Below are 72,089 nucleotides of genomic sequence, written 5' to 3'. Positions count from 1 at the left end.
TAAACCTCCCCCTACACAACTTCAACTTCAGTTGAAATGTACCAACCTAGTGATACCTCACCCACAAGAGAAAAGTGCAGATAGTGGGAAAGTTGGAAGAAAATTCTGAATGTTTTATTTTGGCCATCCTGGAATTGGTTTGAAGTTGACTTTATTTTCACTCCAAACTAGTTTTCATTTTAAAAATAATAAAAAAAATTCTGCTCCCTCAGACTAACAAGCACCAGCAATTCAATTTCAGTTAAAGATTGTCTTGACATACAGCCAAACTATTGCCATATTCTATGATCATTAATCAACATAGAATTTAATGAAGTCTATAAGGCAAACTAAAATGGAAGTTGCTTTTTTATTAAAAATATATATTTCTGTTGAGGATGTGAAATTATCATTATTCTACTTGTTACATGGTGCCTGATAATTTTAAATATTCATTTAACAGCAATGATCAACAGTTTTATTGCTATTACATCCCTTTGTTCCTAGCTGTGTGAACAAAAAGAGAATAAAATGCGATGGGAAATAGCTAACTGAGGTATTTTTAGCTGTTGTGACCTGAAATTCAGTATTATGAAGCTGTAAAATGAAAACCACTTTCTCAAACTTTAAACATTCCTGTAATGAAGTATTTTCAAAGTCTAGGGAAAAAGAAATATATTTACTCATGTGAACAAGGATCTGAGTGTCAGCATTTGTTAGTCTGAGGACAGCTTGTTTCAACATTCACTGAAACATATGATGAGTCCTTTTAAAACGTTCCACACTGACTGTGTCTTTGACAGCTTATTCCAGTAAAGAACAAAGTACTTGATTTTTCCACATAGAATTTTTGTAATTGGCTTGCTCTATTTACATTTATGTTGTAGAAATACCTGCCTTTTCTGGAAGTATTTTAAAAGTAAGATAAAATGCTTATTGAATTCATTGAGATGGGTGAGATTGGGTAAATAGGATTAACTATGGCCTAGTTCAAAAAAAACCAGTGAATTTGGGATAAAATAGTTATTAGGAAGAGAGAAGATGATTACACAAGGTGATACTGACAACAGCTTTGGCAGAATATATTCACCACAGTAGACTTGGTCATGCCTTTTTTAGTGAAGCTCTCATCCCTTTTACAGACAGAAAGTCCAAGCCCAGAGAAAACAGAATCTGTTCTGCATGCACATAATTAATTTTATAGGCATGAGTAGTACCAGCAAACTTAACTGCACGCTTGGATGATGAAAGATATTAGTACAGTGTGAAACACTGGTGGTACTCAACTTTGGTGCTTATAATTGCATTTCATAATTTGTATATACTGGAATGGTCCTACTTTAATTGTATGAGTACCCATGGCATACCACACCTTTCTATTTCAATTTAAATAAAGTGTATTAATCCCAGAGAGTAGAAACCAGAATAGACACTGATAATTTTAGTGTTCTTAAAAGCTACTGACCCCGAAGTTCTGATTTTGCAAAAGATCCTTCTGTACAAGCACAGTGGCATTGATACCACAGCCAGCTTTACATATGCAGCTCCATCCTTCCCTACCTCCAGGCTGAAATGAACATTCATCAGTGACTCTCAACAGTTATTGTTCCTTGCATCTAATTTTTATTGTAAGCATTTATTACTGTGAACTTCAATTCCATGTTTATTTTCTAACAAAGTAATTACACGTACAGTTTAACTGTAGTATTTATATTTATTTTATACAATATCATAAACATGTTATACATAGCACCATCTGTTGGCTGAGATAGCTATAACAAATGAAAAATAGTTTATGCAGATTAGGAAGAGAAAAGTAAACTAACAAGAAAACAGAAAAAGGGACATAAAAATTTAGATGCCTAAACTGCACACTAAACTGATCTTACATGTACATTTTTCTGTAAATTAGGGCATATATTTCCAAAGAACATACTCAAAAATTTTGGACACTTTTTGGAGGAAAAACAGATGGATATGAAAAAGCTATAAACACTAGTAAGAGAGAATGATAAATTAATTCACCTGAAGCACCATAGCTTACTCTGTGCTCTAGCATCATGCTTCTCTGAATCCTTGGTGCTCTTAATGGCTTTAGAAACACAATTAATAAGGACATTTATGGTGTTTTCTGCAGCCAGACATCTACCTGGAGAATTTCTGAGGCAGAAGGGTGTACTTCTCCCTTCTACTCCCACACAGCCTCCCTGAGAGCCTGTAAGGCAGCCTGGTCCCCAGGGTGCTGTATTTTCTGAGGTCCGTGTTATGCGTGTGTAGCATGCAAGCAATCTCCTCTGCTGGTGGTCTGCATAAAGTCCAGCCACAGCTGCAGTCTGACATCCCTGAGAACATCTCCTCAGAGTAAAAATTCTGTGAGGAGGAAGTCTCAGTGTGTTAGCACTTGTATGAAAGCCCCCTTTCCCACACTTTAGTCAGCCTCATGCCTACCACACCTACCTGGTCTGCTGACCTGGATGGGAAGCTGGGCAGGGACTGGGTCAGCATTTCCATGTCCAGAAAATCTCCATATGGCTGGAAATTACCACTTTAAGCAAAGACTGCATAAAGGTGCCTGTCAATCCCTTGTGTTCTGTACCTCTACACAGTAGGTTTTGCTGAGCAGCCCAAAAAACATCATGACTTTTGTCTAGCAGTTTCATGAGACAGGCCAGCAGTATTATCTAAAAAAAAACCCCCACTATTAAAAACTTATATGTCCAGCTTTTTGCTCTTCAAAGTCAGGCAAGGAGAAGAAAGGACAAACTTGATTTTCCAGACAAGAAATCACAATATTCTGTTTCTCTGAATTTAGACCAATGGATCTTGAGATAATGAAATAAAAAATATTTTTACACAGAGCTGATTGAGGCAACTGAATTAGAGTTTAAATCTAAGATCTGTCTCTTTATACAAAAAACAAGTAGAAAAATTACTTGTGAATTTAGTACTTTTGTCAGGAATACCCACTCTTAGTTTCCCTGACATCAAACCAAGAAGCTGGTAGCTGCCTCACACAAAACATCAATCTGATACAAACCCACCCGATTCAAAATTGGTCAAAACCTTTTGACATGTTAATTTTATGCAGGCGGGCTCCTTTGTGCTTGATGAGCTCCATATCTTGCTTTACCTAATTCCACAGAAGTGCAGTCACGCATTTGATCTGGAGGGGTTCAGAGGTGCTGGGTGACCCAGTGACATGGGGAGGAGGCTCTAATGACATGGGCACCTCAGCTTCAAGTAGGTTCTGGGATTAACTTAGGCAGAAATCCAAGACTGCTTCACAGTGTGCACGTTTTGCTCCAAGCCTGCTGCTCTTGCAGCAAGAAGAATCTGACAGTCTTTCAAGACTGACAACATATTTTATCTCCTATGGCTGCCCTTTTACAGGACAGAGGAAGTCATCATTTCTTCCACCTGCCACTGTGAAGGAAACATATTCACACAGCTCATCATTCAGGGAGCACAAGCCTCAGCACATCTAGTACTCTGTAAATAGTCTTGGTGCAGATATAGCAATAAATACAGCTTTTAAAGTTGTAAAAGGCACCAGTGTTTCTAATGGTATATTATTCTTTTCTCCAAAAGATATTAACAAGAGTAAGGGCCAAATTCAACCCAGGGCTATTGTGTTCAGTGTACAAGGCTAAAAGTCAAATGTCTTAATATGGTCATTTTTAAAATGAAGAAAAAAAGGACTAATGAAATATGTTCATTACATTCTTTTGTCCATTTTTTAAATCTGGAAGATTAGTTGGGAAGTTTCTCATCACAGGGGGGACACTATTTTTAAGCATCTCACGCAAGAGCTCATAAAGTTCTGTGATTTACACATTTGTTTCTAACAAATTTTGAAATTATAATTGAACAACTAACAAAGATTATTATTCTGGGAATGGATAAGAGACAATAGAAACAGCAAAAAAGATAAAAAGGACAAGCTACAGTGCACTGAAGTTTAGCTTGATTTCATAGTAACACCTTTGATATTTGGCAATAGATTGAAATATTACAGTGCATATCTATAACATATCATGGAAATTGATCAGTATGTGCTCGGGAACAGTTACAGCACAAAATAACTTTTAATTCCTACACATAGTTCACACAATTTGGGCAAAACAACCATACTTCTCCCGCTATTCTGCTCTGGTCATCCACTAGAACAAATGGATTTCTGTATTTATCTGCCTGAGGAAAATGCATGGAAACATGAATCATTTAGGTTAACACGTCCTGGCACAAATGAAACTGTGAATATCTTGCTTCCCTGAAGTCCTAAATGTGAAACACTGAAGAATAAGAGCAGGTCAGCCAGAGACAAGATCTTTAGTGGTCTTGCTCAGTGTATATTTGGTGCATAATTTGCGCTGCTATTTAATCTGTATGAATTTGAGGACGCAAAACCTTCCCTGTGTATCCTTGTGAGGCCTAACATGCAGTCTTTTCTCCTGTTTGTCAGAGATCAGTATAACCTCTACTTCATTTTGATTTCACTGCTTAAGGCAAAGGCGGGATGTGTTTTGAGTCAATGTCATGTAAACTGACTTTTCTTAAGTTTTCTGGATAGTTTATATGTTAAGCCATTTTTTAATAAATTGACATATACATGAAGGAAAATACAGAAATCAGGAACAATCAATAGGTATCTGTCATTACAAAATTATGCCTGACCAATCTGGGACAGTAGCAAACTGCAGATACCTCGACTTTAGTAACACTTCCGGTACTGTCTCCAGTGGCATTTTAATCTGGAATGAATAGCATACTCTAATGTTAATATCCAAAGGTTCAATATCTGGCAAGTAGTAAGAGAGGGGTTTCTGCAGCCTAGTGGAGAAGGAGTTCAGGGTGATCTAATAGCACACAACTTCTTTGGAGGATTTACAGATATTACAAAGCCAAATTCCTCAGTCTTGGTGGATATCATAACAAGGGCCAAATTACATCTAGGGAGGTTCAGAAAACATCAGGAAAAACCTTTTATTGGGGAAGTTTGGAATTCCAGCCAGTGTTTCTGTGTTTCTGTGATCTCATGTGAGCTACAAAATTGGCATGATCATATGACAGCAGTGCAGAGCTATTAAAAGTGACCAAATTCACTAATTAATTTCTATAATGTCATAAATGTACTGACACACTGGAGCCACTATCATGTTATTCTGAAGAAGAGTAAAAGGCAAACAAAAGAGGAAACATGTTTTTCTTGCCTTTTCAAACACTTAGGTCCAGCACCAACTGTGTAATGGAGAAAGACATGCTAAAATTAGGAGGTCATCAACACTGGCAGTTGCACTGGAAAGTGGGCAGCTTTAGTAGCTTATACCCTGTCAAAACAAATCAAGGACAGACTGTCCAGATTCAGTGCACAATGCAGTGAACAATATTAGGCGGAATGGATTAAATAAACTATGTTGTATGTATTCTTGCTTTCTTATCTCACTTAAAAATCAAAAGAACAGATATAATCTAAATCAAAGACCAGGAACTGACAGCAATAGTGATGTTTACTTTCAAATCCCCACTATTGTTCACACTCCACCCAACAGACCACCATTTGCAGACCCTGAGTGAAAGAGTGGATGTAAAGTGAGCAAGTAATTTACATCCTTTATTGTTTGGCAAGGTGGAAAATCCATTATTAGTTTCTTTTACTTCTGCACAGGGCAGTTCTGCTCCACTTTCACTGTTTAATGCAGTGTGACTAAAAATCTGTACCCTGCAGAACGCTTTCAAGCAGTAGTAGAGCTTGATGCATTTGTGATGCTCTGGAAGCAGTGAAGAGCAGTGAACAGAAAAAGCGGCAGGGAACAGAGAACTGCTGAGCACACAATACACTATACCTTTCCCCTTGATATTTTCTGTCTCTCCCTAAACTTAAGTTCTTTGCCATTCATCCATACCCAAAAGGAGCAAAGGTTCTTCAGCTGCTGTCTTTGAAAGCAACAAATTCATAATTAGGGACAGAGTGACCAGGCAGACATTTATGAGGTCTGTGTTTAATTTCCTTTGCTAAGGTAAACAAGATATGGAAACTGCTACAAGTATCTGGAGGACAGGAGAGTGGCCCTAGAGACAAATAAAGATACAACCTTTTTCTCCCTTGATGTCATTAAGATTTGTTGCATTCAGGTTTCTTTTCTCCTGTCTCTTGACTAACATGCTACAGTAGGCATACTGTCTTAGGATCTTATTATGAAGGCTGAAAAATTAAGTTAGCTTTTAATCAATATTGCAGAAAAAGACACAGGTATCTTCCCTTCATAGCAGCAGGTACATATACACATGAGTAGAAACACAGGTTAGAGGAGAGGATATGATGATGGACATGGGACAACCTGCTTGACCCTGCTCCTTGCTGGGAACTGTGCTGTCAGCAACTCCTCTTTTCTTTCTTCCTTTACAGTGACCTGGAGCTGTGTGCTCAGGCTCCTGTCCTGTGAGTCAGACAGCTGGAAGAGGTGGGGGAGTACCTTACAGCAAAAGAGATTCCCAGTAGAGGTCAAATTTTGCTTTTAGTTATTTGCATTGTTCTTTCATCTATTGCTGTCTAGAAGGCTGAAGGGTGTTGTGTTGTGTATCTTGCCTAAGAATAAATAAGAGCTAGATAGCAACTACACAAAGGAATGCCTTCCATTTGTTCCACTAGGTATGTCAGTATATGTAGATGATTTATACTTAACTTCCCAGGCCAAAAGCATTAGTTTTCTCTGAACATCTGGCTGGCATCTGCAAAATCTACAGTATGCATCATTAATCAGAATATCATTGTGAGGTTTAGTAATGAAAGATAGATCGGGTAAATTCACTATATTAATGTAATAACGCTTACTAGAATACCACAAAGCTACAGTTTTTAGTGTGCACTTGAAAAAAGTAATTGCTTTAATAACAGCCTAGAGTAAAGCATGGTATTTGTGTTTAACAAAGCCATCTAATGAACATCTGCCTTCATTCCTACAAGTTTTACTCTTTACAAAATAGATATCAAATTCTTAATTTCCTGTCATAACCTGTTGCTTGCTATTAATGCCCTAGTAACTTTACATGGATATGAGATACTTGTGCATGTGTATATATATACATGTGTATATATATGTATGTATGTGTGTGTTCATGTATATATATAGAGAGAGACAGAAGGCCACATCGATAACTTTTTCTTTCTCCTGACCCATCTCATTTCTCTGTTAGCAAACTAATTATAAGCAAGGGATCATTTGTGCTTAAATTTCCACTGGAAAAACTTTTGAGTTACATGCAGTGCTTCCCCTATTAATACCACCTACAGATTCTTATGGGATTTCTCTGCTATATGATTGTATAAGGAAAGATAGTCACTTCTTTCCATATGTATAATATGGTGACCAAAAGTGGTTTTTACTCTACATTAAGTTAAAAAAATGTGCTTTTGGTGAAGTCAGAGCTGGAGGGTATTTGCCATATGATTCACACACGAAAAATCACTTCATTTTCTGTCATTTAAAAAAGCTCTGGTAAAGGTGTTTTAGGCACACTTTAAATAAGTAACAATGGAAACTGTGCTAAACATAACTGGTCCATTTCACACTTTTTCCCTGGCAGAACAGTGGTTTATATATTTCTTCTTGTCTTACAAGATTTTAAAGATCACTGTTTTCCACAATTAAAGTTGCCATTTTAAACATAAAATATCTCCTTCTCACGCACTGGCATGCCTATTATCAGCTAAGAATCCACCCAGAAACACTAAAGAATTAGAGGTAAATTGGTGGTGGATTGTATTTTGGATTCAATTTGTAATTGTTTTTTAATGCCAAGAAAAATCAGTTGGGTTATAATTGGCTTTAACTGGAATTCACACAGGATGGAGCTTTTGTCTTTACCTGAAGCCAAGTAGCTCTCAGACAAAGGAGTTTCTTCTCAGCATTTGAAAACATCAAAGAAAATCTAATCTGCACCATGCCAGGCAATCTTTGATGAGGAGAAAATAGTTGGTGGTTGGAAGATAGTAGAAAAAGGACCTCATCTTTTATCTGGAGAAGTAGTCTCCACACTTCCCTTACATTTGAACCAGGTTTTTTTTCCTAAAGAACTGTTTTCTCACAAAGGTTGTTTAGTTCCAAAGCTGAATAGTTCAGGAATCACAATGGCAGAGGACACTAGTCCCTGTCACTCCAAAACTCCTACTGCTATGTTTCCGTTATGTACACAAGAGACTCTAAAAGCCTGAAAATACCTTCCTTCATGAAATCACTAGTCCTTCACTGAAGGTGAGCAATGTAGGAATCTGATAATGCCATTCCTTCAAAGGAATTATGAAGAGACTGAGCAAAATGCTTGATAGGGCCTCCATTTTTCTGTGACTGAAGGCAAGAAGCATAGTGACTGACTGAGTGGTTGTTTTAACATAAATGTAAGAAAGTAAAGTTAGCCATCAAAGGCAGAGAAAAGATACAACAACGCGATGACCAGATAAAAGAAAATTACTGTCATTAGCCTGGATAGTCCCATACCACCTATCCAGAGTGAAAAGTTGCTCTTAGAAAGATGTTTTATTCTGAATAGTTCCAAAGAAACAGAGCTCTCTCTTTCCCAGCTCTCTTCTCTCACTATCCTTCCATGCACCACCTCACAAACTCGATGAAAAATATGTAATGATTCTGTAGGCATGGCCCATAATTACTTTAAAATAGTGGGAAGTTAATTTTTTTCGGGATATTTACATTCCAACATGTAAAGAATCTAATCTGAAGTTTATATCTAGGCTACTGCTGTATGAAAGCCCTGTGCTGTTTGGCTTTGGGTGTTTCGACTATCTGTGGTGATGCAGAATTATTTATTAGGGGTTCTATGCCTTTATCTCTAGGTGTCAGGTACGTGTCACAGCTGCCAAATGAATGTCACATGTTCTTTCAAAGGCTTGCTCTGGTTTTCTGATTTATACTGACAACTGTATTAGGGTATTGGACTCAGAAATTACTCCTTTCTTGGACAAGGAATTAAGGGGGCAATGGAATGAGGTTAGTGCATGATTTCAATAAAACAGACATTTCTAAAAAGAGATGTATAACTCTCTGCCAAGGAATTCCTTTTCAATAAACTAAGCATTGGTCCTTTTAATCTTTCCTATCCTCATATTAAATACCTCTTGTTACGCATTTCTTTTCAAGCTAGTGGTAAAATACACATGTTCTCTGCAAAAAACTACAATTTTGCAAAGTGAATTTTAAAAATGTCACATTGGCACTAGTCTTCCCAAAGTTATTATCTTTAAATTTTGCATTTGTAACACAAGAAATAGCAGAATCATAATCTGCCTCTGCAGAGTTAAACACTTTATAAAAACAAAAATCAAGCACAGGAGGTTCTTAACATACAAAGCATGTCAATGACATAAACAATGATAATTAATAATCCTAATTGATACTTGCATCTTGAAAGTTGTCCAATCCAAAAAATCCCTAAATCCAAAACTAAACGTGAGGTGGTATGATAAATCAAGTATTAGATATTACAATCATGATAAAGACTGCCAACAGAAGATTGTCATGATTGTCATTAAAATATGGAGCAATGGAAACAGCAGGATAGCAGTCATGTGCCCCCCACCTCTGGAAGTGAAAAGGCTTGTGATGAATCACTCACACACAGCTTCATGGCACCATTAGTGCTAAAGCTCAGACCTATGCTTTTCTTGAAACAGATTACAAAAGCTTATGATTCAGACTTTGCAGTCTGAGGTGAAAAAGATGACATTTGCTGGTTCTGGAAGGCTGATCATCCTGTGTAATGTTCTTTCATATAGTTTTGCCTGCAACTGTACTATTTATACTGCATTTTGCACTGCTGTCACTCAAATACTGCTGAGAATGCTCAGTCAAAGTTTCGTTCCAAAACAAAAGTGCTGCATGGCCTTGTTAACCTAGCTGCTGCTCAGAATTAATATTTGTGCGATCACTTGAATTATCTCCTCAGATAATCACAATATGGCATGCAATTTTGAATGTCATGTTTGTTTCACTCCTGGGAAATGGGAATAAAAAATTGCCTGGAGTATAGTGAATGCAAATAAGTTACCTCTTGGCAATGGTCACCTTATATTATATTATTACAATTTTATTAAAGGCACGTCTAAACTGATATAAATATTCCTGTAGAATTCCACAATCTTTTACAAATCCTGCTATTTAAAATGGACGTTTTACATGGGGTTGTTGATAGACATTTTCTGGAATTAGGAGAGCAGAGAAAACTAGTTAAACTTTGTACAAACACACTTCAATCACTTATTAAGTGAGAATGTAGTGTTGAAATTAATTATGAATTCACAGCTGTGTGTATCCTTTTGACTGAAAGCAAATATTCTAAGACAAATTCTACCATACCTTGAAACTTCATTTATTTGTGAAATTATGGTCATTTAACAAGAGTTCTAAAGATAAAAATAACATTTGCAAGATGGATGGATATAATTTTATGTTATACTAAATAAACCAAATTCATGGAAGATTTGATGATAGATTTAAATGATTTTAAATTACAAGACTTGTGTATCATACTTGTGCTAGCTCTTGTCCTAATTCTATCTTAACATTTAAAAATTTCACTTTTTTCACTTGTACAATGCCGGATCAGTTTACAGTATTTCTGAGCACAGGTAGCCAATCTTGATGCCAAATGCCGTAGTAAGCTGGTTTAGGCTTTTGTGTAAAACATCTTAATCATTAAAATACTACTTGTTTTGTGGTGGTCACTGAGATTGTTCTGAAATCTTTCTAGGTTTACTAGACAGTGGCATAGTACAGTTAGAACAAATCTAGGCAGTTATTAAAATCTTTACAGAATTACTAAGCTCTGCACTGATATTTCTATCTTTATCATCAAAATATGTAGTAATAATATGTGACTGTTGGCTGTATGACTGTTCTGACAGTATAGACAGCTTCCACAGAGCATGTTATGGGAAAGGACATAATCAAAGGCATGTAGGAGTGAGAGGAATTTGAAGACCAGAACAGGACAACCTGGAACATCATCCACTTTTATTTGCACAACCTCTTGCACAGATTAATCAAACTTTTGGTTAACATTTTTCATTGGAAGACATCCACAACTTCTGGATATGCTGTGAGTGTTCCACCTTTTAAGAGTTGGGTATTCATAATGCCTAAGCTCAGTCTCGTCTGTAAATCAAGACTGCATCTTCTATATTTCTTTTCAGAAAACAACTGTGGACTCTGGGACCATTTTTTCTGTATTGGAATATTGTCACAATAGACTACATCATGGGCTTCTCTCTTAGGTTTTATTTTTAGTAAATGATAAAGAGAATCCATCAACAGCTCCTCAAAGGGCATATTTCCTAAACCTATATCAATATTACATTTTCTGTCTGGCTGCATTGCTGGAGTTTTTCAAGACCCCAGGGTGGCAGATAATCTCATCCAGGCTCCCTTCCCCATGAAAAGTTGTATCTGATCTTCTGAAGTACCTTTCTAGCTGGGTTGTTCCATGATTCCTACCACCTACTGTTGTATTCTTGCTAATGTGCGTGGTTGGTCTTCATCATCTCAAGGGTCTCTTATGACTCATATTCAATTTACACTCAAAAAATCCTTTTTTGGGGACTAAAACTCTGTTTCATATCAAAGGTCAATATTTCAAAATAAATGTCCCACAGCTACTTACTAGTGAGAGGAATAAAATCAAGAATATGGAATTAGTTGTCATGAGTGGTTGACACAGGTTTCAAGGATTTAAAAAAAGCAATCATGTGGGCAGTGAGAGTTATAGGCTTTCAAGAGGTCATTGACTTTGATCACTTCCCTTCACCAACAAGAGCAAATTGGAATATGATTCTCGTTAAACAATAAAAAAAAAGAGCTACAGCCTCTAAATGTGGGATTTCTCTCAATCTCTAAATAGACATGGACATTTAGATTCAGGGTGAATGTCACTAACTGGTGTAAATAATCATTGTTTCATCAGTTTCAACAAAGTGATGTCCTTTGTACTAGCAGAGAACACTGTGGGTGGATGGAGGATTAAGCTTATTTCAGTCATAAATTTTTTTCTGTATGAAGTGATACTTAGTGTGCTGTGGTAATCCCTGGTACCCAGTACACAGAGGTTGGATCTCTCTGTCTTTCATTGCTACAAGATAGCTCAAAATCTTGAACAAACAAAAACAAACAAACCCAAAACAAATCACAAAACCATAAAAATGCACAAGCAAGCAAACAAATAAAAACTAAAGAAAAAATAAATCATTATGATTATCTCTGAAATTTGTGAAAGAATACTCATTTACGGCTCAGGAACATGGAAACACCTGGAAATTTTAAACACTGTTTCTAAGAACTTAAGGCCTGGAACTCTGCCATTCTAGACAAAATCCAATAATATTCCTAACTAATTCTGAACAAGACCCCTACAAGCCCAAATTCAAGAAGTCTGGATGCAAAGACATCCTGATGATTTGAAGTTAGAGGAAAGAGTTTTCTGACAGCTGAGGAACTGGAAAGGGTGACTGATAAACCAAATATCAGAATCTTAATGGTAGTGAAGAGTTTCTTACTCTTGTTTTGACTCAAAATTTTTTACTGATTTTTATTTTGTCCTCTGTTTTTCTATGCGTATTTTATTATTATAGAAAAATAAATGCACTTAAAAGCAATTTATATGGAAATCCAATTTCAGAGCTAGTACTAGGTAGGGTCAAATTATCTCTTAGTTTAAATGGAGCGCCTGTGCTCAAGTTTTTTCCTTCTGCTTTACCATGAATAATCTTTGCAAGATCCTTCTTCTTCCAGTGTCATGGACATGGACCCTGTGCTGACCAAAAGAACATCCATTCACACTGTTTTTCTGTCCACAAATCTAGTTCTAAAAGTGGTAGTCACTCAGAAAAAATCGAGTCACAGAATCACGGAATGATTTGGGTGGAAAAACCTTTAATCATCAAGTCCACCCATTAACCCAGCACCACCAAGTCCAGCAGTAAACCATGTCCCTCAGTGCCAAATCTTTGTGTCTCTTAAACTCAGCCAGGGATGATGACTCACCACTTTCCTGGGCAGACTGTTGCAATGCTTGACAGGCCTTTCACTGCAGAAATTTATACTAAAAGCTAATCTAAACCTCCCAGGTGCAACTTGAGGCCATTTCCTCTTGTCCTATGAGTTGTAATCTGGGAGTGCTGACCAACCTCCACTTGCTGACCAACCTCCACAAGAACATCCTTTCAGGTAGTTGTAGAGTGATAAGATTCACTCTGAGCCTCCTTTCCTTCCTCCAGACTAAACAACTCCATTTCCTTTTATCTATCCTTACACATTATGAGTTACTCAAGCACTTCATTTGCCATTTGAAATTGTGTTAATGCAATCTGTACCATATTTTCAAAAAATGTGTTTCTATGCTTCATTTATTCTAAGAATTCATGGTAATTGTGAAGTAGAGCACTGACTTCACTTGTTAAAACAAGAGTAAATGAGACAGCAAAAGTAATGCTTAGGTCCTAAAATTATTTTTAGAATTATTAATTATGACTCACTAGGAGCTGATGGCTACCAGAACATTTGTTCATAGTTTTTATACAACCAAATGCATTTCTTGTCAGATGTTTGAACCACTCCTTTCATTATTCCTTCTGAACTTGAACAGGTGCCAGAGGTATAACACTGTATCTGAAAAGCTGAGACAGTCATTATTTTACTTTTTTGTCTTGAATTTATATGGTCATAATACTGATTCAGACAGTTAAGTCTTAGCAAATCTTACCATTATTAAAAAAGGAGGAAAAAAAGTATTTACAAGAAAAAGAACATTTACTATAGGCCTAAGGAAATGCTTTAATAAAATATTTTTAAAGGAGTGGGATTTTACCCTTCATAACTGTTCATCTCTAGTCATTGTATCAAAGAATTAGGAAATGAAATGTCATCAACACACGCACACAAAAGAAGGACAGTTATATCCCAAAAAAGTACTAAGAAATATAGTTTTATTGAATCATAATATGGTGAATTAAGACCAAATGTAACTCTAGACAAACACATGTACTTTTCATATATACATAAGCTTTCTGCAGATACATTTTCATTTGGAATCTTCAAAAAGATTCCACATGAATATTTCCTTATTTGATTTATTACACTCATATACCTAAATATTTAGTATCTTAGGAGAACTACAAATAATGGAGTGGCCAGTAATCCCTCAAGGAGACACACAAAAATGGCCCCACCTAATCTACTTACCAGTCTAGTAAGTAGTTGTTGCAATCACCTTTCAGTTAAAAAAAAAAAAGTCTCCATATTCAGTTGTTGAATACAAGGTTGTTGCCTAGTCTCAGATGAGGACTTTATTCTAACTAATATAAGATTGGTAGCGGCAAAAGGCTCCATTACTAATCCAGGAAATGTATTGTCCACCTTACAAAGCCCCATGCCAATGTAGGGAGGATTTCCACTCATGATTAAATGGTCTGCAAAGAGGAAACTTAATATCTAACAAGCAAAAAGAAAACAATTAATTCTGGATGGCTGTAACAAGTTGATGTATGAGAAGAGCTTTTTTTCACTTAGAAGTCTCATTTTAATATTGAAACAAATGATTCTTATATCCAGCTGCTGATAGTAGAGCTCAACCCTCTGCCAAACTGGGGTGAACCCCTGCAAATTTCTAAAGTGTGTCCTACCTGTCATAATCTTATCAAATATTAGGTTTTTGAGAATTAATTCAAAGTCTGGATCCTGTTATTTGGCATTCAAACTGAATGCAATTTGAAGGACAACAACTAGGGAAAATCAGCTGGATGCAATTTGTTAGCATTAACAATTAACAAGTACTGCTTCTGACTTCCAAATAAAGGGAAAAGTTGTTCCTGAGTATTTTCTAAAATATGCATTGTGTGTTTGTTGACTGCTTTGCTATCCTTGTTCTAGAACACATAATTTCCCTGCAAATAACAAAAATAATTTATTCAGAATGATTGCTAAAATTTATTCTCTATTTTCAAACCTGTCCCTATTTGCCCTAATTTTATGAATTTTCCATGGCCTATTAAAAGGTGTAATCTTGGCTGCAACCCTTGCCCCTATTTGTAAGTTATCACTTCATCCTGACAACAGCCCTCTAATTGCAAAGCTTTTTTTAAAAATCATACCTGATCCTCATCTAAAATGATGAAGAGATTGGAAGTTTCTCTTTGTTTAAAATGAAAGAATATTCTTATAACCTGTGTCTGCATAGAATGTTTCCCCTTTTGGTATCTATCCCATAACTAGTGGTAGAGCTTTATACAAGTGTGGCATAATTCCACATGTAAATCTCTCCAGCACTTCAGAGACTGCAACCCAAGTGTCAGCAGAGAGCAAAATTTGTGCAAATTTTTAGTGGTGAATGTGGAACTGTCCTAAATTATTCTAGCTACTAAGTCTACCCCTCTGGCTTTCTGTTTTCCTGTCATACTTAAAAGATAAACAATAAGCACATCCAAGATCTTGCTTTCTACTTGCCTTGGGGCCTTTGATAAAATTTAATGATTTACTACTCCTGAGATTGCAAACTTCACCAAGGCAGAAGTATAACTGCTAAGTGCAATGGGGATGAATATTATCAATCCCTTTACAGTTCCAAAAGCTTGAAATTAGGACCTCATAAAATCTTCTTGCTCTTCTCCAGCATGAATGACTTCTAGTTTCTCAATGTTTTGTTATACCGTGAATCAAGAAAGATGTGATGATATGACAGATAACTGCACTCTTGTGAGAGGAACTGTATGCCCTTTGTAGGATTTATTATATGAAACTTTTCTCCAACAAATATTCCTGGCTGTTTTCTTCATTGAAGCTGACAGCCTGATATTTTTTAGTACAGCTTTTTGCTATACTTTCCTTGAAATCTATATCTTTGTTGGTTTATTACATGCATTATTATTTTTTTCATCTCTTATACTCCTTTACTCTAGGATTTACCAATATGTTTGAGTCTGCAGTGAAGTCCATTTGCAATCAATTATGCAGGTACATAAATGACTGTAGTAATTTTGAATCTGATTGCATTTTACATTGTCCTTTATTATTTAATGAGACTTCCAGTTCAGTATCATCGACCTTGGCTATGACATTAGCTGCTGGATCTTTGCTCTGTTCTGCCTTTTCTGAGCAAATTGCTTAGACTGTGTCTTGACAGATTCAAGATCCTCTTGTCTTATCAGAAATACTTTTCAGAAAAGCAAAGAAAGACAAAGCAAGTAGAATCCAACCCTAAACATATGAAAACTGAAAGACAAGTTTGCCTAATCCAATCCAAGTTTGGATTGCTGGAAATAACCTATATTGCAAAATCTTAGTGTTTTATTATGAGTAATGTGTCCTGGAAATGAGCAAACTGAATTATGATAAATAGGACCAGGTCCCATGTGAATTTATAAAAAAAAATCTGTGAGCATGCTCTGCTTTGCGCAGATATGGTAGAAGACCCAGGATTAAGTGTCAAAGGATTGTTCCTTCTTTCAGAGGTTTGATGCTGCTTTCTTCTTTCTCTGTTGGCATGTTATGCTTAGAGTTAACTGTCTTCAGTTAAATTTTCAAGTGGGAATTGTTAAGGAGAAGGAGAATGACAAGAGAAAGATAGAGAGGGAGGGAGGAAAGCTTTGTAGAACTACGTGCTTTATGCCTAAGGTAACAGATGAATTTCTGTGAAATTTGAATTATTGCTATGTGTCAAAAATTTATGCCAATTAAATGTTATCACAATATAAAGCAAAACAGTTCCTATGTTACTCAGATAATTACAGTTTTGCAGCTTTCCCATAGCAAGGTTGCTGAGTACCTGAATTGCTGACAAATGATCTTATTTCTCACAATGATTGACAAACAAAAGTTTCCTGATCTGATTCTCAAATTTCCTCCCCCAGTAAACCTGAAAAGAACCAGAAGTCACCAGAACTGGTGTGAGAGTGTCCCTCTTCTCTCTGCCAAAGGCAGCAGGAGTCCACCTGTATAAACAGTGGAGGTATTTATTGGATTGTGCCAACTTTTTCTGAGAAATGGTGTTCTTGTAAGATTCCAGAGACAAATACCCTTTTTGACATTTTCTTTTTAATGTGAGATTTCAGTAGAGCTACCATGAGGACTTTTTTTTTTTCAATATTTCCTGTCTAGGAAATGAGACATCCTGGAGGGGAGAGTATTTGCACCTCTAATGGGGAAGGAGTTATGTTGGCTTCATGCCCTCATTGCCTTGAATTTTTTTCTGAGAACTAGAATTGCCTCAATAGTATGAGCAAATTCAAAATATGGCAGCTATTATCTTACTTCCTTTGTACTCCTTGAGTTGCTGATTTCATCTATGTAAATTGAAATATTTTTTCATCCCAAATGTACTCAAGCATTGAAAACTTGCTGTTAGTTCTTATGTAAGGCAAATAGATCACTTTAATTGTAATTTAATCAGCTGCAAAACAACACTTCCTATCAAAAACATTGTGCAAGACAAAGTCAATGCTTTCTTAGTGTAGTGTTGCTTACTCTTTCAGGCCTTCCTCCTTCAAGACATTTAAGCCACATAGATTGAAAGTACCAAAACTTACTGGTCTTGGGAAGCTCAGAAGCAGCTTTTCTTTTTCTTTCCTTCTCTCCTTACTAACAAACTGCCAGATGACAGTGTCAAATGACTTAAGTGAGAAATATTAACTAATGAAACAAAATGCTTGCTCACACCTTATGGGCCATAGTGGAATTTAGTAGCATGATTTAAGCTAAATATACATCCTTTTTATAAATATTCATGGAATTACGGGTATTGTAATAAGTATGCACACTTTTAAGAGAAAAATATTCATGGCTCAGGGGAAAAACTTCATTTTGGGTTTGAACTCTTCTAACACTAGTTTGTTCTGTTGGCTATAGAAGTCCTTAGCCCGTTCTTGGTGTAGCTTGGTGGGCCTGACAATATTGTAGTTTAGGCACAGATGCTATTTTATTACTTGTATTTCCTCAACTATGCTGTAATTGCATTCATAATTATACTGCATATTTTACAGCTGGAACTAACATATGATTGACTTTTTCTACATAAATAACAAGTAAAATTATATCAATTATATTTAAGAATATATATTTGAAAAAAACCTAATATGGATACTGAATTATTAGTGGTATAATTTAAAAGAGGAACTAGAAGGTGATGTTTGAAAATTAATTTTGACAGCTTAGAAAGCTTACACAGGAATGTTTATTAAGCTTTTTCATCAAAAGTGTGCAACAACATAGTCCAGTCCATACGTCCTATGGAGTGCTCCCTTCCCCTCACTCTCTTCAAGCAAGTGGTGACATTTAGTTAACAGAAATATCTCAATATCATCTTATCAGGCAAAAAAAAAGTAATAATTGTAGCTTATTCACACCTTCTTGTCTGTTCTGATGGCAAAATTACCTGTGGGGAAAAGACAGATTGATATGCTCATCTCTTGCTTAATCTGTCTTGCTTCATGGGAGCAACTCTTTCTCTTTCAGCTAAGTAATATAAAAAGGAATTATTCTATTTGTAGAGATTATACTTATCAATGAAATTTGAGACTGTGAACTTGTAAGTAGGAATCATGACCAAAATGCACCATAGATTTGAAAGGCTGCTTTCAAAATATCTTGAAAATGTAAAAGACATGTTTAGGCTTCAAAAATTGGCAATGCTTATATTTTCTGCTGACAAAAGAAAGGAATTAGAACACACTGATTTTCCAATTTCTTGAAAGTCCTTGAATTACTTGAAACAGAAAAAGTGAAAAACTGATCTAAAAAAGAGAGTATTTTTAAAAGAAAAAAAATTTAAAACTGAGAATATCGATAATGGTATTTCTTTGGAAAGAAAAAAAGTTGACAATTGATGTTGATTATTCTGGGTTCATTTTTCAGCCTGGTATTTTAACCAGTTGTGTCTGGAGAAAACCTCAGACACCCAGCTCTCTCAGCCAGCTCATGAGCAAATAACACTGCAGTGGCTGATCCAGCAGAAAGGAGGAATTCCCTACATTTTCACTGTGGAAGCAGAGGCCAAACATCCCAGCACACCCGCCCTGCCAAGGACCCCCGGTGCTGCCAGTCTCCTGTGCTCCGGGGCAAACCCAGCCCCCTGCAGATCTGGTGGTCCCAGGGATGTGCTGGGGGCTCTCCTTGTCCCCCCAGGGCAGGAAGGAGCCGCAGCTAGGGCAGGGTGTTTGGGAGGCTGCGGCTCCTGCTGCAGGGCTGGCCGCTAGCCTGGAGCCTCGGGGTTTAGCAAAGGGGCTCATGATCCCACAGGATAAAAAGGGCTTTGAGTCCCAGTTTCTGTAAGCTGCAGAGAATGTTTTGGGAACCTGAGAAAGGTAGTGGAGTCTTACAAATACAAGTCAGACTTCCTGACTTTTACAAAGAAGCAGTGAGTGATATTCCTTTGTATAGATTTTTCAGTCCCATTTTTTTATTCTTTTATTTTTCCTCATACTGAGAGGATATCCATACCAGACTTAAAAAACAAAGAAATTAAATTATAATAATCTGTAACAGTATAATTCTCAGATGTGTTAAACCCAAAATTAAGCTACAAAGTGACTTATGTATCTTTTATCCTGTTTTATCATACCTGATTTTTTTTCAAACATCCACTCTGAAAAAACCAACAAAACCACTCTATTTTTTCAGGGATAATGTTCAGACCCTTGAAACACTCACAATGAAATTTCATGCAAACTATCCCCAAAATTTTTGCAGCAAGTAGCTGTAAAACCATGACAACAACTCCTGCAACAAGAGCACAGGGAGGGATGGAACCCTATGACTCCTTATAGAGGAATCTATTCATCTAGTCTACTTAAACATACTAATAAAACTCCACATAATGCCTATATCTTGACTTCAAAATATTTTTAAAACTTTGGCCTTAATTTATAGTATCAAGTTTTTAGTAGAGGTCTTTAGCTATTTAGAAATAGATACAATTCCTTCTTGTAGGCAAGTAAATTAAGTTATCAAATCCAGGGGTCAAACTCTGGGGACATTTTAAATGACAAAAAATACCCCTTGTCCCCCAGTGGCTAAATGGCTAAAAAGGAACTCCATAAAAATACAGTGACAACTGTCTTCATGAGGAGAGGACAATACTGAAAAAATCAACAGCTCTTTTAAGTATGAGAAATTTGTGCTGAACAGTATTCTGAACTAAGATATGATATATGTTGATGGTGAGCCTCTTACCAAGCCTTCTGTTATTTTGATTTCCTTTTATTGGCATGCTTATGTGACGTTAGTAGTCATTTTTCCCCCCTTATAACTATGGCTGCTTAGGAAAGGTGGCTGTCAATGTCCCATTTCAGCAGACACTTAGACACCTTAGCAATTATACAAACATCTCTTCCTAGAATTTGGATCAGCTCTTGTTGGTACATTTGACCATCTGTTAAGCATTCTAACAGTTAAGTATCGGAGGGGTAGACAAAGTGATTGTCAAAGACTCAGCTTATTTTATAAAGATGATGCCAAAGGACATATATAGACGGAGAACACTGCTTTCTCTTGGCACCATGTTTTCATACTTTGCCAGATTTTATCTTCAATAGTTGTGCAATGTCTTCAGCAGATCCATGCTGCAAGGGAAGTAGGGCTTTGATTTTATTAGTAACCTGAAGTCGCCCACTACCACTACAGCCAATGCCCTTACAGTTAAATCAATTGAATGAGATCATAGCTCAAATAACTGCAAGTAGACTGAGACTAAAATCAGACAGTGTTGTAGCACTCATGAGTGCTATTAGTTTAAGGAAAAATCCTCTGCAAGAGCAGATGAACACTTTTCACATTGGAGGATTAGTATTAATGCTTTGCATTTTGTTTTAGCTAGGGTTTTAGTTTTCTCTTTGAACTTCTCTATAGCAAATTAAAGAGTAAGATTGTTATATTGCCATTTTCCTGTTTTTCACAAAATATTTTGAGATAATGAATAGACTCTTACAGTCCCCCTGCTCCTGTCTTTTGAGTTGAACATATGTCAGTCATTTCTTGCAGAGTTTAACAATGGAGAAGTCTGAAAAAAATCTCAACTGCTTTTGAGTGGTCTAACTGGATTTTGTGGTTAGTATGGTTTACCATATGCACAGGGTGAAAAGAACATGCACATTCTTTCCATGTGCAGCCCCTCTTATTTGTGTACTGGAGTTCAGATATGAAAGCAATGAAAGTATCATGATCAGTGTCTCAGGTCTGAGACAGAGGAAATTGTTAAGCTGATGTTGATTCCTTAGTCCACCTCCTATCCCACTTTTTTAATGTTGTGTTCTGTGGGCCATTAGAAATACCTGACTGGTGTTTAGAAGCTGCACCTTTATCATGTGAGCTGAAAGCTATTAACAGACTGGGGATATTAAACACAGCCTCAGAGAGTTCATCCTGCTGCAGAACATGTGAGACTGCTACTGCTGTACAACTTGTCCTACATCATTTGTAATTACATCAACAAGGAATTGCTTCTCATTAAAATTATGAGGGAAATAATTAGGTCACATTTAGAAAAAGAGCACATAAATGATGAAATCTCACTGGTGGGGTTGAATAACACACGACAGAATCAAATCTCTATCCTTGTATAAATGAAAGTATTGAATTGAAAGGTTCTTCAATGTACTCAAGCTGTGGTGTTCCTAATGCACACAACTGAAACTAATAAACTGTCCTAGATAATATTTTCCTTTCAAAAGATGCCCCAAACTTGCTCCTTGAAAAGATAGTCATATATTCATTGCCACTATATATGCAGAAGAGTAACTATCAAAAGGGGTACAGAAAACGGAGCAAACATATCTTTTCAGACATGGAAAAAGATGATGCAGCCAAAGACTAACAAGAGTTAACATTTCAATTTTTGACTCAAAAGTAAAGACCAACTATTGTCTGTGATATAGTTAATTACATATACAAATGCATTACCTGAGATTTTGAAAGTTTCTAAAACTTTGTGTGCACTTGTTTGTAGAGAAGTAATTTTTAATGTTAAAACCAGCTATGGATGATAAATGTAAAAGTACTTAGAAGCCAACATATGATATTTCTCTTAGTGCAGTAGCAAAACATCAGAGAGAAATTAAATGGAAGAAAAAAAGTAAAAATGTTGAGACTCTTAAGAACGCAACTGTTTTCTTTGGTTTAATAAAGCCTTTGGTTCAAATTTTGAAGTATTTCTTTTTGATTCTTTTCCTTTGTCTCAGTGCAGAGTTCTACAAGGATATGGGTAGCAATTATTGTATGCACACAGAGTAACTGAGGAATAGTATTTTCTTGTCAGAAATATCCTTTGACTATATAAATCTATTTTTTGTTTGTTCTTTTGTTTATAGACTTGGTGATTAATACCCCTGGCCCAGTGGTCATTTAAGCACTACAGTTAGCAGCAGTGGTAGATATCCAAATTTAGGGATTTAATTTATCTGTGTGAACAAGGTTTATATCAATTCTCCAAAAACTTCTCTACTTTCTTGGAAATAAGATGGGGGAAAGAGAGAAGAAACATCTGCTGCATTTAAATGCCTCAATGAAGCCAGCCCTGCAGTTAATCAGCTCTGCCCTCACCAACAGATGTCACTGCAAGCAAAAGGAATTAATTTGTGAGGTTATTGGGCTCAAGGAGCAACAAAACTCTCTGAAATACAAATGTGAAAGAACCTCTCTTTCAGAGCATATGTTCATGTCTCTGTTCCTCTGCCACAAGCTGAGAATTAGCAGCAGGCAGACTGGTAAAAATAACAAAAAAGAGGAAGGGAAAAAAAAAAGTAAAAAAGTGTTCGAACTTACAGCATGTGAAACAACTGAAACACATCAAAAGAAAATTCAGTACCCTGCTTTTAATTTTATGAATGATTTAACTGAGAAAACAAAATCAGTCAATTCATTGTGTATATTTCTATGAGGCACAGAGAAAATTAGACATTCCAGTCACCTGATTCTGTGGGTAAAGATGAGAAAAGGAATGTGTTCATGTAGCAGTTAAAGAAGTTCTACAAATTTTTCTGATTAAAAAATACACATATACCACAGCATACAAAACTGTCACTAAAAATATTACAGCTACAAAATAGACACATTAAAAGTTAAAGACTCTTACCATTAGGACTATTCACATGCAATCTTAATTTCCTATTTTTTGCATGCATGCTCTGGTACAACTTTTAATTGCACAGTCATTGCTGTTTTGTGTTTCTGAAGACAGCCTTAGATTAGAGGGAAATATTAGAATTCCACCACAAAAAGGAATTTTGCCTTATATGTCAGCGGGCACTAAAACGAATACAAGTCACAATTCTCTCTTACGTGTCCTACCATCAACACTGGCAGAAAGTGCAACTGATGTCTGAGAAGAGCTGGTACACATTTTCCATACCTACTCGAGAGCCATAAAGGAATAAAGAAATGCATGGGTTTTGGGACGTTAGCTGAAGCTTTGAGGGTACAAAGAAACATTGGTCACAGCACAAATTATGTCCTGGCTCCTCACAGCCTGCTACAGCTGTGGTGTCCTTGCCTCTCTGGAACACCTCCTCCCAGTTCCTCTGTTTCTTCCTCAGACTGCTTTCATGTCATTCACGTCTGTTTGTCTTTCTCTCTCTGTTCTGATTTGTGTTTTCCTGCTCCATGCTCCCACTTGTTAGCTAGGAAGACTGTGAAGGTTGAGGTTTTTCCCCTGTTCAAAATTAATCTATCTTGGACGCCCGTAGGAAGAATTGCAAAATTATCTTGCTAAGCCCCAGTGCTCTTCTCTCTGTCACTTACATTTGTTGCAGCAGGAATCTCTGGCAAATTTAGCTGCCAACCCTTGACAAACCTGTGCTAAGCACTTGGAATTTGAGGTTTGTTACTTGCAAAGCCTTGCAAACTCAGCTGATATTTAGCTCACTTTGTTATTATTAGTAGTACTTTTATTAGTACTTTTATTAGCATGATTACTGTTATTATTATTATTTTTCCAGGGAAAACCAGATACAAAATGCCAGTCTTTGCTTGAAAGTAGGGGAATGCTACAGGTTTTTCATAAAAGCAATAAAGTAATTAAGCTCCACAGGCAAATATTTTTTTCTCTCTTTCATCTGATCTGAGATTATCTTGTTGATGGTGTGAGATTTCAGGACAGGGACATAGTCATTATGGAACACATCCATAATGACTCCATGTAGTTGGAGAAAATACACAGTGTTCTCTACGGCTCGTAAAAATCTCACTACATGTGCTAAATGGAACATGCCAGAAAGATAATTTTAAAAACTGAAAATCAAAATGTAACTACTTAGAGAACCACAGGCTTTGAAAAGCATCATTAATTCTGACTGGCTTAGAGAGTTTTTTTAAACTGTTTTATGCTTTTGAAAAAGCAGAAAGTATGATCACCACCCACAAATTATGAAAATTTTTAAGGTACAACCCTTTTGGTTTAAGGAGATTACATGCAGAATAGTTATGCAAGTCCTGTGGTAGGTTCATCTACACCAAACCCTGATGTCTGCCTTCTCATGCACTCTTTCTGCTTTGTTAAAGACCAAGCAAAGGACTGCCTTCTTAATAAACAGCTGCTTTGTATCTTGTGATATGACAAAATAATTCAACGAGGGTGTGGGGGCATGGGGTGGTGTGTGATCTCCATTTCATGGTCCTACATATTTCCCAGACTGGAATCAGTGGGCTTTGGCAGGAAGCTGGGCAATTCTTTTCATCTTTGATTTTTTTTTTATTTCTTTATATTTCTTTCTCTGTCATTCTTCTTTCCCATTACATTTTTCCTCCTACATGACAGCTAAAAGCCAGTCTGAAATAGGGCAGCACTTAGCCTTTGCTTTCTCCTTTCTGGCTTGTTTTTTTCTTCCAAGTTCAATAGAAGAAACTATAAATATTTCAGCTAGACCTTAGAAATATATTCAGTTAGAGTTACCTTTTAGCAAGATAATCTTTCCTCATATCTGTAAATACAAAGTGGTAGTTTAGTAAAAGAAAACCATATTATTATTGTAGCCAGCATAAAGAAGCAATTTAAATACAGGTCTGTACCTATTAACAAAAGAATGGGAGTTTCTGTCACATAAAGAAAGTCTCTCCTCCCCTGTGTACAGTGTGAGGAAATGCAGCAGAAGTAGTAGACGGAAATCAGCAATACAAACAAGACTGCAGCATTCCTAGAGTTCAAACAGGAAATCATAACACATCAAAGATTCCAGCCACTTTGAAAGATCCATGAAAATATATAAGTAATTGGCCACCAGCAGAGCTGTACTCCCATCTTTGTTCTCCCATGGAGATGGGGAAATGCTGCATTTATTTCAGCATATTTGTCTTCTACTTAACATGGGAAATCTGGCTGCACTCCACAGCGGCCAGCTCTTTCAAAAGTTCAGTGTTGACATTAGCAGTTTGGGTGATTAGTGCGTGCTGTGGTGGGCTGGATTCTTGCCCTTCTGTGATGAGTGTATTTTTTAGTGTAGCACATCAGAGGAAGAAATTCCCTTCTATCACCTAATGAAGCTCCAGGCTTCCCAAAGCTAAAAAACTCTTCTTATTTCTCTTCAGATGCCATGCAAAAGTGCAAGCAAGAGAGGAAGCATATTCTCCCAATTCACTATTAACACTCAATATTTTGAAAAAGAGATCTGGGGAAAATCTAGACATAATTTTCAGGTAGCATGGAAATAGCTGTTGTTGCTCAGGATATGAAGTAGTATCAGTAAACCTAATATAAATAAATTAGCAGGCAGAATGAATTTGAAGTGATAAAAGATGTTCCATATATTACATTGTTATTGAAGCACTAGTATTCTAAACTTTTGCAAACATTTCTCATTTTAAGCAATCCCTCTGAAGTCAGATAAGACAAATCATTAAAGTTGAAGCTTGAAAAGTCTTGGAGCAAACCAAGTAGACTTGTGTTGATTTTAATTTTTCACATTTAACAATAATAACCTGAAGTATGTTGGTATGTTGACCTTGAATGTTGTGCTAGGTACTGTTGCTACTTATCAGATTATTCATATTGTTGTCTTCACAATAGATACATGCTGCATTTATTATTATGCTGCAAATTTTTAAAAACAAAAGAAACTGAACTGTCAAGAAAAGCCATTTATTTCTTACAATGTACCTACCCATAACTTACTGGAGACCTTCCTCTCTATTTATCAGTATGCAATAGGTACAAAATGGCCAAGTGTGAGCACTTTTTAATACTTAAGTCATGGTTAAAACATTCTGATGACTGATATTATCAAGTTTTTTACTAAATATAATTTCACAATATAATATATAGTTTATATAATCTCCCATAAAACCAAAAACAAAGGAAAAAAATTAAAACAACCAAAACCCACAAAAAGCCCTACAGAAAAGATCAAGAAAAACACAAAATGAAACAAAACAAAAGAAAAAAAAGCAACCTCCACTACCCAAAAATCCCCAAAAATAAAGAAAGCCAATGCAGGATACATTAATCTCTTATTCATATGGGAAATAGAGCTGACATTTCTGACCTCCATGAATGGAAAGATTTGCAAATGTTCAGTTTCCTTATGTGAATTCACCATTTCTAGTAACACCAGCTGTTTGTGTCAGTGTTTACACATACAATACGCAGTGAAATGTCCCTCCAAAAAAAAATCAATAGCCATTATCATTGTTATTTACCATCATCATAACCCATCATCTGCTGTTGTTTCACACTACGTTTTCCATGCCAAGTGTGGGTGTGCACTACCATGTTTATGAATAGCTGAAAATTGCCATGACAATTTGCTGAGTTTCTGCTGGCTGGCACAGTAAAAACTGAATGATTCTTTACAGCAATATACTATTAACATGTGCTACAAAGTTCATCTCTCATTGAGAGTTTCCCAGTTTGGTTGTGTTCTCATTGTAAAATGCTAGAGTAGTTAGCCTCCAGATAGAGTAAAAGAAAAGTTTCTATTACAAATAACAATTTTGAATAGAATAGTAGTATTTGTCTATGAGTAGCATGAACATGTCTTCGCATTTTGGTTTGTCTATTATGATAACAGACAGTAAATCAGAAAAATGAATATACAAGAAACAACACATTGACTAAGGAAGAAAAATTAAAATTCAGGGTAATCTTTCACCTTATCTTAACTTTTCTTTTGCATGTTTACTGCAAACACTGTGAAATCACCTTATCACCACTTATCTGTAACCAATGTATTGCTCTACTTTTTAACCTCTTCTCCATTATGGAAGTTCTTCTAGAGGCGGAAGACAGTTTCTCATCTCCACAGCTAAATGGGCTAGATGTATGTGTTAAGGAACTCCTTAAAAAATTAATAGCTATATAATTGTTTTGCTACTTTCTTAGATTCTTACCTGGTTCTATTTTATAAAATATTGAAGCATGTATGCCCAAGACCAGTATGGAAAAACTCTTCATGAAAACCTGTAAGCACAGAATTGCTCAGAATACACTGAAATGCTTTCTATTGAAAAGCAAGAATCCTTATGCATTTATAATTTCACTTCTTGCCATATTACTTTCTCCCTGGATTCAACAATTAAACACCCAGTCTTGCCCAAACCTGCTCATGAGAAGGCTAGGTACTCAAACACATTTGATTTATCTAGCGCACAGATGTGAATGAGTGCCAAAAGGATAAACCAAGAGGTCAAGCTAATCTGAACACTCTCCTCCTTGCAAAGGAGAATGTTGATTTTTAGAGAAAATACATCTTGGCATGGTAGGGCTGTCTGTTCCAGCAGTATTGTAGCTTTGTGGTAGGACAGTTTATGTCAAAAGCAGAGAGGCTGTTGTAACTTCTTCTCATCTTAAAAAAGGTTCAGACTCAGCATCCATAGCAGCCAGAAGGTTAAAAACTGATTTCTTTTTCTGTATTTCAAAAGCCAAACCTGGGACTTTTGCATGGGGTAGTCAGACCCTTTGTCTGCTTGGGTAGAGGAGCTGCAGAGGAGCACTTTTCTGGGCAGGACATCTCCCGGGCACGGGGACTGTGAGACTGTGTCTCCTGCATTCTCTGTTGCTGACCTCTCCCTAAACCATTTCCCTGCTTGCTGTGTAGAAGGCTTACCTGGTATCTCTGAAGTTTGTGTCTTTATCCATGCATTATGTAGGCCATAAGCACATAACATGAAACATTAGAGGAAAACCTGAGGAACACAATGTCTACATTGTTGGTTGGACTCCATTAGTAAGGAAAAAAGAAGTCAAATCCAAATTTGTGTGAGTGCAGACTCTGGCAAAGGAAGGCATATGAATAAGCTCATTTTTAGCCAACATGACTTGGAAAACAATAACTTTCTTGTTTCATACATGGTGTTGAATTTGCACAAACACTTAAAAGCTTTCTTCATTAAGGACATAAATCATAGCCTGGTTCATAAATGAAAACTATACAGTGAAATTCCTGCCCCACTTAGACAAAAAAGAAGCATTGTAAAATTTTCCAAGGAATATAGTATAACCACAAAATATATATTCTATGAGCTTGCTATAGTTCATTGTTAATCAGAATACAAAGTGCTTTCTAGAGAATCCTAAGAAAACGGCTGTGGAGAAAAAAGTAAAGACAATAGCACCAGTGTTCTCTTTTTAGTATGCTCACACTCTAGTATGCATATCATTTCTTTAAAACATATAGCAGGCCATATTCATGAGTTCAGGACTGCTTTCTGGGAAATACTCACATTTTCCCCGAAACACTATGCCTGTGACTGTATGTGCACTGAATGACTTGAGTTCATAACAAGTACTTTAAGAAACAATTTTTGAAGTTTGGAGTCCATAATCATTTTTCCACATTGTAAATGGAATAAGGGATGACTAACAGAGTAACTGTAAAGATTTTATATCTTTAATATCTTTGACAACTTAGTCTCTGCTAATCAGCTGTTCAGAGCAGAACAGATCTAGTGTAGCACAAATAAATGGTTTTAATCACTTTTCAATGAAGACAGAAAAATTTCCTTCCAGTTAGTATATGATGCTCACATGAATTATGCTAACATGGTATACTGACATTAAGAAAATAATTTTTTATCTGTTATTTTTAGGTGTTGGGCTGATTTGTGCTGAAAAAAAAACCATAACACACGACCTTGGTGGTTTATGGATCCTTGGCTTTTGCCTTATTCGTCAAGATTTCCAAATACGAAATTATAATGAAATTTCAGTTAGTGAGCATATGAATTGGAAATAATAATCAGGATAATTGATAGAACCGTAGTTTTGAGAAGAAAATCAACATATTTAGATCAGATCTGAACTTAAGCATGTATAGTCTGACATCCATCTCTACAAAAGTTCTAAGCCTCCAAGCTCTTGTGTCTCCTCTTTTGCCTCCTCTTGTGCCTCTTCTTCATCAGACCAGGGTGATTTCACACTCCTTGCATGCACAGATTTCTTAAAAAAACAAAAGAAATCCAACTAAAAACTCCAACAAATCAATTAAAATAAAAAACAAACAAACAAAAAAACCCTAAAATGCCAAACTGAGATATGAAAAAGAATAATGGGTTCTAAAGACTCAGTGTGTAGCTGAGAAGTAAAAGAACCAGGCAAGACCAACCAGAGCACTCTGTAGCTGCTCTGCAGTGCAGATATTTTCTCATTGCAAAGAGCTGGACAGCTAAGCAGACTGACTTTGCAGGCAGCTCAGAGGAAGTGAGGTTTAGTATCCTTGTTTCACCTCTGTCACAGCTATCTCCCATGTGTCTCAGTTTTCCATCAGGAAAATCTGACCTCTTCTCAGAGCCTGTGTGACTTTGAACAGGACCACAGAGGAGGGTAAAGAGAACCATCCGCGTTGCTCTTGGAAGGAAGAGGTCATCTAACTGCAGCCTGTTGCTATCTCTGATCTGGTTCCTCTGATGGTTTCATTTGTCTTTCATGGCTTTTCACTAATAAGGAAGGAAATGGATCTGTAGTGTGAATATTTCACTCTGCACTGCACTGCACCAGTGAAGTCCCATTTCAAGTACTTTGAGCAGCTTCAGGTGTCACAATATAAAGGGGACATCAAACTAATAGAGTGTGTCCATAGGAGGGCTGTAAATATGGTGGAAAATCTGGAGGGCAAGACTTACAATGAGTGGCTGAGGTCACTTGGCATGTTCAGTGGAGACAAGAGATGACAGACCTTGTCACGGTTTACAGCTTCCTCAGGTGGGGTAGCAGAGAAGGCACCAATCTCAGTCTGGGGATGAGCAATAGAACTTGAGGAAATGGAATGAAGATGCATCAATAGTAGTTCAGACTAGACTTTTGGAAAAGGTTCTTCATGAAGAGTGTGGTCAGTCACTGGAACAGGCTCCCCAGGGAAGTGGTGAAAGCACCAAGCTTGTCACATTCCAAGGAGCATCTGATCTAATATCGTAGTCATGTGATTTAGTTTTATGTAGTCCTGTGAGGAGCTGGATTTCCTGATCCTATAGGAATCTTAAATCTTCCAGTTTAAGATTTTCTATGATCCTATGATTCTACTTCAACATGTCTTGTTTGAAGAAGCATCTTTTAGTTGAAGTGTTCATGCCCTTAGTTGCGGTTTGAATCACACATGTATTAAATGTGTGGCCTGGCTTCAGATGAAGGTGTCTAACAAGGAAAAGGACTGTAATTTAATGTACTTAGAAGAATAAAGAAGAATGCCTACCAATTTTGGTGATAGTGTTGATCTGCTGGAGGGCAGGAAGGCTCTGCAGAGGGATCTACACAGGCTGGAAAAATAGACTGAGGCCAGTGGTATGACGTTCAACAAGGTCAAATGCTTCCTGTGGAAGCATTGGACCTTCCAAGGTCCTTCCCTTGGATCACATCAACCCCAGGCAGTGTTACAGACTGGGGGAAGAGTGCCTAGAAAGCTACCCAGTGGTATAATATGTGGGCTGTTGGTTGATAGCTGGCTGAACAAGTGCCAGTATGTGGCCAGTGTGATGAGAGTAGGAACTGTATTGCTTTCTACAACTGCCTGAAAAGCGGTTGTAGTGAGGGGAGGGTCAGCCTCTTCTCCCAGGTAACAAGTAACAGGATAAGAAGACACAGCCTGAAGTTGTGCCAGGGAAGGTTTAGATTACATATTAGGAAAAAATTCTTCACCAGAAGGGTGGTCAGGCATTTGAACAGGATGTCCGGGGAAGCAGTAAAATCACCATCCCTGAGAGTGATCAAAACTGATATGTGGATATGGCATTTGAGGACATTGTTAGAGGTGCACCTGATGATCATGACAGGTTGGCAGTTTTTTGAGGTCTTTTCCATGATTCTAACAACATGCCCTGGTTCTGTCCAGGAGAGAGTTAACATTTTTAGTAGCTAGGAGGGGACATGGTGGGACCTGGAGGTTATTCTATACCACCTCACATCACTGCAGAGGGGTTTGGGAAAGGGACTTTCTTCAGGCAAGAAAGTCCAGAAAACATGGCAGGAAGAACCACCTGGTATTGTCTATTGTCAGTGAGGGTGTGTGGGGTGTGCTCAGTTACTGTTACTGTTCATTTTCTTATTCCATTTGCAGTTTCCAGTAAATTTTTCTCATCTCAACAAGTGATCTTTGCTCTTTGTGCCTCCCATTTGCCATTCCATCTAATAACAAAGGAGAGAGGGAGGGAAAAACTGGGGGAGGGACAGAGACCAGCAGCCTGGTTTTGGAGTCTTGGTGGGACTCTGAATTGGTGAGTACTATTCCACAAATCCTACACAATAGAAAAAAAGAAATATATTGCATAGTGATATCGTACAAAGCCAGGGTAAAATTCTAAATTTTAAAATTTAAATTCTAAGGACAGAAACATGTTCTGATTACAAACCAAGCAGTATTTATTCTCCATCTTAATTGCTCTACAATTTGGTTTGTAAACTGTCACTGCTCATACTTGGCCAAGTAGCTCTTTGGACAGAGGAAAACAGAGAAGGGTCTGCTGTGTCTCAGACTGAAGTTAATTGGAAGGCTAAATGTGAAAAGGTTAAATGATTTTTCTTGTCAAAAGTGGCTGTTGGCTTAGCATAATGAACTACCTCCTTAATGGCTGTAAATCCATCAGCCTCACTAGGTCTACCATGTTTATTTTATTTGTCAGACTGACTCTAATGCAGTCATAGAAAAAGAAAGTTTGAAGTCTGTTAATATATTTACTACTTTTGCTCAGGAGAGCAAATGAAATTCAGAACATGTGTTCCACAATATGCTTAATTGCTGCTTTTTTCAAGTTACACTGGGCATTCAGTTTACTTATCTACATTTTCAAACAAAGCCGGTTAGATGAATGGAAAAGGCAAAAAAAGGGCCATTCTGAAATGAAAGCTTCGCTGGTTAGGCACCCACCCATGCATGTTTGGATGCACTTGTTGAGTATGTAAACATTTTTTCTTTTTTAATCTAAACAGCTTTTAATTTTTTTTTTTTAATAGAAGGACATAGTAAGGAAATTGTAAGAGCTGGCAAGCTGAGAAATGGAGGCAAACATGATTTCTCTTGGAAAGGGCAGCATGGAAACTTTGTAATGATCAACAATTCAAATAGTTTTACTTCCTTTGAATGTTTTCCTTCATTCCTTCTGCTGAACTCATTTGAAAGAAATATTATTTCCCTCTTAGACATACTGAAATTATTTAGCTCTAGTACCATTCTGTTATGTTTTCTGAAAGCTTCTATACATTTTTTCCAAACTTGCATACCAAAATTACTGAATAAGATATGTGATCTTCCTTTCTTTCTGCTGTGTTTACAAAATTGAGGGATTTTTACTGCTGTATTGCTCATTAAAGTAAAGATAAGCTTAGTATTCTGGGTGCTTGGTGAACTAGTTGTCTGTTTCAGAGAAAATGCAGGTTGCAAAAAAATATATCATCTGCAATATAAAAAAAGTAAATCAATGAAAAAATCCGAAGAAAAATAACAACAACAAGAAAAACAAAAATTCCCCAATACCACCAAAAACTAAGCCAAGCCAAATCAAACCAAAGCAAACCAAGACCTGGAAATAAATGACAGTACAGAGACAGGTACAATCACATGAAATATAGAACAAATATCTGCAATAGTGTAATAATACTCTCCTGGTAGAAGAAAGTACAAGAAATGGATCCTCCACTTAAATGTTTCTGTCTGTGTTGAGCCTGATGAACACTGTTTGTTGACTTTTACATAGAACTACACTATTTTAGAAGACTGGGCTGACAATTATCGTCTCCTACAGAATTTATGCTCTTTATGTGATGATACAATACGTCCAATAAATAAAATAAAAAATTAGACCCTTAGCTTAACACATAGTTACAACTAGTAATATTGAGGGAGAAATCACAGAATTATTTTTCTTCACAAACATCTATACTTCTTACCTTTACCAACAGCATTAAAATTCAGTTATTTAATAAAATATTATTCCCAACTAGCTTGAATTAAAATATACTATGTTATATTTTTTAATGAAAAAGATGAATGTAACAAGTTTATATTCTGTGTGTAAATAGATAAAGAGTATTGGTCCATTTTCTGTACAGAAATAGAACCTAGTGAAAGCTTTTAAATGATACTGGGAAGAATGAAAGATTTCTCTGGGTTTTGAGAATCAGAATTTATTAAAAAAATCAATATGGCTATCAATTCAGAAATTGTGTCCTATGTAGACAAAACACAGCGCAAAGCTGGTACTATTAGAAAAGGGAGTCGGTGCAGGTGAGAGCCAGTGGAACACAGCCCACACCCTGCCAGTCTTGGAAACAATATTATCTGAATTTCATTGATCTTATGAAAAGAAAAATGAACATCAACTCAGAATTAAACACCAACAGTCTTTCTTTTTTTTTTTTTATTACAATGACAAGAAATTAAATGAGAGAAAGGAGCTTGTATCATATGAGAACAACATGGCTCATTTGACCACATGATAATTCTGCAGTTTAAACTTCTTGATCACATTAAACTATGCAAAAACTTCAAGGGCAATATTGTACATTTTTTCTGTGTATATATGCAAATTATGAACCTTGCAACTTTTGTGTCTATCCCTTTTTGAAGTGTCACTGATCTTCCCAGGTTTCTGTCAATTGCATGCATAGTTTTCCTTACTGCTGGTTTTTGGACTCCTCTGATTCTTATACCCTTCCATTCCTACGAACTTCCAGTAGCAGCAAAGCTTCAGAAAAGCAGAAGGAAGGGCTACATAAAAAGAGTGATAGACCAAATAGAGAAGGCTGAGAGTTCTTTTATTTACTTTCCCTGAAAAGAATAGAATTCTTTCCTGTCAGGCCAACATTTTGTCCCTTCTTAGGGCACAGTCTATGTGAGAAAAGTCTGAGATTTTAAATCTTCAGAAGAAGTCATCACAAGCTGATGTGCAGAAATGTGGTTATTAATGTCTGACACTGACAGCCACTGCGTCTAACTAACCTAGTGGGTCATTCATTCTGTAAAATGTGTAATTTAATTTCAAGACCTGTCCTTTTTGTCCATACAAGCAGTAGTACTGTACACCTTATACAAGTGGATAAATGGGACCTGGTAGGTGTCTTTTAAAAAAAGAAAATAAAAAAGCAATATTATTTAGTCTATGGCACAAAGATTCTGATCACTTGAATATCTGTCCTAGAAATAGAAAATGTCAATCAATTATGTCAAACATATGATGGGTCTGATAAGGGGGATTCTAAAGTGGTAATAAATGTTAATTTCAAAAGAGCTTTAGTGTATTGCCAGAGAAAGAAAAATAAAAATTATATTTCAAAATTCCTTCAATTCCTAGTCCAATCTGAGGCTGTCCTGGAAGGACTCAAAACAGAAAAGTTTGTTGTTCTATGAGAATAAAGGAAAAGACAGCATGCAGAGGAGAAAAATGTACTGAAAGGAGCAAAGCACCTATTAAACTCACTTTGTTTAGGAGCAAAAAGTGCATTGTACTGTCATGTCTTTATCTATGCCTCAAACTATTTTTTATAGCACATCTTTCTTGAAAACCATCACTCTGTGCAAGCTGGGAAACATCACTCATTTTATAGAGGGAGGCCTGAGCAAGAGGGTTCAGATGGGTGATGTGTAATGGGGCCACCAAGAGGGGACAGTTGTTTCCATTCTCTTCTTTATGCTTTACTTAATCACTCTTTATCTGGAATTTTATTAAAAACAACAAAATTAAAATATTCTCTGAGAAGAAAGGCAGTCAGAGGAAGTTTGTTTTTCCATTGGAAAGTTAGGAATGTATTCTAGGAGCTTTTTCATTGATCTTAGCCAGATGTGTAGATGGGAATGTGGAAACAGCAGGGCTATTTCCATCCAGAAGTTCTGTAGTGGTCTAGTGAACTGGTACATCACACATTTCTATGTGCCCTAGAATAAAACCATTTTTTCATCAATTCTGTTGAAATGAGTGTATGAATCCAACATCTTCCACAATTTATATTGTTTTTGCAACTGCTTCCAGGCATTTTTGGGCTTGGACTCTTTATAATTCCTTGTGCTTCACTTTCAGATATCTCCAGACTTTTTCTTTCTCATGCTATTCAGCCATTCTATGTTAATTCTGTGAGAAGTTTAGAGAAAGTTTTTCATTCTGTTAGAGAAAGTTTTTTGTTCATGTGCTGAAGGACAAACAGTAAAGTAGTTTCGAGAGACACAGTGAAACATACTCTGGAACAGAGTGAAGTGAGAGACCTAGCTGGAATCTCATATCACCAAACTGGAAAGAAATATATGCATGCTAACTGTGAAAACAGAGCAAGGCTGGGCCTTCTCAGTGTGAGAAAAAAAACATATTATTGGAAAGAATAAAGCACTCCACTCAATTGAATCAATTTTAAATCATATCATGGTTACTGGAGATAAAATACTGAATTGTAAACTATTCATCTTTCATTTCACTGGTATCTATCAGGCATAGCTGCATACCATTACATATTGCAGTATGTAGCCTAAGTGATAAAACATTTGAAAATAAAAGAATAAAACATATCCAGTTCCCATTCAACTTGCTAATACTCAAGATAAAATTAACCACTTTTATTGAGAGAGGAGATGAATCAACACTGTTGTACTAAATTTTGCCTAGTGGTTTAAGCATTTGGTTTGTTCCTTTTATTTAAAAATATTTAGCTACAGTTGGCCTTAGCTCAGAATAAAATTCTAAGAACAAGAAAATTAGGTGAATGTTATGCAATTACTGTTGGTTTACTGCACATTTTTTTGTCATAAACAACAGCTGAAAATAACTTTTTTTTCCTTCAGTGTAGCATTTCCATTCCTGGACTGTTATCGGTGTTTAGTATCTCTTTACTTTTTCATTGTAGAAAGTAGCCTAACATCATAAATGGAATCAAGCCTACATTAAAGAAAGGAAACAAGCTGAGATTGGGATTCTTGCCAAGGTAAGACTATGCATGTTGTTTAGATTTTACAAAAAGGTAAGACCCCATTTTAATATTTCCCAGAATAAAATTTCCTTTTCAGTCCTTCCATAACTTTTGATTTCAAATGAATGAAAATCCATCAGTCCTTCTGTACCAAGAAGAATAGAATAAAAAGCTTGAAGGTTTGGTGAAATTTGATTTTGAAGTGTTAACTTTGTTTGCATTTTCTTCTAATATCCTCTAATATCCATTTTGATCCTTATTTTCATCTCCCTATTTTTCTCCAAAAATTAATCTATTTTCTTTCCCAATAAAATGAATTGTAAGAAAGATGTAACAATACATTTTTAAGAGTGAGAAAGATGGAAAAAAAATATTTCTGCATTTTCTCCAGATTTTGCCAAGAGAAGTTCTTTCCCATTTCCCAGTGTAGCTACAATCTTAGCATCTGCAATGCATTTGGCATTGTCCCACACATTAAAATAATTATACTTCATATTCTAGTAAATTATTGAGAATTTATCAAGGTAAAACAATGTCACTTCTGGTTTGATTCTAATAAATTCTGGCTTAAGGCTGTTAAATCCATACTGTCCTGCCTGAGCTGTCCATGCCTTGTCTGGAAGCACTTTTTTCATTCTCCATCTCTCTCTCTTTCTTCTAACTGATTACCAATCAGTAATATCCTGGGATGCATCAAAATGAGCACGGCCAGCAGGGCAAGGGAGGGGATTGGATTCTGCCCCTCCGCTCTGCCCTGGTGAGACCCCACTGCAGTGCTCTGTCCAGCTCTGGGCTTCCAGCGCAGGAAGGGCATGCAGCTGTCGGAGCGAGTGCAGAGGAGGAGCACCACAGTGATTGGAGGGATAGCGTATCTGTCATACGGAGAAAGGCTGAAACAATGGAGTTTGTTCAGCCTGGAGAAGAGATGGCTTTGGGGTGATCTAATTGTGAACTTCCAATACCTACAGGGAGCTGACAACTAAGAGAGGGGTATGATTTACAGGGGCATGACAGGATAAGGGGGAATGGATTCAAACTAAGAGAGAGTAGTTTTAGATTAGATGTTAGGAGGAAGCTCTCTATTGTGAGGGTGGTGAGGTATTGGAATTAAATACCAATATAGCTGGATGGAACATGCCTGGGCTTGTCTGGCCCTTGCTGCTTGACTAAAAGGCGGCAACTGTGGTGGTTTCACCTCAGAGACACCTTTGGCTGGCTGGATGCTGCAGCTGGGCGCTTGGAGGCAAGTCCAGGCATGCAGGAGCTCAGGTTTACCTTTGGCAGAGAAGCTTTAGGTGAGGTGACAGAAAAAGGGCAAGGGAGGAGGAAAGGAGAGGTGGCTGGCAGACCTGGGGAAGGAACAGGAAACTGAAGCAAGCTATGACATCACACCGCAACAGTGAGGCACTGGAACAGATTGCCCAGAGAAGCTGTGGATGTCTCACTCCTGGAGGTGCTCAAGGCCAGACTGAAAGGGCTGAGCAACCTGGTAGAGTGGGAGATGGCCCTGTCCATCGCAGGGAGTTTGTAACTAGATGATCTTCAACATCCCTTTCAATCCAAATATTTATATTTTTCTATGATTTGTTTTAGATGTTCAAAACATAGGTCCACAAAAAGAAAATAACCTTCCATCTCTCCTATTTTCTCTTTTACTCAAAAGAGAATTCCAGAAAAAGTAAGATATCACTTTATCTGCCTTAGCTCATCCTTTTAATACTCCACCAAGGCAAAAAATCTTTCACCTTGAACATCATCCTCTCCATTATGAGTTCAAATTATAGTATAAAACCTAAAGTGAACATTAGTTGTTTCCTGGCAGCAAATCTCAATGCTATATCTTTCCATCACTGAAATTATGCTGAAAGAATTGTCTCTACACCAGGAACTACGAATCACTACATTTTATTTTCGTGAATGAAATCCTTATCTGTGCTTTAACCTTTTGTTTTAGATGTAAAATAATGTAGAGATGCAGATAAGTTTTATGAATTAGTTGCAGTATTCTAACTTCTGTCCCCCAAATGGATAACAATGTTTTCCTACTCTTAGTATTTTCTTCAAGGAGTGCTGAGCTGAAGAGTCTTATGATAAAAATGTTTCTCGGATTTACCAAAGAATTCCTATTTTCTGAAAACATAAGACAGTCTTCTGAAGAAAATTTTAGATAGTCTTGGAACATTTTTCTTTATTATTAAAAGAAAATTAAAAATAGCTTGCAGTCAAACTACTGTTTTTGAAACAATTTTCACGGACACTCAGTATTTTCTTACCCTATTGAGTCTATCTCTACCTAATAAAAACATAAAAAATGCTGTAATTATGCTAGTGCACCTATATGTAAGATATTACCTGCTGCCCATTTCTTCATTAATTTTTCTCCTCCTTCAATGAAGCTAACCATGGAAATAAACAGGAGACTGACTTTTGTTCAAGGACCAGTGGAAATGTGTTTTCCTGTGAAAGGACCTAACACTCAGGAGGAACAGGCTGCTGGTGGGAGACATGCATTTAAGAAGGCAGTAGATATATCACTGGGAATTAGAAGAATTTTCCTTCTCTGTCAGCACAAAATTCTAGCCCTGTGCATTAAAAAAAATAAAATCCTTTCAATTTTTGCTCATCTTTGCCTATTTTAAGCCACTTCTTAATTTTAGTTTCATGTCCAAAAGTAGTCCAGATATTTTAGTTCAGTTGTAAATTTTGCTAGCTAGTTCAAGCTGGTATTTATTAATATTCATTATTAAATGAAGCAGATAGTGAGGCTGGGAATGGTAGAATTAGACTTCAACAAAATTCTTTCAGTACAAGTAGCTACTTATGAGCTTTTCTTTCTTTGTGGCCAAGATGACCACCAATCACTACCTCACCACTTCACTCAAACAGCAATAAATCGAGGAGGACACCATTCCTAGTTGACTTCCTTAGTATCTGTACCATGAAGTTATCATCCAGGTGTTTTAAGAATCCTCTGGACCTGAAGAATCCTCTGTCCCAGCTGTGTGATGTTCCTAGTTAACCTCTGGCAGGTTGAAATCCCTGCTAAGAACATGGGAAGTTGATTTGGAGCTGTTCCTTTGTTCCTTGAAGAAAAATTCATTAGTGCCATCATCTTCCATTCTTGTTATTTGTTTGTCCCTTAACCCTCACCCAGATGGTCCCAATCACACCAATGCTGACTGTGAGCTCTGTACTCTGCAGCCCCTCCTTCGCACACAGTGCCACTCCACTGTCCCACCTGCCCTGCCTGTCCCTCCTGAATAGCCTGTAACCATCCCACATCAACACCAGTCACAGCACTCGCTCATCCCACCGGGTTTTGCTTGTGCCAATGATGTCACTTGTCTGGGCCAAATCTTTGAGCTCATCTTGCCTGTTTCTCAGGCTGCATGTGCTGGTTTCAGGTGTGGTTTGTTGTTGCCAATACCTCACAGAGCAGATTGAGGGCTTGCGCTCTCAGTCAGCTCCTCAAGCTGGGATGGTGTGCCATCCCACTCATTATCCCTGGCAACAACTGCTTTTGTGCCTTTCCCCCTTCCAATCTAGTTTTAAGATCTATCAATGAGTCCTTCTAGCTCCTGTATAAACTTCCTTTCTCCCTCTGAGAAAGGTGCATCCCATCAAGTATCAGTAGTCCAGGTGGTGGTAGAGACCATCTTCTGGTCAAACCCCCCAAAATTCTACCAACAGCTCCAGCCTTTAAGTCCTGTGTTGATTTGGTACAGGGCCTGCCTGTTTCTTTCAATATTCTTCAAATAGATGACAGTCCTCCTAATATTTGATGGAAATTAAGTCTAACGTTCAAGAAACACATAGCTGTAGTTTCAGCTGATGCATCTGTTCGAGACCTGTTCACAAACATTCAGATTTGATTAAACAGAAGGTACAGGCAGTTTGCATGTTATGAAGGAATCCATAATAGTATTCCAGCTGAAAAAACTCAGACTTTTAAATTAGCAAAAATGCTTAAATGCTCCAAAAAATATTTTTACAAATTTCACTTATATCTCTGTCTGGGCTATAACATTAGCTTTAAACGATCAGGAATGAATTAATAGCACTACAATGTAAAGATTTATATATTTGTTTTGATAGTTCTAGAGGATGTTTCCTCCTTTCTGAGAAGGTTTCTGATGATAGCTACATATTTATTAATTTCAAGTTCTTACATAGTTTAAAAATCAAATTACAAATTTGTATGCAATTCAAGTTGAGAATCTTGTAAGTCAAAACCTGTAATTTTGTCTCCAACTGCAGAGAAATGCTTTTTCCTTAAACCACCAGCATTAACAAGAGCAGCCACAGGTCTGGTTAAAGCCAGGTAATGCTTAGTGCCACTCTGATTTTCTAGCAGGCTGGGGCTTTCAACTGGCCCTGAATATGTTAATAACGTGACATGGACCAGAATTGTTCAGTTTAATCTTACATTCTAATTTGAATAAAGCCCCCTTTTAAGTCTATTAACTGGAAGAAGACTACTTAATATTGTTCCTCATCATCTTGCAGAATCTGTGTATTTTCAGGCCAATGGAGTTCCTGACTGGGTCACACATTTAGGTCAACAGCCCAATAAACTAGGTGAGATTGTGGTGCTCCCATGAGGGAGTACCTTACCTGGGAGTCACTGACCAGGGAGTCATTTACCCTGCCAGGGAGTCACTTACCCTGCCAGAATAGTGATTTACCATGGATTTTGAAAGAGTTTGATAAAGGGTCATGAAGATTAACAGTGTTAATTTCTGTTAAGGCCGAGAAATATAATTTTGGGGGGGAAAAGGAAAAAAAGGCATACTTACCCTTCCCTGTTCTAAAACTTGCTTGGCTGTATTGAAAGTGAGTAGAAATGGCACTGCCACAGAGATGAAAGTGTTAGTTAACTAATAATATATGGAGTTCATGCAGCTATTAGAATATTTGTGAACATTACAATAACTCTACCTGTTCTATATTCAGTGTTATGTCTGAAGAATATAGAAATAGTATATAAACACATACTCCCATTGGATAAAGTTGCTTGCACATGCCTTCTATTATTCCAGTGCCAACATGTCTATAGCTTTTTTTTGCATTAGCTTGCACAATTATTTACTTCCCAGAAACCTATTCCAAGTGACCCGCAAGCCATGTTTCCTTTATGATTCAGGCACTAATTATATAAAGGCCTAATCCCTGGAGAGGACAAAAAACAAGTCACTTTCTTACTTGTATTCTGATAAGGGCTTTCTTTTATTTGAAAAAAAAAAAAAAGTTAATAGAATTCTTTCCTTACTATGGTGTGAATTTTTTTTAGAAAATTTCAGAACTAATTAATATCAAGACTTTCACTTAAAGGTAATCAGATGTGCCTTTCAATATGCTACAAGAAAGACATTTCTCAGTCCAGTGTGTTCAAAGATATGTGAAAAAGTCCAATCTCATTTGTTCCATGCAGTTTAAATGCTTATTTTCACTAGTCATCCAATTTGTTGATACTATAACAGGAGACTGCCTCACTTTTTCTTGAATAAATCATGGTAAAATTTTCTTTGTAAGGCTTAAGCAATTAATTGATACATTTATTCAATTCTCTGTGGTCTGAAATCGGAAGCCAACAAAACAGAATGATTTCATTGGAGAAAAACAGTAAGGAATTATTTTCTGCCAAGCACTATTTCCTTTGCATTAAGCCCTTGTGGGAGGATCTCGCCAGAATAAATATTTTCCCCACATGAGGAATAGATTGAGTAACTGATGCTGCTGAATCAGAGTTACTGGGCTCAATGCTCCAAAACAAAAATCCTCCCTCTCTCCCTTGACATTTTGTGTTTATCACAGAGTCTGAATTTTATTGAATTCATGGCCTCCATGTTCAAACCCCCAGTTCATAGTTTTCATTGAATGAAACTGCTGCCAATGCCACTTACCCTTGAAGATGTTCAATGTTTCAGATGCTTGAAAAGCCTTTTTGTGATGCTTTGCATTGGCTGTTGCAAGCATCTCTTAGCATTTCAACGTCTAATCAGGAAAAAAATCCCCTGATGATATTTGGCCTTCCTGCTTTTGAATATGCTCAGCTATAAAGCTTTGAAATAGTGCTCACAGTATGTGAATTAGGTCTTTAAGAGATGTGAATTAGGTCTTTACACTTCATTCTAATCTAGTCTTTCCAATTTGGGCTTATTTTTCCAAAATGGATATAGGCTGTGATCACTGAAGCCAAACTCCAGCATTCTATGGCTTCCAGTTTAGAAAGCCCAACAGACCCTGAATAAATACCCACAGAAAAAGTCAAAACTGTCTAGATTAAGAATATAGAGCCATAATGATATTTTGGCAGTTATTATGAAGCTGATGATCAGTTTAGCATGCAATTGCTAAATTTAACTGCCTCTTTGAATGGTACTGCTTCTGTGCATTTAAACCTTACAATTCATTTTCTCTTGTTATTGGAGAGACTGAAAGTGTTAGAATTGCCCTTCATACTCCCTGTTGTTTGTCCCTGAAGCATATGGATTTGCTGGCTTATATTGCTTTGGGTTTGTTTGGAGTGTTTTGAAGGTTTCTTTTCTGCAAAAGATTAATAGTGGATTTTTGTGCTAAAAGAGGTTTTGTAGGCTTGTGGTCTTTGAGGATGAAACTTTCTATTTATGGAAATTTATTTATAGATACTCCACAGTGTTTTTTAACTCTCTTACCAGAGCATCTTGCCATATTTATTGATCAGATTAAATTACTAATAACTGTATTGGGTAAAGTAATAAGAAAAAGATAAGCAGTTGGGAATTTGCTTATGTGTCATCTAACCGTTTCAAAACCAAGCCAAATTTGGTTTATTTTTTAAATTTAAAGCAACACAGGAAATATGGTAATTGGGAGGAGCAAGAGATTCCTGTTTTGAAAAATATTCTGAGGCAGACTGGTAGGGATCATTGTTGCCTTCCTGCCTGCGTAATCACCTAGGGCACCACATCAGGGTCTTTTTCAAGAAGGTATCTGACTAAATTACCAGTATTTTCAGATAACAGAAGCCATGATGTCTTCTAAAGCTAAACATAATGAACTATATTGTGACTTGGTATATATCTAAGATCTCTGTTCTTACTAATTAGTCTTAACAGGAAGGTCACATGGAAGGAAGTCTGGCTTTTTGCTCCATTTTCTTCCAGGGAACCTGAAGTCCAAGGGGGCGAGAAAGGCAGAACAGAGCAGATGGTAACTTCATGCCTGTTCCTGAACCACAACACTCAGGATAGCCTGGAGAAGGAAAGCTAGTGGTTTACTCTTAGGACAGGAGACCAGTAAATTACAAACTTCTTTGGGCAAGGAGTGAGGATTGTAATTCAAAAATAGTGTCTGACACTCTGCCTCCAGAATCTAATCTAAATGCAGAGTAAGCATCACTTCTACTCAGAACTGCTCTAAAAATTGGCAGATTCTCCCAAATGTTTAATTAAAACTAATAAAATATAATGCTCTTAATTTCTTTTTATGTTTTCCTTATTTTTTTTAATGTCCAGCATTACTGACAAAAAACTGCAAGAATTTTTGCTAATTTAATTAAAGAAAATACATTATTTTTTTTTAATTCAAATTGGTTTTGTCTTATTTCCTGTCCATGACATCTCAACTTTGGGATGATTTGAAATAACACGTCAGTGGAACAGTTGCTGCCCATTTCAAACACTTCAGTAGATCATAGATTTCTATGCTTCTTGAATGTTGCACAAAACAATTTATACTAGCACATACAGATAAATTGCTTGGCCCTGCAATTCTTTTTAAGTGGAGATCTTGGTAGCCTCTGACTACTGTTCTAGTCAAGCACATTATATAGTGCATTAATACTTCTACTATTGTCACATTACACCTTGAGAGAATTTTTATGTGCATGTATACATGCATAGACATTTATAAATCCTGTTTATATTAGATTTATAATCCTGTTTTAATTAGTTTAAATTAAATTAAATTTAAATTCCTAAATTAGTAGGAAATTGCCAAGAAGTCTCTCTTTGCTTCTACTAAAGAATGCTGTGTCAGTATTAATATTTTATTTAGTGACCTTTATAAATTACTTGTGCTATTTAGGAAAACACAAAAAAGTGGGATAAATTATTGATAAAAAATACTGGAAAAGCTTGTGCAAAAGAAAGGAAAACAGTACATATTAAGAATTGTGTAACTTTTTAGCTTTATTCTCTATGTTGTACAAAACATTGTTTGTAGCAACCATGCCTGGGAAGAGATATTCAGTATATTTATGTGAATTACAAAACAAGAAGTGCCTTAGTTACCACATGATTTTCAGTTTACCTCCTTCTTTAGCTTATGGAGTGGAATGTTTACTATAATCTTCATTTTGACAAGCAGCTCTTGGATGTGTCAAACCCAGCTGAAATGCTCTCCTTCTCTCTGATTCTTACATGATGTTGGACCATATTTCAGCTCCAATGCTCTCTTAACAAGCTTCCTCTGCAGTCCTTGCTCTCCTGAGCAATGATTACTTGCCTTTAATAGGGAAGACCTGGGAAATCTCTTAAAGTCTGTACTGAGACAAATCTTCAGCTTGCATAAATCAGACTAATTCCACCAAAGCAATGAAGGAATCTACATGGGTTTACACACGTGCAAAATCCTGCCCTGTAAATCTGTAGGGCCTGACATTTCAAGGGCCTTTGTACTCAATCTCTAGGACTAATTTAGTGCTGAAAGTTGAGATCTTTGCTGGAGCAGAGCCAGGCTTCTCCTCAGGAGCAAGAAGCCACATATAATTCCCATTAATCCATGATTTCTTTTTATATTCAGGATGTTAAAGTAAAATAAATAGTGCAGTAAAATGTAAGTAACTATTTGAAATCTGTATAGTTTTTGAAAGAATACATTACTGCTCAACTTGTTTTGTCATAGCACTTGCAGTACATTTCATATTGAACCTTATCAATGCTTAATTAAAAAAATATTTTTGTTATAGTATAATTTGTAGACAGAAAGGGCAGAAGTAAAATAAATAAGAAACACTGTTGCCAAATACTAAAGTTTTTTATAGCACCTTCTGTCAAATGTTCACAGATGTTTCCCTCCACTTAACGTATCTTGTACATGCAATTTATTCTCAGCTACTACATCTCAGATGCTGAGACTGACCTTTGAAAAACCAATGAGAACCTGTAGAGGAACTGAATAGGTACATTTTGATGAATTATTTTTCCCTCAAAACTAAAACTACTTTTTCTTTGTCCAGCCTGTTAATACCCAGAGTATTTCCTTTAACTCACCTATACCTAATAAAGTTTAAAGGGCTGTTTTCAGGGTCTTTTGGTTCACGTTGGCATTTCCAGAAAGGAAATCACACGTTATTTTCTTCTGACTCAGTTGCAGCAATATGTAGTTGTACTCTCGGCCAGTTAATAAAGAAAGAGTGTTTTTATGAAGGCCACTAACTTAACATTACTCAAGAGCTTTGGCCCATAACTATCTGGCTGAGGTCCGCAAATGACTTTTTTGTGTACACATCTGCACCCCTGCACACACCTCATTAAGAGAGCAGGCACTGGACTATGCCAATTAATGCTTCACACTGCGTATGAAAGCCAGAAGTAGGATCTAGCACCTAAATCTCAAGACTGTCCAGTTCACTCCCCTGCCTTACAAAAGCAGAAGACCTGCACCTGGAAAAAGGGCTATGTTATACATTTTCTGCCTCCCAGGCTGGGGGGTTGCTTCTTCCAGCTAGAAAAAAATGGGAAAAGCAAAGGTAAATACTCTAATTTTTATATTATCTGGTACTCCTTACATCACTCACTGCCCTGTATGGTATTTTAAAGTGAAAAAGCCATTTTATAGGCTAAATCCTGTATCTAATGGCTTTATTACATATCTATGAAAAGTACCATTTAGTAACAGAAAAAAATAGAAAATAGAAAAAAAAATCTGAATTTATAACCAGACTCTAAATGAAACCTTCTGTGAAGATTTCCTGCAAACCTATGTGCAGAATCACTTTGGGTTTTTCATGCATCTCTGCAGTTGCTTTCTCACTGGCAGCAATATTTTTCATTGGTTGCCACTTTAAAGACTTTAAAAAATTTTCAATCTACAGATCATGTGAACCATGAAGCAGGAAGTGGGTGGAGCATTACTAAACACACAGCCAGTAAATTTCTTCAATCCTCACCTGAGACCACTAAGATAAACCAAAATGATGCCTGAAGGTGAATGAAAAATTACCAGACTGCATATAACACAGTTACTTTACAAGAATTATAGGACACGGAGTTCCAAAAATGTATTACTTTAAAATAAAAAGTAAATCAAACCAAACAAGAAAAACTTTCATGTTCTATTAAAAATGGCATTGTAAGCTAACTTGTTCTGTGGAAATTAGGTTTTTTTTGTTAAAGTGCTTGACTTAAAGGCCTCGTTTAAATTACTTTTAGTCTTTTTTTTTTAATCTTGATTTCTGGAACTGCAATTTCCTGTTGAAGGCTTTCTGTAAATGTTTGCCCAAGTTTTCCATAAAATCTGCAATCTTGCTCATAGCAAGTCAGTCTTGGTAACCTAGGTCAGTCCTCTGGAATTGAGGTACCACTGCAGAGTATCTGATATAAAATTCTAACATGTTGGGCAAAAACTTGATATCTACAGAAGCCATTTACACAAAGAACACTTACCAAAAGCAGAGAATGGAAAATTAAATTGTTTTGATTTTAAACAAAGTGTAAGTGATTTTTACTGTCAATGTTCTGGGATGCAAGTCAATAAAATCTACATTTTTTTGGTCAGAAGCTGGAGAGAGGCAGGCCCGCTGGTGTTGGGGTGAAAACACAGCATGAAATCTAACCAGCCACATGGAAAGAGAACAAGAGTTTGGACAATTCATTAATTTGAACTTGAATAGGAGTAACACAAAGTGATTTATGAACAAAAAAATTTTGTAATTTATAAAATTTTTAAACAAATATTTTGTTTTAGTTGAACTTTTAATAGGCAGATGTCTACTTCAAACAAACCACCTCCACACCTGGCACTAATGGACATCCCTGGTGTCACTTCCAACAGAGAGGTCTGTGATTTCTGTGGGCCTAAGGACTGTACACATATGCTCAATTGTGACAGTTGCCGTATCTTATGATAAAAGGGTCATATTTACAACAATATCTGTCCAGTCCTGCGCCCAGCACAAGAGGAATGCTTTTCAGCTCTGTGAGCACTGTGCTGCTCCACAAGATAGAGCACAGCACTCACGCAGGAGCAGAGCAATGCCATCACTCATTCTAGCAGGGGAACTCTACGGACATGAGTCATGGGATTTTGCTTTGAAGACTGAATATGGCAATATAATTGGATGGGCTTAGGTTTTTACACCAATGTGTTTGGAAGACAGTGTAGTGTTGACACTACTACACTTTGCTGTCTGACCTTCTGTAGCAGTAAAACAGGGTATTTAAAAGAGTAGTTCTGAATTTCTTATTGTGTATAATGATTATAAAGCTGAAAAAATAAAATCAAGACAGAAGACTGAAGAGAAAGACCAATTAATATTTGATCCTAACATCTCTTGTGTTGTTCAAAACCTTGGACTTTACTAGTAAATGTATCATTTGTTCATAGTCTTTCAACACTTAGGTTATTGTGCATGTGTTAGTGTGTACACAGCCTTCATCACCTGAGTCCTACTTTTCTATGCAAGTAATTTTTGCTCTGATTTTCTTGATCTACAATTTTAAACCCTTTGGGTTTTTAAAGCTGACAGTGCTGTTTCACTGGATATTATTTTATTCATGGAGATTTTATTTAATTCTTCAAAGTTTTTTTCTTTCAAATAACCTTCAAATTTAGGAAAGTTATTCAACAGAACTTCTTGTCTGAGATACTGTAATGACAGAATGATCACTTGAACATTCAGCAATGGTTCACATATGAGTCTGAAGAAATTGCCAGCATTCATTAATAAAAAGTAGCAGATCATTTATAATACATCAGATAGAGCCCTTCAGGAATGGAATGGGGTGGGGAAGGTTTGCTTTATTTTTCATGAAATGAGATAGTGAAAGCCAAGTGTTTTTCTCTTAAACAGGATTTCATTTTGATCAGTCTTTCTTTAGTTGCAGTCTAAAATCTATTTTATGTGGATTGCTAATGAAATTGTGAATAAATCCTACATAATATGCATCTTTAAACTGTATTCTTAAACAGAATGAGTAAGAAATAGTGAAAGAATAATTTTATGTTGCTGGGAATAGTGTTTCACTGTGAAGTACATATTGGAATGCACTAAAAATAACCAGAAGCCTGCAGAACTTATTTTTCAATCCTCTGATGGCAAATAGCAGCTTGTAGTTGCTGTTCATCAGTTGCACAAAGGATTAATTTCACTTTGAACACTAAGTCCACATTAGCTTGATGCTGTGCAAATTTAATAACTTATTGGGCTATAGGGAGTTATAGACTGGAATAGCTCTGTTTTGGTGCTGGTGCTTCATCCATTGTTGATAGCTTCAGATCTCACTAGGACTTTGAGAGGAACATTGCATCCGTCAGGTCAGGAAGGGGAGAATCTCCAAATGCTATGATTGCCTCACCTCTGCATAGGAAATCATCACTACAATTCTAGCCCTACACTCTGCCAAATGAAATTGAGACTTAAAACCACTGAAGAGATGACCAAGGCTACCATTTCTGAACACAGCATAGTCATTTGAAATAATTTATTTCTTTTGGTCTGCCCCTGTAAACATGCAGTACTAGACAACTGCTTTAATTAACCAGTTACTAATTTCCAGCTAACACAGCATTGTAAACGTTAAAATTATGACAACTTCTATGCAGTGCTCTCCAGTGAAAATGCAAGAAGTATTTATAGTAAGGCCCTTTTCAATCACTTTCTTAGCAATCTGAAAACAAAAAAAAACCCCTTATTTAGCTTTTGGTACCTGGCTGAACCCATGTTTTTAGTAATATAAACTATAATTAGAATCCAAACATTAACTTCAAACCAATATTAAATATTAACCTCTCCCTAAGGTACTTCTATTTCATGTATTATGTAGCATTATGTGGCTTCCTATTTTTAGCCTTTAAAACCTAATTCAGCTATCCAAGACCATAAAAGTAATAATTTCTGCTATCACATTAATCTGACAACAAGGATAGTAAAGCCCAAACTAAATCTTGATGTGATCAATTTGAAAAATTAATGGAACTTAGAGCTTATGACACTTGTATTCAGTGAAAAAATCCTGGCATGGTGACATTATGAGGAGAGCTTGATAGACAAAGAGCAAAATCCATTTTCTTGTCACCATTAAAACAAAACCAAGATGTTTCTGTTTGAATTTTTACAAAACATTAGTGTATACATATTCAAAAGACACATGTGGTGGGTTAACCTCAGCTAGCAGTCAAATGCCCACTCATCTGCTCACTCACTTCCTCTTGTTAGCAGGACAGAGGGAGAAAATAGGATAGCAATACTTATGGACTGAGATAAAAATAGGGAGATCACTTACTAATTTCTGCCTTGGACAAATCAGTCTCAGCTTGGGGGAAATTATATTACATTTACTTCTAATTAAATTATATTTAATAACAATAAATTATTAGAAACAATAAAAAATTATTTTCAGTAATATTTTTTATTTACATATTTTTAAAAAGAGCTTAAAAGACACCTTGTCTCCTTTCTTAGTTCCAGCTTCCCTGCTGCACTCCCAACTTCAAGCACATCAAATGGTTCACAGCCAATTGTTAAAAATGGTATTGTGGTAAGTACATGACTGTTTCCTAGCATTACCCTTCCCTCATCACTCTTTTTCATGCTCCAGCCTGGGCTTTTCAGACTGTATTTATACCAGAAAATATACACCGGCTCCAGTGTGAGGGTTCCCCACAGGCTGCAGTGGAGGGTTCCCCACGGGCTCCAGTGTGAGGGTTCCCCACAGCTTCACCATGGAGCATCTCAATCTGCTTGTGGTGTTCTCTCTACTTTTTCTCATTTTCTCTCTTTCACCTTCTTTTCCCACTCCCCTGCACACTTGTCTGGTGTGTTCTGATCTTTCTGGAATGTGCTTTCAGAGAAGTATCTCTAGCTTGGCTGACAGGCTCAGCTATGTCCTGTGACATGTTTGTTGGACACAGAGTGATTGTGTCTGCCCCTGTCCTCTTCCCACAGGTGCCACCTCTGCAGTCTGCACATTTGCTGCTGTGTGGCTTTTCAGTGTTTGCTGCAGTTCACTTTAAACCTGTTCCAAAATTTCCATGTTCAAAAGCAGAAAAAGACAGGATTTCTGCCAAATATCTACACCTCTGTCCAAATCATGCAGGTAAATTGAACTGACAAGACCCTTAAATTTGGTATGCCTCTACCTGCATTCACTAGACCCATCTCCACACCATATCCTGTTGCTTCAGCAGAGGTATGGCTGCCTGAGCAAGGACTGCTACTGCTTCATTCCCTGTGTGTTTTTCCTGGGTTTTGAGTCATTTGGTCTAGGAGTCTTCCTTCACTGTTTTTTTTCTCAATGAAGGGTGTCACTCTAGATTGACATCAGGTGCTTTTGGGATATGGCAGCTCAGAAGAAGTTTGGACTCAGAGCTGGTATGGGGTGATGGCAAGAACCATGTGTTGCAGCAACACCTTAATCTCAACACCGCAACCCTGCCACTTCCAATTGTGCCACAGGAGTGAGCAGGTGGTAAAATAGCAGATAACTTTGAATAAGGGATATGGCCACAGCACTGAGGGGGGGTGCATGCCAAAACAACACTGGAAAACAATGTCCTAACATTAATCTTTAGCAATAATCTTTAAAAATAATCAAGATACTATGCCTTCTGGGGTAGATTTCAAATCTCTCAGCTGCTGTTGTTTATTTCAGTATCTCATGTTTCTGTAGTGCTTTCCTTTAACAGATAACTACAGCCTTTATAAACAGGCCAGACAAGGAAACAGCAATAAGCATTCTTTTCTAATCCACACAAGACTCGATGTCTTTCCGTAAATGGATCAATTTGTAGGAAATACCTTTAGGTCATGTACAGTCCCCTCTAACAATAGAGAAAGCAACTGCATGCACTTTTCCATCAGAATTACTGTATTCCATCAGTATATTTTTTGTTAAAGAGTGTGTTCTTGAGGCATAAGAGTAGAGAATTTATTCTATAGCTGAAGTTCATTCTTTATCATTCTGAAATAATGAATTTACTATGAAAGGGCTTATAGTTTCTAGGCTGCGACTTCTAAAGAAAATTACTGCAGTCCTGCTGGACAAAGGAGAGCTATGCTGGAGAGGCACAGAGGGTCAATCAACAGACAACAACCTTAAAAATATTTTTATAGAATATGCAGAATATATTAAAAGTGTGAGAGGGAAGGACCGTGCAATATTCAGTACCCTTTGTCAATCTAGGATAGTCTGTATATCCCAAACCCAAAGGAACAAAATTACATTACTTATTACAACAGCATGCATTTTTCCCATATCTTTTCTGCCACTTTGAGAATATTCAACTGTGGGTGAATTGTGTCCTTCTGTGTACTGTATTTCTATGTACTAATTTACCTAATTTCTTTTCTTTAAGTTCTGACAGAAATCAAGAAAGTTATTCTCAAGGTTTATATCAATTTTGTTAACCCCTAATTGGAGATCAAAAAAGAATGGGAAAGATTTGGCATTTTTGTCAGATCATCCTATAGTCTAATGAAAAAGAAAATTATTTTCAAACTGTCAAGAGGAATTATTTCTTCTATTTTTAATGTGCATTTTATATTTTCACATTTTGATTTTAAAATATGCTTTTAATAAGAAGCTTTTAGATTCCTTATTGTTTTAGTAATCTGTCTGCTTTTCATTGACGTGTTTTATCTCTCTGCTGATATTTAGCTAGTGGCAAGAAGAGATTATTTTTGCTAGATTAAGACACAAAATCAAATGCTGAAAACAAGCCCCTAAGCCCCTAACATTACAGTTAGAAGAATCACTTCTCTAAATCACTAACTGCCTGTAAGTGGTTATTCTAGCTCCTTCACAGATACTTGTATTCACATATGGCATTAACTTTGCAATCCAAATCTAAATTCAAGATGATTATGTGAAGTATGATTAATTTTTAATGCGACAACAAAGCTGAACATGTAGAGAAAAACTAGAGCATGCAGCTTGGCCAAACACTGAATTATCATTTTCTTTAAAAGAAAGAATAATCCTGAAATGTTCTGCAGGGCTAAAGAAGCACTTGTCATCACATTTATAAGAAAAAACTTTTATAGAAAGTTTTTGTAGGAAAAAATGGCAAAAGTAATTCTAGTTGTCGAGGAATATTGATACAAAGGTATCAAGGTATTTCCGTTAAGAGGTATTCCTAAAAAATGAAGTTACCACCTTCCTATTTAATTCCTAAATTATTTTATCAGCCTCATATCTGAGGGCTGGTTTTTGGCTGGCTGTTTTGGATTTTATCTGTCCATGTGAAGTGATAGTGGCAGCATAATTTGGGCTGATATGAGCAGAAAAGATTTGCAGACAGAACTAAACCCATCTGTTAGACAAGCAGGGTAACTTTCTGAGCATAGACACATTCGTCTGAAATTATAGGAGAATATTTTACCCAGCTTCTGTTTCAGACCTGAAAAAGAGCTTTTGTATCCCAAGCCTTGTTCTGGTTTTCTCTCCATGTTCTCTGGACTAAGAAAATGAAATTTCCTTTCCCTTCAAGCTGTTGCTTGTGAACAACTCTGTTTTTCTATGTCAGTTTGGCTTTCATAATATATTGTTTCCTTCTACTAAATTAATGCAATGGATTCTCTCTGAATTTTTAACTACAGAGTATTCATATATGTACTAGTCCATATGATCTTTACCTCATTTACTCCAATCTCTGTCCAAAACAAAATTTAGATGAGTTTTCAAGCATTTTTCTAATTAAATAGTAGAAATCTGCATCAGAGGGAAAATACATCAACTAAACACTACTTTCTCTGAAAAGTCATCACAGTTTTCTTTTTCCTGACGTTTTTTGTCTAGAATAGATAAATATATGTGGTATTTTTCCCTTAGATGGGATTTAAAATAGAAAACATGGAAGAAAAGCATGAGTGAATTACAGTGGCACAGGCTGTAGTGGCTGAAATATTGCTGATATAAGAACTACTTAGTGAGCAGTGGACCAGTGAAGATTACCCCTTACAGTAAATCTGAGTCCACACATTTTGTTTGTGGAAAAAACAAGAGATAATTAGAACATGTTTTTCATCATGTTACAAATAGTAGAAAAGGACAGTGGATTTTCAATTCACCAGCCAACCTGTTTGATCTTTCTCCAGTTTTGCTTTGCCCTCCTTGGCAGGTCTTTGGGCTCTGACACTTTCATATGAAATTGGAAGTGGAGAGCGGTGGCTGTGCCGGTGGGAGCAGCCCCCTCACATTTCTCCTTGCCCCATGGGCCCCTAAGGGTGTAGAAAGCATTGATTCACTTTTGTCCCTCTCCTTATGAAATATAAGACAAGTTAAAGAAAGCACTGTGGAGAGTGCTGGGTTTAGGCAGTGTGAGCGTGACCAGATGCAGGTGCCCCACCACAGTGAGCTTGTTGGTGCAGCATGGCTTGACTGCACTGATTCACAGGCCAGGGATCATTTAGGAAACAAGTATGGCAGAGATGGTTCACCTCCTTCTTATGACACCCACTTGGTACCTCATCAAAGCATGGCTTGTAAAACAGTGAGTCTTTTAGCTGTCTGTGCAAAGTACTGCAGTGTGGGCTTGCCATCTAACTGTGGATTCTAGCCTATATTCATTTAGGCTTTGTTACATGAGAGCAAGCCAGATTTCAGACCTCCTTTAGCCAGGAATGATCTGCTTGGCATATTATCCAGATAAATTTTAGAAAGCTTGATTAGTGTGTAAGTAAGCTCATCAGTGAATTTTACTTGGATAATGATGCTTCTTATAATGCCTCAGTACTAACTAGGTCCTTTATATGGCTGGTTTGTGTTCACAAAACCTTATTCATTATTTCTGTCTTTTTGTAGGCCTATACAGTTTGCTAGTCCTGAAACTTTGTACAATTTGCCTTTTTTAGCCTGTCGAAAGCCTCTACTCATTCTTTGAATCAGTAGTTTTCATACAGTAATTGTATGTCTGCCTGCACAGAAAAGCATCAGGCACAGAGTTATTTATGGTTTGTTGGGAAAGATGGACTCAGCAGGCTAGAATATAGAGTATTTTATCAATATAAAATCTGAAGAAAGTCCAGCTCTTTCTGAGACTGTTTAGTCTCATTTCATTGTGCAAAAGAGGCCACCATGGAGTCAATCTGTACTTTTGTAAAGTTATCTCATGTATGCATAAAATCTTTTTAGAAATTTTGTGGAGGAACATTTCTTCCGCAATTTCCTCTATGAGGAGATCATGTCTTTTCTTTAGAACACAAATAAATACAAAATAAATGAACATTAAACATGGAACCATTTTAACCTTTTATTCAGAATTTTTCAAAGAATATTTAGTGTGTATTTTCATTTTCAGATTTTTTCAGCTGAAAATGACTGCAAGAAGTCAGTATCCCAATGTATAGGGATTCATCATGGAGTCAATAAACAGGCCAAAATGAGTTTTTCCACCTGATTTTCCAAAATGGTTTGGAGCCACTTGGGGGTAATCAGAACTCGCTTAATGTCCTGGATACACATGTGAGCTTACATTATCAATTCAAGAGGTCCCATCCCTCTTTTTTCCCAATTCTTGAATGTGAAAGTGAGTGGTCTTCAAATCAAAGAGGAAAGACATTTCCTGGAAATAGACCAGATGAACTAAATAAGAGAGCTGGGATAGTGAAGCAACCTAAAGAAAACAAACAAAAAACCCCCCTAATTATGTTGTAAGAGAAATTTCTGTCTCTCAATTATTCCAGAGTAGATTCAGCCCATTTAGCTTAATGTTCCTAGGACAGTCTTAAATTTTTTGGTTCCTGCAAAAATTACATTTCATCCTTTAAGTATAGAATCAGCCAAGTTTGTTTCTTGGAAGCAAGATTAGCATGCACCTGATTTTTGTGTTTTAGATATCACAGGTTTTGTAACCTGCCTGTAACTTTGCTGCTTTCCAGAACAGGAAGGGATGGTGTGATGTGTGACTTTGTGTGGGCAAGAGAGAATGGTAATCGCACAGGACTCAGACTTGGCCAAGTACTCTGTGCCCCTGTACAGGAAAGCTGTTGCAGTGTGTTAACATTTGACTCTGCCTGTTAAGCAGTGAGAAGTACTGATCCATTTATACCATGCTTTACACATGTTCTTTGAGTATCTGCACTATTTCAGCCGTCAATAAATAGACAATTGATGGAAAACAATCAGTTATGAATGAGAGGCAAAGAAAAATGGGCAGACAGACTCTGAACTTGAATCTTGCATATTGTTGATTAGCCTTAAAGTCAGAAAGAAATAATCTATAAATTAGATTAGGCTTTCGATATTATCATCTCTTCATTTCTAAAAAAAGTTTACATTTCATATGTAACCAGAGACTGAAAATCAAAAGTTGTGAATTGAATCAGTCAATGCATTTTCTTTATTTGAATTTGTTTCACTTTGACTGCTTTGCTTCAGACCTTTTTTGTACTCTTCCAGTGACTCCTGGTAAAAAAGGAAATTCTGTTCCAGTGAGAGTCCTTTTGCTATAGAAAATGTTAAAACAGGAAAGCTATGTGAAATAAACCAAATTATTTTTTCCAAAGCAGAATACCAGAATTTGCTGATGTAAACAAACAAAGTAAAAATTCCTTAAGAATCTAGACCTTTGTAACACTTATTTATGACTAGTTCATATTAGCCTCATGACATTAACAATTACTGGAATTTCAGAGGAGTATCTACAGGATATCTGATAAAAAGCTGGAAACTTTATTTTGAAATGTTGCCTAAATCTCTAAATAAATCTGATCTGCATTGTTGAAGTGAATTAATGTAACTAAAGGGAGTTAATAAAACATAGCATTACAAAGGCCAGATTCAAGCTGAAGGTTTTCCAGGATGTGTGCAACTGGTATATAGAAAATGTAATAAGTCTTTGAGTTCTGGACTAATGAAAATGTTTTGTTGCAGTGATGACAATTGCACATTGGAATGGGTTGCCCAGAAAGGCTGTCCAAATTCCATCCTCTGAGCAATGTGGTCTAAATTCAATACTGGTATTGCTGTGAGCAGCAGGTTAGACAAGACTACCCCCTGAGATTCCATCTGCATTATTCTGCAATTTTAATTTGTAAGAGATATTAAAAATTGATTATGTAGCTGTGGTCTAGGTGCAATTTCATCTATACAACTAACACTGAAAACTCTGTCCTATTTTGTGTAATACATGACAAATTTTGGACTATCTACTTGGGAAATCAAACAGCTAAATCATGTTTTCTTTTCTAAACAGCCTTCAAGGAAACTTAATTGGAAGAATCTGAGGAAAAGTCAATTTTCTGTTGAAAGTGGTGGTTTTTGTGGATCTATCCTTAGGTTATTTTTACTCCTAATCATTTTTATGATACAGGAAGAATGTTCACCTTCATATTTAATACTCGAAGCAGATGATTCAGTAATCCTTTAACCACCAAGGATAATTCTGTTTTCAAAATCATAACTGTAATTAGAGAAAATGCCTTGTCTTTAAAATAATACAAAATAAAATTTAAAAAGAGAGAGAGAGATAGAGAGACTTTTCCAAATAACACATATTACACATGTTATGATCTTGCCTCATGCTATTTGCGACTCTCTGGGCACCATGGCTCTAAAAGTGCACATGGAAGTAATTCTGATGGCATAAATATTGAGAGACCTTAAGATAGAAAAGAAAATAAGGAAGAATTTTATATTAAGGAATAAGAGAACTGCCTCAAAAATACTTATTAATGGAAGCTAGTAATTTTGTGGCAAAACAAATGGCAGGTAAGAGAGCAGTAAGAAATTCAAGCTAGAAACATGGAACTGAGCAGCATTATATATGCTTTGGAAATTACTGCTTAAAGATCATTCACAAAACCTTCTTGGAAAATAAGTTTTTTGTTTAAATACATGCCTTTTCAGCCAGAAAATAGTGTAAGATGCTTCCTTTTTTTCCTTCTTCTTTTCCTATGGGTGAACTGGAAGATAAAAATTCTGATAATTGATAAACCACTTCACAACTTATGAAGCTCCAGTAAAAAATAGGTTTTATTAAAATAAAAAAAAAGAAAAAAGCAAATATTTTTTAAAATTTTAAAAATCACTGTTAAAGACACCTTTTTGTCTCATTTGGTACTCAGCTAAGATTGTTCCTTTAAAAAAAAATCAGACTGCAGTGTGGTCATGTTAGAAGAGTCAGCTGCCAATTGCTTGTAGGAGAAAGAATAAGCCAGGTTCCCTGGCCAAAATTCAGGAAAAAAAAGGGGATGTAATCCCCCTCCCCAAAAAATACCTCCCAACCAAAACAAAACAAAAAACCCAACCACAATCACCCCAAAGAGAGTAAAAAGGGAGGGAAACAGAAATAAAGGCTGTTTGTCAGTCTTGCTTCATAATAGCAAAGAAACAGTAGTTTATGGCTTCCACAGCCACTTGTGGTTAGGTAACCCAACAACTTCAACAGGCTATAGGAGTGCAGCAGCTGCCCCATGACAGCACAGAACTGGGACAGCAAACTTATTTTTTTCTTAAAAAGACTGAAAACCAAATCCATTATTATTATTATTATTATTATTATTATTATTATTATTATTATTATTATTATTATTATTATTATTATTATTATTATTATTATTACCTTGTTGGAGGTCAATTTTTTCCTGCATTCATAACATAGCAGATTTTCAGCAGAAATATTAATTCTCTCGAGAGGATTATCTTGCCAGCAAAAGAATTAGAATGAAAAGTGGAAATACATCAGAAATTCAAGTGTCATTAAACCCCCAAACTCTTTTATTTGCTTGCAAGCACTAGGTAGAGTAGACAAGAGTCCAGTGATGTTAGGAAATCCAGGAACTGTGGTAGCTCCTGCATGGTCAGGTGCCCTCTTCTGTGGGGTGAGGGTGCAGGTCCCAGGGCTCCCTGCCAGGTGAGTGACTGCCTGCACTGCCCAGAACACAGGCAAGATGCAAAGCCATTACTGACCAACATCCTGCTATTTCCTTTTGGGGGCACTTGTTCCATCTTAGCCTGCTGCTGTGATAAACTCCAACAAGTTTCCTTGGAATAGGTTGCACTTTAGTCTAACATATGTCAGAAAAGTCAGTCCCTACCTATTAAGTGAAAGAGAATCTGTTGCCTGAGGCATTTTCAGATAAGTTCCCAGTGTTCATTTCCTGTCTCAGAACAACTTAATCTCTTAGCTGATGAAATAGGTGCCATTCACTTGTGAAACAAAATTACTTCCTTGAAAGGGTGTATTTTCACTTCCAAGGTAAATCACAATGTCAAAAAACACTCTTTTTAACTTATTAAGGTCTTTGAGGTCATCTGTACCCTGACTTGCAAGGAAGCAGTGAGAGCACAGCTTCCAGATACATGTAATTTGATATATTTTTGCACATATTTCTGTGTATATACACGTTAGATCAGCACCTACATACCTGCAAATCATATCTGCTATATGTACCAGAAATTATAGATAATTTGCAACTAAATGTGCAACCAAAGACTCAGTTCCATCTGAAACTAAGACAATTGTAAAATATTAAGCAGCTTCATGCAATTAAGACACCTAGATATTCTCAAGAAGCATCAGGCTAAAAACATAATGACCTTTATCCAAAAATATCAGAGTAGCTAAGTGTGCTGTCACTGTAAGGATGTTCAGAATGTTTCCCTACACTGGAATCCCCAGGGGATATAGGTACATACACCTGAATATCGTTATCGTTGTGCTGCCTCATTCCTCAGGATTTTCAGTGAATGCAGATAAAACCAGCAGGGAGAACAAACAGGTTCATGCTGATCAAGCAAACAGGAGAGAACAAACAGCTCAATGCTGATAGTGAACTTCCCTGACTTTTTAAACTAAAGAAGCTTTATTTAGATTAGATATAAGGAAGAAGTCCTTTGCAGTGGGGTTGGTGAAACACGGCAATAGTGGGTTTTTCAAAGATGCGGTAGGTGCCTCATCCCTGGAAACACTCAAGGTACTACTCAGCACTGGTGAGGCCATGTTTGGACAACTGTATCCAGTAGTGGGCTCCTAAGCATAAGAAAAACATGGACATACTGGAGAAAGTCCAAACAATGTCACAAAAATGAGTAAAGGAATAGAGTTTATCTAATACTAATTATCAAATAATACTAATTATCTAATAATACTAATTATCTAATACTATTATCTAATAAGAAAGGCTGAGAGATCTGGGACTATTTTGTGTGGCAAAGAGAGCATTCAGAGAGAGTCTTACTAATGAATCTGAATACCTGAAGTGAGGGTGCAAAGAGGACAGAAACAGGTTGTTTCCAGTTGTGCCTAGTGACAGGACCAGAGGCAAGCTCTTTTTCTTTCCTTATAGCATGAAGCCATCCAGTCAACAAGATTGAGTGTAACTTTCCCTCAGCACATAAATGCAATTCTCTCTGAAGATTTTGCTTGCCAGAAGACTCCTGAAACTATGTTCTAAACCATGTAAAGCTGTGCATTAGAACAAAAAATAAAACCAATGCAAGGAGGTTTAGAGGAGAGATCATTTATGAAAATATTAACAGTAAAATCACTATACCAGGACTTTGAAGGCACATTTTTCAACAAACTACCAACCTGCTACATGTGAGATTCAAGAGTGAAAGAAAAGAAAAACAAAATAGTTTTAACCCAGAACTGATGAATAGACCAAAATACAGAACCAGTCATTTCAATTAGAATGAGAAATACTAGCTAGACTTTAATTTCATCTCTAAATACCATATCTCTTCAGCCCATTGTTGTTGTCTTTTTGATACAAAAGCTCTTTAAATTCGAAAACCTGAACCAACATTCTTTCAAAAGAATTCTAAGGGCAAAAAGCTGTCCGAAGTGTTATACAGTGTCTATATTTCTAAAATAGAAAACAGACCTGCTGCACAAGTTTTTTAAATCCAGACAATCTTTGAAGGTACTCCAAAAGAAACAATGTCTACTCTACAGAATCAGAATTTGGCCCTAGTAAAAGAACTCAGAACTCTGATTTTCTGCAAAAATTAAAGATAGAAATAAAGAAAGAGTCAAGACAAAATTCTACAGTATGCAGGTGTCTGTGACATGAGTCACCCTTTCTCCATGAGGCAAAGTTTAAGGCTGGAAGTAGAAAAAATTATTAAAGCAATCAAAACTTGTGCTTATACTGAGCCCACCTGTGTAGTTGACAAGTTCCCCAGGTGATTCACATGGAAAGAATCCTATCAGAATCTTGTGTGTATATTGATCCAAAGATCTATTATCTTATGCTTTTGAGCAGTGTTTTTTGGAAACCAAATTTTTTGTTTTGAAACCAAATGCAAAACTTCTGATTTGAAAATAAACTCTATAGATACTACTTCATCTCCAGTAAATTGTCAAAACTCAGTGTTTGTCTCACAAACAAACACTCTGTACTCTTTTCCTTACCTTTGTGACCATCTCCATATGAAATAACATATATAGCCAGCACAGGTGTTTCTTTTTTTCCCTCCATCTCCTTTGTAAATATTAAAATAGCTGTAAACAACCTAATCCTGTCATAATATTTTATTACCTTTTCAGTTATTAGAAGCTTCTGTAAGAGCGTATTCAGTAGTGGATTTTTTTAACCTTTATTATACTTGAAAGTTGATTGTGGTACATGCTAATGGTTATTCCAGGCTTTTTGCATTAGGTATAGAGATTTTCAGACTAATGAAAGTGGCATATGCTTACAATAAGTCTTTATGTTAACTTTCACTGCTTCCACATCTGATTTTTTATGTGTTACCCAAGAGACTCAGTGAGTAAGTTTTAGCTTCTTGCAATGGCAGAGAAAAGCTGGGCAATGATTTGGCAAACATTTCAGAGATGAAGAGGGAAAAAGAGAGGGGTGACAGTGTGGCTGGCTTGGCTGGATAAAAAACAGCAGGTGTCTGTGGAGGGCCTCAGGGGGCAGGCAGCATTCAGAGGAGGTATCAGGTTTTGCAAATTACCAATATCACATTATATTCTAACTTCAGGTCTCCAAAGCATACAGTCAGCTATTACTTTTGGGAGAATACTACTGTTGGTAACATGAAATTATGCAGCTGCAGGGAGTTTTTGCATTTATCTATATAGCTCCAGGACATCCACAGTATTTCAATCTAAACAAAACAAAACCATTTATTTTTCTCTGCCAGAATTCATTTTTTCCTCTTTCTAAACATGAGAAATGCCTGAATGTTTTTATTATTTTTACTAGAAAATAAATTGTGATTCCTGTTGAAAAGTAAAGAAAAAATTTAAACCAGCATCTGTTAATTTGAGCGCTATCATGTTCTTTTCTGTTTATCATTGAAACCATATCTCCCAACTGTTCAGACTGTCACACCTCTAGGTATCTGATGACTGATGTAATCATTGTGCAGTCAATGGGATCTCCCTGGCAACTATCTAACCCTCTCAGAGCAGTTTCTAGGATGATGTTGTGAAGTAGTTTAGCTGTATCCCTTAACAAATGATATTTAAAGTCCCCCATTGTATCTCTGAGAGCTGACAACAGTTCTAGGCCTGGATCTTCCTAATCTCAGTACAGGCTTCCACAGAAAAGCAGCATTTTAATCTGCTTTCATCACCCTCCAGAAACCCAAAACATGTATGATTTTTATGGGGTAAAATTTAAAGTACATTTTTTGGTCAATTCTGTCATAGAGGAACTTTTTTATGGTCCTTTAAACAAAAGAGGAGTAATATATGTGCGTGTCTTTGTGTGTGCATAAATATATATATATATAAGTATGTATATATGCACACAGGTATGTTTATACGTAAATGTATGTATGTATTTCCTGGTCAAGAAAAAAAATTGCTGCTGCTCCAAAATGCTGACTCAAGTCTGACTAATGTGAAAATCTCCATTTTCTTTCAGACAAAATATATGGCGGCTCTGTGGTAAGCTGGCATTCTAATCCATTTTTTTTTTAATATCAAAGGGTTTTTTGACCATTTTTGAACCTATGTGTCATGTTAGACTGAAATTTTGAATTTTAATACATTTTTATACATTTTTTTCAGATAAAATAAGTTGATTAAAAAAAATTATCTACTTGGAGAGATAAGTGAGAATACCATCTCTTTTGGGTATAGAGATTCACCTGAGCTACCTCACTCTACTAAGTAGATTTATCACACTGACTAGCGTGCAATACAACAAGTGAAATGATGAACTGAGTTTTTCCACAGTCGTTCATGCCATGAAAAAACAAACAGTCAGCAAAACTCAGTAGTCATCAAGTTAACTTTGTTTTGTTTAATACCATGAGGAGAAGGAGGATAATCATGATGATGAGGATGATGCAAAAATGCATCTTAGCCACTCTGCATATTAATTTACCAAGGAAGCTCTCTTTAAAGATGATTTCTGAAAGATTCTGGTGGATTGAGGGGTCCACACTATAAGAGTTCTGACCTCAATGTACAGAGGTCAGAATTACAGGGAGAACTTCAGCAAATCAATTGCCTAAATCAAAAACACTCTGCATTTTCGTACTTTCTATTGATTTGATGTTAGTACCAGAATTTATACATTTCTTTTTCTGAAGTTATCACTGCAGTCAAACTAGCCAGCAAAATTACCTGTTCTCTTTGTCCATTAACCTAATTTCATTAACTGCCATTCTATCGTTCCCCATAGCTGTTTTCTTGAAGGCTTTTAAACTGCTGCAGTCCTAGCCTGATATGAAATTTCAAGCAATGGAAAATTTATCAAGGTTGGACATGCAGTTTGTAATAGGAAAGCCACTTAAATGATGATTGAAATCCTCATCCAAAACAGATCCTGACTCCTGTTCTCAAGACCTTATAACTGTTTTAATTTTGCACAAAAACAATAACAAATATGGTTATTTGTGCACTACAGCAATTCTGAAATACTTATTTTCTTTTTTCAAAGCCTTATTGCTTCACTGTAATGTATTTCCACTAACCAAGTGATCTGAGCTCAGTGTGAGAATAATCTCTTGACAGAAGGCAGAAATTAAAATCAGATCATCCAGCACCCGATTTAGTGCAATACTCGGTGAGCTACAGGGATACCTGTCACTTGGAGGTCAAGAATATGCACAAAAACCTAAAAAAAGGAATTGCATGTTGCATATACCTGGGATCTTCTCTGTGGTAGGACCACCGAGCTTTTTTCACCATGAGATTTCACTCTTCAGTTGTGAAGCCAGCTCTGAGAAGTCTCCTGAAAAGATCTTTTGGACTCCTGACTTTGAAGACACAAGTACAAAGCAAACAATATCTCCAGGAATAGGGATTCCTAAACCATTCAGACAGTGGTCAGATTACTTTCAAACTTAGATATTTTGCAGGTTTTTTTCCTGAATCAGCTTCCTAAAGGCCTATGAAAAATGTCCCAAATCATAAAACCCTTCACTTTTAAGCAGACTATTATATGTTGTGTGAGCCTGTGTAAGTCTGTCTTTCAACTAGCTCACAAGCCAATATATAGATTACTCTAGCAGCAAGTGCTATAATGAGAAACTTGAGCACCAAGTTTTTGTGGGTTTATTTGTTTATTTGTTTTTTGGGGTTTTTTTATGAGCACTTAACAATTCTGATTTGCACTTTCCTCAAAAATAATTCAAAAATAACATGCTGACAGTAAAATGTAATAGTGAATGAATTCATTAGGTAATTTACAGTATTCTCAAGAAAAAAGAAATTCCTTTTTTCTATTACTACAGACAGCTAATTAGCTTTAATTACCTCTGATTAGTGCTATGAACAGGAGGTACATGTTTCTGTTTTTCATAAGCACTGACTGCAGACTCTCCAGTACAGAGTCAGGCAGCTTCTTCTGATTTCTCTGTATTTCTGTTCCCAACCAAACTGCCTTTGGGATTGTCACATCTGGAAGCAAAGGGTTCTGAAGCACTAATGAGCAGGAGTATAAAGCTGTGGTAAAGATTCAAAAGGCCTGTAAGCCTTCCATTTTACTACATGTAATGAGGACAAAGTGGTTTTATTATGCTTTGAGATTTGCACTGGATATATCACATAAAAAATTAGTTAAAAATCTTGGGAAAAGAACTAGGACTAGCATAAGGTGTCGATATTAAATCAAGTACTGTCTAAGTTTTTATTTGGGGAAAAATAACCCAGAATTTATGTACCTGATAAATACAATGAAGCAAGTCTGGTTAATTGGCTGTAGATTGTTATTACCCCTGTGTCTTCCTGCAAACCATTAACATGAGAGAGTTTAGGGATTGGAATAATAAAGGCAAATATATAGGGGAAGGCAAGGGGGACATTTTGCCTTTATCCTACACTGATCTATCAGACCTGATGAAATATGGGGAACCCAAATTTGTACTCTGAAGAGGAAAGTTGAAAGATAATTTTATATTTTTTTCCTTTTCTGCTCCTTTTAAACTGCAAAGCCAGCTAAGACATAAAAAAACATGACAAGCAAATTCCTTATGTAGATTTCTCCTCTATAGTCATAGAATTTCTTAAGAATACCTAACCAACTTGAAAGTGCATCTATGAAGAAATCAATTCTACGTCACCATAAAACACTGACTTGCAGAAGTTTGAGCTTAATTGAAGTTGAGGAGCTGAATGGGTTGACTATATTTCAAAATGCAACACATATGTGTTCCCCAGCCTTTCACTTGAACAGTTAACTTTGAAAAGTTTCAATCCTCATTTAGGCCTCAAAAAAAGTACTGTGGAGACATGCAGTCTTTCTGAGCTTCCCTCCTTTTAGTGAGCCAGAAAATCCTAGTTCACCTGTGCTCTAAGCATCACTGTAATTAGCTTCCCTGCTGGAACTAAAACAAAGCCAGTATTTAGGAGACATCTGTGGGAATCTTCTAGGGCCCTTTTTTTCCACTAGATGAATACAGTGATGTTAGTGGAAAACTTTGTATTTGGAAACCTCAGCAGGAGATATTTTTTCTCCTTGTGCACTCCCCCCGAACTCCTGCACTCCTACTGCTCATTCCTCTACTGTTCCTTATAGGACTCTCTTGCATATTCCTATTTTCAAGGGGTGGTGCAGGCTGTTAATTTGCTGGGATTTTAAGAGACTCCTAACAGTTTTACAATGGCATATGTTTCAGAATAAGCCATGAAGGATGTGTGCAAGGGAGAGGGCTTGGCAGGTTTTGCACATTTTTGTTTTTCATTACATCTATTTCAGCCTTTCCACCACATACAATGACAAAAATTTGCAGAGCCTGAGAGTAAATACAATGGGAAATGTTCAACTTTCAGCCTCACATCACTGCAAGCATTTGGACTAAATTGTGGGGCTTTTAAAGCAATAGGTAACAACAAATTTTTCACCCCTTTTTGAGTAGCCATAATTTTGAGACATTTCCAAGTTGCTTGTTTCACTAAAATGGCCTTGTCTATATTCTGTAGGGCATACTGAATGATGAACATTTTCAAATTACATGGTTTGCAGTTCCTGGTACCACTGAATTTACAGCTGCTTTCAGACTCAGTGAACTGCATTTGATAAGGCTGTATTCAGTCCAGAACCTTTCTTTAGGTACATAATTGAAACTATTCTACCAAATCTGTTTCACTTAGACTACAATCATGTTCTGCCAGCCACTCAAAAATCCCCATTCTGCCATGAGCAGTTAGTTAGTGGTGGGTGTATAATATCATTTAATCATTTCCCTCTAAAGCTCTGGCATGTGAGAACAATACTGCAATGATGATCAGGTATGTGTCCAAGCAGTGTCTCAGGCTATTCCAGTGTGTGATCTTGTGGTGTGGCAGCTATAAATTTAGAGACACAGATGTCCCATTAAGGGACAGTTCAGATTTTGTGCTGTCATTTAGAGGCTGGCATGTGGCTGGTAAAGGACTCGGTGGAGTTTTCCATCTGTTTGACCAGCTACAGCCTGCATAGTGAACACCTCCCCCTTCTTGCTGTCATATTACAACTTGGGGGCCATCACTTTTTTTTCAGTCTGTGTTGTAATAAAGGGGCTCTGAGAACACATTTTTCTTATACATTCTCAAAGTGATTTGTTTACTAATTTTTTCCCTCTGTCACTGCAGAATTAATCTTGCTTTACAAATTACTGCATCACTTTGTCCAGACATTTCTATGACAGGAGATTTCCAGTTCTTTCACCAATCCATGTGAAATGAAAGAGAAAAAACAATTGCAGTGCTATTCACCATATTCCAGAAAAATTTCAAAGCAAAAGAAAAAAAAGTTGGAGTTTCTTTTTGTTTGTTTGTTTGTTTGTGTGACCTGCTAATTAGGTTACTTAAAGAAACAGGATTGTGACTTTATAGGCAGTGAAATTAATGAAGAACACATTAAACACTTTCTTCAGATAAGGATTCTCAAAGATATAGAAAAAAAATGTATAACTCCTCTTCTGAGTTGTAAATGAGAATCCTAGAAGTCTAAATCTGCTTTCTATTTTAAGAATATTGATACTTCTTTCATTCAATTTTAAAATTATATTTTTTTAATAAATCTGTTAAAGCAGCTCATTTTATGTTTTGTTTGAAAGAGATAACTAAGAGATGTTTTTGCTGCACCACTAATTTTATATTTTTCGAAGCTGTCATAATTAGACATTTACTATTTAATCCAAAATCAGTTTAGTTTATTGCTTTGTGTGGAGCAGAGGGATTTGTAAGAACTTCTAACTTACTTTAAACCCAGCTGTTAAGTGACGGAGAGACTTGTTACCATCAGCAGCCATACTGACAGAGACTTCCTTTTGGCTTCCCCAAGGAAAGGTTTGCCTCTTTCCTAAAAAAGGACAAGGGATGAGTTTTGGGATAGATGAAGGTGCCCTGCTTCCACAGGTGGCATTGCACTTCTGCTGGGAACAAAGACGAGGAGTCATCCTCTACATGGTGGGGCCCACTGCACAAACTCTACACAAACTCTGGGCTCTTCTTGGGCAACAATGATGTTTTCGGGAAACAGGCACCAAAAAGTTGGACCTAAAGGAACAAATTCCTTTTCTGAAGATATCATTTTCTTTAGTGAATTTCTTCAGTAATACTTCATTAGCATTTCGTGTGTGTATTCCTTGTTGTTTGGCACTCTTTCTGCTCCTTGGCTGTTGTAAGTAGCCAAGTAAGTAAGGAGAATAGGAAATGATCAAACCAAAGGGATAACTTTCAGTTCCTTTTCAGGAAATATTAAAATATTGTATCTTTTAAAACCTCTAGGAATAATAAAGAAATAATATTAAATTTTTGTATTGCTTATATCAGAAAACATCTGAAAATTAATTATAATGGAAACAAAAATATATGTGTATAGATGTCTGATAGAGCCAACCTACTGGTGGCTCTCAGTCTATGGTCAACAAACAAACAATTATCTGCAAAGCATTTCATTCTTTTGACAACAAGATATTTTGAGAGAAATATAGAAAGATAGAAAATGAAATTGATTTTATCAAACTTCCCACAAAATTAAAAGGTAGAAATGCCTCAGATGTGTAGTATATTGTTTTTGTCCAGAGTTGTACATAGTGGGTAAAGCCCCACAAAGCCCTTACCAGTCCTGTAGATCCCATTTCAAACACAGGCATGGCTCAACACAATTCCTGCTCTAAAGACTATGTGGTTTAGGGCACAAGAGAATGTATCAGCCCTTGTAAAGGCAGAAATAAGGTACACCAAACAAAATATTTCTGCACTGCCATTGCACTATGGAAAAAGCAAAGACAGGATGAACACTTTCAGAAACATCAGTATTTCCTGTGGCTGTTCTTAGCCTGGATCATCCCTATGTCGATCAATTCATGGATTAGACAGAAAAAGCAGATCCAGATGGAAACATATATACATCTGCACACTTAATATATGTGAAGTACTAAGGTCAGTTTTACTAAACATTTTTTGACAGTCTTTTATTATGGAAGTAGGCAAAACACATTTGTCAGATTCCTCTTTTGCAGCAGGCAGAAAATCAGTACCTTTTATAGAAATTTTTTGAACTCAGACATTCATTAGATATATAAAAGGACTGGCCTCTGCAGACTATGGAGCAAGGGTGAAGAGGGTAGCAAAGGGCAAGGGAGACTGATTGAGCACTTGGAAAGTTGAAAATAGGGTTTGTTTTATTAGAGAGAAGGTTGGAGGTTATAAGACAAGGAGAAAAGATAGCTCCTCTGACAGGAAATTTAGAGACCCACAGAGCCAATTAAGAGTGTGGAGGACTTTCCAGGTGGGGAAAATGCTGAGTGGTGCTGGGGGTTGGCACTAGGAATGTGGAATAGAGGAGGAGGAGGGAAAGGATATGTAGCTCAGCAGCCAGAACAGGGAAGGCAATGCTGTAAATCACATGAACTGCCTGGGTCCTACATGGGAAGAAAAGAAGAGGAGGTCAGTTGGATTTGCTTGGGGTTTCACCTTGGGTTATCAAATGGATCTAGAAACAAAGTGCTTGTTAGAGAGAGCAATTAGGGACAGGATTGTAAAACCAACAGTTACCCTGATGTTTACAGAGAGTAGGTTGAGGCTAAAAGGAAGATGAGTCAAGTAAACATGTCTGGAGTCACTCTGAAAGTAGATGTGCCTGTTTGGATTTTTTTAAAGTAATCAGAAAATACCTGAAACCCCCTTTCTCCTCAGATTCTTATCTAATCTGATACATATCTTGAACTCACCAGCTTTAAGAGATTCAACCTTAGTGTTTATAGTTTTCCATTTATCTTTCAAAAGTGGATCAATAGGATATAGTGGGGAGCCCAAAAAATTCTGAATAACTAAATAAATACAACTGTATAGCCATGATTATCTGTGTGTGCAACTGTGTAGGGAGAATGTGTGTTTCTGGCAGAGTGCCTTGTGTTTGACTGTTCCCTCTGTGGAGCAGTGGTGTGTTCAGGTACTCATGCCTATATCTAATAAACACAACAAATTAACAATTCTATTTCTGAAAAATTAATCCTGGGTCAAAAACCACATCAGAAAAAACCTTGCCAACACACATACACAAAAGCCATCCCACTATCAAGTGCCCACTGCATTTTACATTAATAAAAATTACTTAGGAAAAGAAACCATAGGATTAGATATGCTTAAGACATTAGTATTGTTTTGGAAAGATCATAATGTGTGAAAGACTGGAAATGCTATAGCCAGTCTTCATAACCTGAAAGTGCTTAACCCCAAGCCTTCATGCACCTCAGCTCTGACCACGAGCTTCTCAACATAAATAAACTATCAACAGAGTCCTACCTCTAGGTATGTAAATTAAAAAGATATTGGCAGACACTATATTATAATCTTGATAAGAAAATACTTATAAATCAAAGAATACATCATTTATTTAGGTTAAAAGTCAGAACTTTAAGCTAAAATTTATGAATCACAGAATTATTTAGAATTAAAACGACTTTAAGTCTTCCAGTGCAATCTCTCTGCTCAAGCAGAAACAACTAGAGTAGGTGGCACAGGACCATGTCCAGCTGGGTTTTGAGTATCTTCAAGAAAAAACTCCACAACCTCTCTAGAAAATCTGTGCCAGTGTTTGACTGCCTGCACAGTGAAAAGGTATCTTCTCATGTTCACAGATAGTTTCACATGTTTTATAGTTTTAGTTTTAACGTATAGTTTTAACTGTCCTGTTAGTGGGTTCTTCTGGGAAGAGTTTGGGCCCTCTTCTCCTTTCCTTCCTATCCAGTACTTATACATGTGGACAAGATTCCCTTGAGCCTTCTCTTCTGCAGGGTAATGGGTAGCAGCCTTCTTTGTTTATGGAAAAGATGCTCCAGTCTCTTAAACTTCTTTGTGGCCCTGGTGTGCCTCACCAATATAATTACTTCTGGGATGATGTGACAGGATGATTTGTGGATGAGGGGAGAGCAGTTGGTACAATTTTCCTCAGTTTTAGCAAAGCTTTGACTGCCTTTCATACAGTACTCTCAAATCCAAGTGAGAATTTTATTGTTTGCATGTGTGCACCACCAGATGGAGGAAACCCTGGCTGGATGTTGGACTCAGGGGATTTTGGTTAATGCCACTGTCAAGAGAACTACTGCAGAGATCTGTACTGGGATATGTCCTGATTGTGATTATGTAACCTGGAGGAGCAGAGGTGCTGTACCCGTATCAAGCTTGAAGATGATGTCAAATTAGGGGAAGTTTAAAACAAGGAATTCAACAAAAAAAACCGGAAATTTTGCCCCTGAGAGGGATAACCCCTCTAGCGGACTGCTTGGTTGGGAGGAGCTCTGGAAGAAGGATTTGGGATCTGAGTGGGCAGGAAGCTGAACAGAAATCAGCAGTGTGCTCTGACAGCTGTGAAGGCCAACTGGACTGTGAACTAGCCTGTCAATTAAGGAATAGGATTTTCTCCACTGGTTTGGCACTCACTAGTCTACACCAATATACTGTCCACAGTTTATGACCCCCAACAAAGAGATCGATAAAATCAAGCTAGATCAGCAGAGGGATGCTTAGGTTATTAGAACAAAAGAATTTCAGCACATTCCAAGAAGACACAATATCTAGGGAAAAAAAAACATACTGCTATGTTATACAGAATGGTCATGTGTATTCTTGAAAGCAGTGATCTTGAAGAATTAAAAGTCATAGGAGACAAATAATTTTGTGTGGACTTCAATGACTTAAATTCCGAGGTGATATTTACATGTATAAGCAGGGAAATAGAGTCAGGAGAGAAAAAGAAGGCACAGAAACCTCTAAATGTGAAATACAATATCACTGTCCATAAATATTATGTAGAGAAGAAAGTAATCACACCCAAGAGCATGAGAAGTTGTTTGGTTGTTTGTTTGTTTTTTTTTTTTTTTTTGGTGAGAAACAAACAGAGCTTAATCAATTTACTTTACCATATCAGTGAAGAGACAGCTTGATTATGATGTGCAAGTGGGGGACAAACTACCTGTAAATAAAGAGCCTTTTAAACTACCTGTGAAGTGCCTAACAAGAGTGAATTGCTGCAAGTTAGAGCCAGTCACATGCAAACGACTTATACAGCACATTTTTAAATGATGCTGATTTTCTGGTAAAACAATCTGCCAATAAAAGTGAGAGATTCTCTATATTTGAGTGTGGAGTTGTTCCTTTCTGGAAAATATTTTGTTGGGCTTTTGCATATGATTGCAGGTGTGAGACATAGGACATTTAGAGAAATTATGAGCTTTTGGCTGGAGGGTGTAATGACATTGAAACTAATCCTGAATTCAGACCAATTTGTTGCAAATGTGCTACAAAGTGGCAAAGTCAAGGTGTTGCAATGGACTAGGATCAGCATGTTGGCTTTTTCAAACGAGGTAATTCTAACATTTGTAACTATGTGAGCATACTGTTAGTTACAAAAAAAAAAAACCAAAAAAAAAACCAAAAAAAAAACAAAACCGTAATGGGTTCTGTTGAGTGAGAAACGGATGTAATATGATGGATAAACAGACAGATGGTATACTGATCCTTTCTGGTCTTAAAACTTCTGAATCTGAAAAAAGGAAAAATTCTACTTTACCTTTGCTTTAGGGTACCCAGCTACATGTTATGCCTAATAACAGCAATATGATTTACTTTGATGATTTTAAGCAATTTTAGAACCTTAGATAAAGTCTGAGCCATAATTGTCATATTTATTGCAAATGATCCATTCGCATCAAACAAATCTT

This window comes from Molothrus aeneus, chromosome Z, assembly GCF_037042795.1.
Source record: "Molothrus aeneus isolate 106 chromosome Z, BPBGC_Maene_1.0, whole genome shotgun sequence".
NCBI lineage: Eukaryota > Metazoa > Chordata > Aves > Passeriformes > Icteridae > Molothrus > Molothrus aeneus.
The sequence above is the reverse complement of the archived record's forward strand: the minus strand, read 5'-3'. Positions refer to the sequence as shown.